This window comes from Cryptomeria japonica, chromosome 11 (assembly GCF_030272615.1).
Source record: "Cryptomeria japonica chromosome 11, Sugi_1.0, whole genome shotgun sequence".
In the NCBI taxonomy this organism is placed as follows: Eukaryota; Viridiplantae; Streptophyta; class Pinopsida; order Cupressales; family Cupressaceae; genus Cryptomeria; species Cryptomeria japonica.
This window is the reverse complement of record NC_081415.1, coordinates 18,007,258-18,079,346: the sequence shown is the minus strand read 5'-3', so window position 1 is coordinate 18,079,346 and position 72,089 is coordinate 18,007,258. Positions and strand designations below refer to the sequence as shown.

The 72,089-nt window shown below is 37.9% G+C and overlaps 1 protein-coding gene across 2 annotated transcripts; it reads right to left on the bottom strand.

Moving 5' to 3' along the window:
• Positions 1–20,664: 20,664 nt before the first annotated feature.
• Positions 20,665–67,031, bottom strand: LOC131049512 (uncharacterized). 2 transcript variants are annotated; one of them, XR_009106747.2, is made up of 4 exons: positions 66,211–67,031; positions 21,605–21,850; positions 21,297–21,518; positions 20,665–21,145 (listed from the first exon to the last, which is right to left on the bottom strand). XR_009106747.2 is itself a non-coding variant. In XM_057983581.2 (3 exons), exons 1-3 carry the CDS (start codon positions 67,006–67,008, stop codon positions 21,387–21,389), a joined length of 1,176 nt encoding a protein of 391 aa, XP_057839564.2. In that variant the 5' UTR covers positions 67,009–67,031; the 3' UTR covers positions 20,665–21,386. The 2 variants fall into 2 exon arrangements, 1 of the variants encoding a protein (XP_057839564.2); XM_057983581.2 differs by having other exon boundaries at positions 20,665–21,518.
• Positions 67,032–72,089: the final 5,058 nt, after the last annotated feature.

The window sequence follows — 72,089 nt, the reverse complement described above, 5'->3', positions numbered from 1 at the left end:
CTAGAACCGGTGATGTGCCCAGTTTGAGAAAAGTATCAAATGACACTGTCATAGCTACCACTGGATCCAAATTTGACAGTAGAGCCATGACTATGAATGACATTTTAGAGAATGATGTGAAGTTTTCTTCAATGGTAGTCGGATACAAGGTTTACCAGTCGAGCCAGTACAACTTTGTCTCTAGTACCGCTATCTACTCTGTGTATAAAATGCTCAAAGAAGACAAGAGGTGTGATATGTGCACGACACTTCTAAAAGAATTATCGAGCAATCTAAAGAAAATAAAGCAGGATAAAAGGCACACTTTTAAGTATGGTACACTTCTTATTTGCCTGGCACTATACTTCCTTAATGGGATACCCGGTATCAATGGCAAGGTCCAATGGGCCTATGATAGACCAGTGGTCATGCAGATCAAGGAAGGTCTATGGGGAATTGGTGATGCAACTATGAGGATATCTGCCCTCTAGGATAATTTAAAACTTTCCAAGAAGCCATGAAGAACAGGGAAAGTATTCTGAAGGAGGTAGTTGAGAAATATGAGAAAACCATTTTCTTCATGGTCAATAAAGATCAATGTTTGAAGGAAGCAGTAGAGCCCCAGATAGTCTAGATCATGCCCATGGGTTATGAAGTTGACTTTGGTACACTTGAGGCATATGCACAACACCTTCTGAGTCAACCGGTAGATCCCAAAGAAGGGAGATTTGGCACATTCAAATAAAAGGACCTTAGTTTGCACATGCAGTTCACTACTCGTACCTGGAAGAGAAAAGTAACTAAGATGGAAGAAGAAGTAGCTACTCAAATGGGTGTCACCAAGGAAGAGGTGAAGAAAGAAACAGAAAAATGTTCCCAAAAGGAGGCCAAGGTTGATCTGATTCCCTCCAAGGAAAAACCTAAGGCAACTAAGTCTGCTCCTTCTCCAGTGGCATAGCCTGCAAAACCAAGCCCATTCGGAAAAGGTGTGTTGAAGAAAAAAGAAAAACCCAAAAGAATCTATGTTGCAGTATCTCTGGTGGCCTCAGAAACTAAATCTGAGGAAGAGGCAAGAAGAGGTAAGAAAAAGGGATGATTTGTCAGACTGAGAAATCCTCAATCTAGTGGAGCATAGCAAAGAAAAAAGACTAAGTCAAATCCTTCTACCTCCGAAAGACCCCAAAGAAGCAAATAGGTCAAAAGTCAACTCAACAAAGACCTTGAATCTAGGAATATACAAGGTAAGTATACAATCATTCTTCCACTATTAGGAGACCAATTGATGGAAATTTAAAGAATCTTGAAGCAAATTTTGAAAATTTTGATGGTGGTTATCAAAAGAAAGTTGAGGAAGCAGTATTATTATACTTACATAATTTTAGTAAGACATTAATTGAATTAGAAAAGTCCGTTCCAAAGGATTTGTATAGTATAATAGATGTTATAAGAATGAATGCAAGCAAAATCGACAAAGAAATGAAGGAGAGAGGGCTTGTAAATAGGTGTGCATGTATTACTCATAGTGAAGTTAATAGATTAATTTAAGAAGTTAACAAAAAGGAATTTAGAAGTAAAAATAGAATCAATAGATTAATGATTGGCAATGTAGAAGAGGTAAGGAAAGAGACTGTGGAAATATGGAAAAAGATTATTTAGGATGACCCTTTGTATAAACATGCATTTAAATCATCTCAGTTGGAAGATGAGCAAGGTGATTCTGGAATTCAGAAGGTTGAGACTCGGTCTAAAGATCAACTAGAAGACCAAGGGAATATCACAATTGATGTTGAGACTGGTGACAATCCTTCGGTGACAGATAGCACTGCAGCTCTTGTAATTCAATAGAATGATATTGGGGACAAGGAAGAGAATAAGGATGATGAATTAGGAGTGTAGACGTCTAAAAATGGTCAACGCTTGCGGAATCATACTTTAACATTTACGCATTGCCTTATTTTTAGGTTTTTGTGTCGCATTAACATTTCTCCTATGTCACGCACTTGGTCTTTATCATGTGCGAGCATCAAGTCATTCTTCTGCATTCTTCATTCATCTCGCCTTCGAATTTGGTCTTGTCGACAACAATCTTCAGTCATGATTTTGGTCAATCTTATCCTGTCGCATCAATGTGCGTATTCATTTGTCATCATTTTGGACATTGTCAATCCTAATTAGGGTTTTGTCCTCTTATCAATCTTATCATTTTGCGATCAATTTGTCATCGATCGTGGTCTTTTTCAATCTTGTTGTTTTGCAATCTATTTCGTCATCGATCCTTGTCCTCTTGTCAATTTTGTCATTTTGCGATCGATTTGTCATCGATCGTTGTCGTTCTCAATCATGTCAATTTGGATCAATTTGTCATTGTTCCTCGTCAATTGGCGCATTTATCAATCAAATCATTTATCAACATTGGTCCTTCGTTAATCAGAATCATGATCAAATCGACATCAATTGTCTTTTGTCAAGACCTAATTGTCGTCCTTGCATTTCTAATTCATCTTCTAAGGTTTTATGATTTATTCATTTAATCTTGTTTGGCATTTTTCCTCTAGGTTAAATAATTTATTTATTTATCCTAAGTCTTCTTGTCACAATTAAATATTTATTTAATTGGCTAATTAATTCCCTCTTTTTGTGTGAATTAATTAATGAAAACTTGTTAATTAATTCACTTAATTTCTAAATTCTCCTAATTTCTAATTTTCTAATTTCATCATTTCCTAATTTTCTAAATTTCCTAATTCCTAATTTCCTAATTTTCTAATTTGTCAAATTTAATTTCCACCTAATTAATTTCTCTCTAGTCTCTCCCTATTTTTGTGCTTCGGTGGAAGCATGAATTTCTCATGCATCATACTATTGGCATAGTAAGATGTCATAAGCTTTTAGTCCTCTAACCTTTGCATTGGAAATATGTCATAATTCATGACATAGAAGGTGTCATAACCTTCTTCTTTCCACTCAATTGTGCCATTTTCGAAATCAATTGCCTCTAATATCAATGTCATGCTAATCTTGTCTTTTCCCCAATTTATCTATAAATTGGATGAATTTCTTCAATCCCGGATAATAATCACTTTTTTGAATCAATCACACTTCGAGTATTCTTGTGCTACTATCTTGTCTACTTGCTTTCATCTCATGTGTATGCACTTGTAGGTGAGATCCACAAACAAAGCTATTTGAAGAAGAAAGAAGGACAATGGAGCCACATGAAGGAGACATTCAGATCTGCATTTGGTTTGCTTAGATTTCATTTTGAATGTCTTGTTTTCATGTTTTCATTGAGTGTAATTAGGATTTGTCATTGCATTTGAGCTTTTGTGATTGAGCTATGATTAATATTGATTTGCTTTGATGATTTCCACATTTCCTAGCTACAAGGAGAAGCTAAGGCAACTAAGGTGGACAGAGGTAAATGCATAGCTGATTCAAAAATTGTCACTCCTTCGGTTATAGGGATCCAACCTCAGATCAATCTTGATGGCTTAGTTGATCTCAAAAAGTTGTCCCCTACAGAAGAGCTTTCGTCTTATGCTTGTTGTTATCCAAGCTCAAGCCAGCCAAGATCTGGTAAGATTTTTATGTCCATAGATGTTTTGTAGAAGGTGGATTCCAATGTACAGTTAGATTCAAATGATAGCCCCTCTAGTAAATTATTGCAGTTGATTAATAGTGTAAATACCAATTTTGATTCTTTGGAGAAGACGGGTACTCAGAAAGTTTTGGAGAGATTTAAGAAACTCAGAAAGAAGACATTCCTAAAAATGATTGAATATAACAGGGTAACATTGAATAAGAGATTGCAAACCATTTCTGACACATTGTCAGAAGCTAGTAAATTGTATAAATCTTGTCTTATTTTTCCCAAATTCACTATTGATATTGATAAACAAATAAATGGTTGCCAGGGAAAGCTTGCAAGTATCTTGCAATATTTTGACCCTAATGTAACATCAACCAGAAGCATTGAAGGGCAGATTATAGCCTTGAATGATCAGATCTTCGACCTTCAAGATGATAAGGAGAAAGTTTTGAGGAAAGTGGGTGAACCCTTGAACTTGATTATCATTCAAATAGATACTATGCTAAGCAATAAGGCAGGTTGTATGAAGGAAATGGCTCAGCCTGTACCATCAGATCTGAGAGAGTTAGAAATTCATGCTACGGTATTCAATTCATTTATTATAATTTTGGATAACCTGAAGAATGGATGGGAAACTCACCTGGGATTTTTGAAGACTACCTATGCTGACCTATTCAAGTATTTGTAAAGTATATATCATATATATATATCAATTTTGGGTAGTGTTCCATCTTTGGCATTGTTGTCAAATGGGGAGAGATGAGGTGAAAAATGTAAAGACTAATTGTGTATGGAGTGTACAGTTCGATGATGCAGATTTTTGGATTGTTGATCTAAGGGGGAGCCTTCAAATTCTTTTATTCTTTCATCTAGTGTAGATGAGGTGAAAAATGTATAGACTAATTGTGTATAGAGTGTATAGTTTGGTGATGCAGATTTTTGGATTGTTGATCTAAGGGGAAGCCTTAGAATTCTTTTATTCTTTCATCTGGTGTACAAGTTTCACAGGTTTCAACACTTAGCCATTTTTCATAGCATTGCCATCAATGTCAAAGGGTGATATTGTTGGCAATTGACACTCATCCAGTGAGTTCAGGTGGTTTCTCGTAGTTGCATATGTGTTTAGGGTTGTCATTGATGACAACTCTGTGGTGATTCGATCAAGCAATCGTGATTCATCTTATCTGAAAGCTGGAGTTAACCAGTAGGCAATTAACCAATAAAACAAGGTATTTCAGTAATGTTTTGATTCAGAATAATTTTCAATGATTGCGGTATTTTTGGTGATTGTTTTTGTGATCTCGATTATTGGGAAGACCTTTAGGAAGCATGTGATTATAATCTTTTGGTCTAGTGCTATGTTTTGTTCAAGATTGAAGCCAACTTGGAGCTACACATTATACTTCTTGAAGCTGACATGAAGGAGATTGCTTTTGTGGTAAGACCGGATATATAAGATCGATTCGGTGATTGATTTATGGTGTGTTAGAGTTATGGTGATCCATTTTTGTGTGATTGAGTGTATTTTTATGTGTGCACTTTGTTTTCAAACCAACTGGTAGTTGACTAAGACAAAAATAGAGTATTCAACTGCATGAAGCCAGTCAGAGATTCAGTGCTTAACCAGAAATCATTATTGCACAGCCAAATGCTAATTGAGAGTTCATTTCATTGTATTTTCTCATTATAATCAAATTGTAAGTCAGTGAGACTTCCCTGAAGGTTGTAGCCTTCCGGTCAATTATGATCGAGCAGTGAGCTCTAAGCAGTGTTCCTAAATGCAAGTGCATTCCTCATCTATGTAATATTTATGTACTCCTAGCCATAGTATATGAATATTGTGTGTTCTAGCTCCACCATGGTTTTTCCCTTTCCAGGTTTCCACATAAAAATTATGGTGTTGTGGATTTTTGTATTGATTGTCGCATGTTTATGTTCTTTTCTGTTATGCATTGCTAACAGGTGGATAAAGAATAAGTTTATAGTTTTAACCTCTGGTAGATCACTGATTCACTCCCCCTCTCAGTGATCTCTGATTCCAATAGAGAGAGGGAGAGAGAGGGGGGTAAGGGAGGGATAGAGAGGGAGAGGGAGAGGGAGGGAGAGGGAGAGAAAAGGGGGGAGAGAGAGAGAGAGAGAGAGAGAGAGAGAGCTCAGATTAAGGACATTCCATTGTCTTTTATTCTATAATATATTGGCAAGTGAACAGGTTAGATGTTTTTTGGGCCATGTTTAAAGGGGATTTGATGGTTCAAAAAAAAGGATTGATTGCGATAAACGGGGTGGGAGATAAGATTATTATGTTCCAAGTGGTATATAACAAGATGGGTAAATAGAATATAGTGATGAAAAAGGTGGGAGGAGAAAGTATTATATTTTAGGTTGCAAGTTTCATGGAGAACAGAAGAGTGGAAGTGATAGTGGAGCAAGTAGGAGGAGAAAGCTTGAAAGTGTTTCTGAATTTTCTCTACACAATAAAATTGGGTGATAATGAAATTTTTACCAATTATAAACAATGTGTGAGGCTTGCAACCAATTTTTCAGATAAAGAAGTTTTTTACCAAGTTGAATTTGTGTATGGATGGGTTATGGAGGAAGGGAGAGAGGGGGAGCATGTTGTTTTGTTATTTTTGTAAGCAAAATTAGTACTACTTTTTATATTGTAATAATGGTTCATCTTGCCACCTTAGGACACCATATGACCCCTTAGGACATCATATGCTCCTAAAGGGTCATGTGGTGTGCTAAGGGGTCACATGATGTCATTAGGTGTTATGTGGGGTCCTAAGGGGGAGAGAGAGAGAGAGAGAGAGAGGGGGGGCGGATGGGAAAGTAAGGGGGATAAAGGGGGTAGGGAGAGAGAAAGAGTGGGGAGGGAGAGAATAAGAGAGATAGAGTGAGAGAAGGATGGGGTATGGAGGAAAGGATAGAGGGGTAGCATGCTGGTTTGTTGTTCTTGTAAATAGTATTGGTATTGTTTTTTATATTGTAATAATGGTTCATCTTGCCACTTATGACACCGTAATGTCATCTTGCCATCTTGACCCCTTAGGACATCATGTGCTCCTAAAGGGTCATGTGGTGTTATGTGGATTCCTAAGTGAGGGAGGGAGAGAGAGAGAGAGAGAGAGAGAGAGAGAGAGAGACCCCTTAGGACACGACATGACCCCTTAGAGAACCACATTAGAGTCATATGGTGTCATTAGGGGTCATATTGTGTCTTATGACCCCTTACAACACCATATGACCCCTTATTGCACCATAAGGTGTCGTTATGGGACATATGTTGTCCTCAGGGGTCATATGGTATTTTGTGACCCCTTAGGACTATTGGAATCCAAGAAAACTAAGAGGGGGGGTGAATCAATGTTCTATCGGTAATGTTAGTTTTGAACTTATTACTTATTAACCGGTTAACAGTAAATAAAATTAAAGTGCATACACCAAATAGCACAAGGAAAGACAACACCATAATACCAGGATTTATATGTAGAAAACCCTGCAAAGGGAAAAACCACGATGGGGCTGACACCCACAATATCTATATACTTGATCAAGGTATACAAATATTATATGAGAGGGTCTGCACATGCAGAAAGGCCAACTGCCTAGAGCTCACTACTCAAACACAAAATAGGAAGTCTCACTAACTTCATTATATTACAAAGTGTTTAAAAAACAAAATAAACTCATAAATTGCATCTGACCATGTTGGATAAGTTCTAGTGAATTCTTTGATATCCTTCCCTATATATCAGTTTCTCTGATGCTCTATTCTGCTACCAGTTAGGTTGTGCACGTGAAATTGCACACAGACGCTTCTAATCTCTGACCAAAATGCATACCAATACTCACCGAAATATTCGCAATCAAAAATTTGCATTCCATCACTCCTTTGATCTATCATTGAAATGATCTTCTTAAATACCCTTCTAACTTCACCATGTCGGCTTCAATGAGAAATATAAACATGTTGACTGCCAGAACATAATGAAATCCAAACATAATTCCAATGACCATGTCGGTCATCACACATTACCACAAAATCTATGAAAAAAATAATCGGGACCAAAATATTTCCTTAGTCGGGTTCCATATACACATTACCGAGATTAGGACATGTTACTGGAATCAGGACTTAGTCGGGTTTGAAGTGAATTCTGGTGTCGGTGTAAAGCAATGTGAATATCGGTTTAGTGGAATGAATGTTGGTTAACCAAACAATGAAACCATTTACCCTGAGATGATGAGTTTACATCAATGACAACCCAAAATGCCATTAACCCTTATCGGATGAGTGTCAATTGCCAACAAGGACACCATTTGACCCCTTAGGTGTTGTTATGGGTCATATTATGTTCTAAGGGATCATATTGTGTTATATGAACTCTTAGGACACCATATGACCCAGAGAGAGAGATGGGGGAAGAAGGGAGTGAGGGAGGGAGGGAGAGAGAGAGAGGAATAAAAAAGGGAGGGATGGAGATGGGGGGGAGGAAGAGATGCCACATGATGTCGTTAGGGGTCACGTGGGGTCCTAATTGAGCCATGCATGTGTTACAACACCATATGACCCCGCAAGACACCATATGACCCCTTAAGATATCATTCATGGTCTGAAGGGGTCATATGGAATCATTGGTGGTCATGTAGGGTCATAATGGGGCCGCACATGTGTTAGAACATCATATGACCCTTAGGACATCATATGGTCGTAAGGAGTCATATGTGTGCTAAGGGACCTTACATGATGTCATTAGGTGTTATGTGGGGTCCTAAGAGAGAGAGAGAGGTAGGAATACAATGTACAATAAGATATCAAAAGACAATATATATCAATATACATGTACATGTACATACACATATACATATAATACACATCAATTCAGTGGGCTTCATGACTATTTTTCACTTTGGATTGATGAGATGCAGGCTATTCCACAGGGGGGGTAGCTTAGATGAGTTTGTAGACATGTTGAAGGCAGTAGCAGCAGATTTGATGATTTGTGATGCTTATGCACCTTTGGCATTGTTGTCAAAGGGGGAGAATAAATATGATTAGTCATAAGAGAAGACATGTGATCAGGACGAGAAGATGTGTAATTGAAGATAAAGTGTAACCGGCAGATGAGGTGTAGCAGAGAAGAGAAGAGTTGCAGAGAAGGTTCATAACAGAGCAGAACAACATGAGTTGAGTATGTTAATGTTTAGTGTTGCCATCAATGCCAAAGGGGGATATTGTTGGCATGTTTGGCATAATTGATACAGATGGAGAATGATGACTGAACCAGTACAAGACTGTTTGAGATGACATTATGATGAAGAGATTGAGATTGCATGATGGATGACTTTGATCAATTATTTATATTGTCATTGATGGCAACTAATGTTTAATCATATCTACTGATGTTTACTTATGTTGTATTGTGTCATCTAAATCTTTTGGTCTACTAGAGAGGGCTTATCGGTAAAGAATCAAGAAACTGAGAATTGAGACCTTAACCAGTAAACAAGGAAATATTCTGATTGTATCTAGCAATTTGGTGATAATTGAGGCTTTGTGGTTTTGAATGTAAGTTTATATCATTGTAACATGTATCTGACCGAAACCGCATCATGTTGTGAAAACCGGAAGTTATGTTTATAATTTTTGTTGAGTTTTTTGCCAAGGTTTAAGAAGGGTTTAAGGACTCGTAAATAATTCTCTTGACCAGTAATGATTTTTGGTTTGGCGGTGATCTACATCAAGTTCACATGTTTGTGATAACACGGCACCAACCGCGTGATGTGTTTGAAAGATGTCTTGGCACGTTTGGAGAGCGAATTTCTTGGGAATGTGCAAAGTGCTTAGTGGAATGAGCTAAGGGTTTGACTTTGTACTAGATCGACTTGCACTAAGATAGTTTATGATCATTCAACGGCTGATATTGATTTGTAATTGATTGTAATGATCCATTTGATGATCTGTAATGAGTTGTAAAGATCTTTGATGATCTAGGTTGTAACTCTTAGGGTTTTGATGTCAACATAGTTGTAAAGGTTATTTATGTCAGTAAGGTTGATGTTTCGAAGTGCCAATGATTTTGAGAAGTGCGTGAAGCCGAACCAGGGTGTGTGAGAAGATCTAATAGAGTGATGCAGACTTAGAACTTAATTGGATCTGGTCAAGCAAGCAGTTAAGTGCTATACACAGATCATTCATTGTTGTTCTATAACAATTACAGTAGCTAAACTCCCTTAACCGGGTAGCTCCTAACAAGCCTTACATTGTAAAATCCCCTAACAAGGTGACTCAAAATCTTATTTCTAAATCCTCTTGCGAAGTTGATCCTAATAGATCAAAGCTCCTAATAGGGCTAAGGTAAACCCCTTAACCAAGTGACTCCTAACAGGGTCTACTCCTAACAAGGCATCATTGTAAGCTTTTAACCGAGCTTGGCTCCTAACAGGGCACATTCTGAAAGAGTGCAAAATATTTGTGGATACCAATTCACACCATGATTTTTCCCTATTTGGGTTTCCACGTGAAAATCATGGTGTTCATATGGTGAATGTTTTTGATGTGATGGTTTTCTTTACTTTCAGTTTATACATGGTTATTGAGCACTTAATGTGCAACATTGATATATCATTTTAGTAGATGTTTATCAGTAGATATCGGTACTGGTAAATGACTCTAGTGTTGATCTATATTTGATTTGGTGAAAGTTTTATGAGTCTTAGTTTCTAATTTTAAATTATTGTTAATACTGATTCACCCCCCCTCTCAGTATTAACTGGATCCTCTAAGATTAACAATACATACATGTGTGTGTATGTATATACACATATTATATACACATATTATATATACATATATACATACAATGTCTACATATACATATTATACATATACATATATGTATGAACACACACATTAATTTATTCATGTTAGAGTATCACAGGTAGAACCACGTACGTGGTGCTTATTCAAAAGAAACCTCGTAAGTGGTTCTTATTTAAAAGGAACCCCGTACATGGTTCTTATTCAAAAGAAACCCAGTATGCGCTCTTGTTTGTTTAGGCTTGTGAATAGGCTTGGATGACAAAGTTGCAGTTTGGAAGTTTGATTTCCCTCCATTTCCCTCCTTTTTGATGTGTTTTGTTTTATGAACTTGGTTTCTCAACTTTGTCATCATCAGGTTTACACTTCATCAAGTGGGTATTTCTAAAAATGCCACAATATTTTCAGCCATCTTCTGAGCTTTCTAACCATATGATTTTTAAAAAATTTGAACAACAATAACATATTATTATTGAATTTATTTTACCAATGTCTCCATAGTTCTCAAGGACATATGTGTACCATTTTTTTAATAACTTTTGATCTACTATTCCAAATTTAAAAAACTATATATTATTGTAATGCACTTGATTCTTTACAATTGAAAAAAAAAAAAGATTGCATTTTCGATTGTTTTGGTGCAAGTTATGCTTCACGCATGAATAGGTACCTGAATTTTAGGATGTACTCGATTGGAAAAATCATTAAAAAAAAGAATACTCGACAAAAAATTACAAAAAATAACACAACTTATAGTGCTACCTCTTAGCTATCTTTCTCCCAAAGGATTTGTCAAAATACTAAATCTAACTATGACTTTTTTGATGCACACGTCAAACACTATGTTATGTTTTCCAAAACAAATTAGGGTCTATTTCTCGTGCGCGAAGGATTTTACCCCCTTAATCTTATCTAATTTTGAAAAAAAAATAGTAGTTTAAAAACTAGATTCAGAGTACTACAATATTTGTTCTTTGAGTATCTTCATATCTTGAGTGGATGACTCTCAACTTTCTCCTCCAAGTTCAGATTTACCTGATTTCAGAAGAAGAAGAAGAAAAAGTGTCCACTTATACCCCCTTTTTGCACACCATCTTGGTGCACTTACTATTTCACCAAGTGATACTTGTTCTGGTAATAGCACTTCAATGCATTACAAAGCTAATATAGTAGAATGTTCTCACATTTTATGCTTTTAAGATTAAATATAATTTGATATATAAAAAATTAAAAGATAAAGATAAATATATTTTTAATCTTTATTTAGACATTAATTTGATATATGAGATTTTTTATTATATTATGATGAGGTGTGTAATTTTATTTAATTTAAAATTATATTTATAACTTATGTAGAATTTAATTATTAGTTTTCCTCATTTTCTTGATAATGATTTAATTAAAAATCCAAATTAAAATATTAAAACATATTCAATTAAATTTAAAAGAATATAAAAAATTAATACAACATAAATAAAAGTTTCTCTTAAAAATAAATTGTTCATCTTACATTCTAATTATGGTTAACAATTGATGTGTATTTGGATTATAATTTCTATTATAATAGTTATTCTTGGTAGTATCTATCAATAGAATTTTTTGGCTTTTTTCTCTTAAATTGTAGTTTTTAGTATAGGTTCAATGGGAAAATAAATTTTGAATAAGGTCTGAGGGGGAAAGGCTTGGAAAGAGTAAAGGAAAATGGTAAGGATGAAGATTTGTGTCTTTTGTTTGTGGATTTAATTGTGTAAAACTTGTTTTGCATCAATGCTTCATATCACACTCAGTGATCCATCATCTGGATCACACTTTTTTTCTCCTACAGCTCTTTCATCCTGATAATGGATCACAGAGTGTGATCTAAAACGTTGGTGCAAAACAAGCTCTACACAATTGAATCTAGAAATAAAAGACATGAATCACAATAGACTCTAGAAATTTAATCTCTGAAAGATGAAAAAGATGATGGAAATTTTGAAGAAGATTCTGAACTAGCCACTAGAAAAATAGGAGGAAAAGTTGCTCAATATTTGGCTAGAGGGTCAGCAATAATCCATTTCATATAAAACTTTTGAAGACAAGATGTCACTCCTGCCCTACACTATGATGTAGGAGAATCCCAAGTCTATGAGCAATCTTGAATCAACCAAAAAAATATGTCCTTAGTTTTTTGTTCTTGTTTAGTCCCGGTAGCAATTTTCTATGTTTTCCTTCTGTGTGTTCCAGTCGATGGTTCTTTTTCATTGCAGATCAGATTTTTTTATTTTTAGGCTTGTCCTTGAGCATTATTCCAGATTCTCAGTTCATTTGGATTCTTTTCCGGAGAGTTATTCCTTCCAGAGTGACAGTTTTTTGGTTCCGAAACAGTTTTGAGCTTATTGTTTATATTGGTGATTCCTTCTCGTGCGGAGTGATTTCTTGGCTTACAGATCTTTTTGGTTCCTTGCTCAATGTTCTTGAGTCCTTGGTCGACCTTCCTTTTGATCCACACATCTTGGTTATTCTTTTCCGAAGGATTTTCCTTTCATTCTTAGGACCCACCTATTTGCATGTTTTTATTTTCCTTTCTCGGTAAATGTAATCTATTGTGGCCTACTCGGATGTGTTCCGAAGGGTATATATATTGTCATTTGTGATCCTTAAGAGGGCAATTCATAAGTTATGAGGATCTTGATTTCTAGAATTGTAATTTGGATGCCTCTTGGAGGTCCAAATGAATGGTAATCTGGCTTGTTAGCCTGCATGTAACCAGTTGCTTGCCGGATGTTCTATGATGATAATATGATGACGCGGAGATCTGATTTTGCAATTTTTTCATGTTTTGTTGTTGCTTCTTTTGTGTTATTCTTGTTGCATGATCTTGTTAGTACGCTTTGAGGACCCACCAGACCATAGCTGCACCAAGTGGTATCAGAGTTGGTTATGAACTTGTCGATAGAGGAAGAGTTGGTTGCAAACCTTGAGGCATTTCTTTGGGTGGACAAATCGCCAAGTTGAGACAGGTTGCAAGTGTGTTCGATAGATTTCCGAGTGTGAGGCAATCGGAACTAGTAGTCAAATCATCGAGTTGAGGCAGTTGCACCGGAGTAGAGGAGGAGATGCCTCCTAGAAGGATGAACCCCTGGAGGGTAGAGCAGACGATGGAAGATTTCAAGAATGAGATGAGGAACGAGATCCGAAATGCATTGGTTGGTTTGCGAAGGAATCGGAGTCTAAGGATGAGTATGAAGAGGCTGGAGAAGAGCTTGAGGTCAAGGAAGCTAAAGGACCGAAAGATGAAAGAGAAGAAATATTTCTTAAAGCGATGGCACAAATGAGTAAAGTTCATAAAGTAGAGGTTTCAAACTTTTCTGGGACCCTGAATCCGAAAGATTTGATTGATTGGATAGTAGAGTTGGAGGACTACTTCAAGTTTGAGGATATTAAGCACCTGTAGAGAGTCTGGTTGGCACAAACTAAGTTGAAAGGGCATGTTTCTCTATGGTGGAAGGAGTTGCAGAAAGATAGAGTAGAGAATGGTGAGATGAAGATCACCCGATGGAGGTAAATGGTAGCAAGACTGAAGGCTAAGTTCATTCCGGGAGACAATGAGTTGGAGTTGTTCAAGAAGTTGCAGAACCTGAAGTAGAGAACCATGAGTGTGAAAGAATACACCGAGGAATTCTACAAGGTAATGATCAAATTTGGACATAGAGAGATGGATAGGGAGAAGGTGGCTAGGTACATAAATGGACTTGCATTTAATATTCGAGATGAGATGAGTATGCTGAAGATTTCCACAGTGGAAGAGGCTTACCAATATGCTTTGAAGGTTGAGGAGAAAGTGAAAAGAAGACAGCAAAATAATCCTAGAGGAAGGGAGAGATATAAAGGACAAATGAGTGGCAGTATCGAGAAGATGAATGTTGAAGAATAATCAAAACCTAAGTGGAATAAAGAACCGGATTAGAATACTCAGATAAAAGAGAGCAGCAGAGCATTTTTGGGCAAATATTTCAAGTATGGAGAAATCGTACATAGGTATTTTGAGTGCAAGGGAGGGATGGCAAGGAACCGTGTGGCAAATGAGGATCAAGGAGTTAGAGTTACTGGTGAGAATGTGGTAGGACCAAAGCAAGGAGAATCCCTTATGTTCAGAAGAGTCTTGATGGAGAAGAGCAATGAAGATACTAGATCTACTCAGAGGAAGAATCTTTTTCGGACTGTGTGTAAATATGGTGGTAAGTGTTGTAAAGTTATTGTGGATAGTGGAAGTACTGATAATTTGGTATATGAGGAGATGGTAGAGAACTTTGGATTGAAGAGGCTTAAGCACCCTTGTCCTTACAAGGTAAGTTGGTTGCGGGATGATCAGAAGTTGGAAGTAAAGAGAAGTGTTTGGTGAATTTCAATATTGGACCTTTTAGGGATGAGGTCTTATGTGATTTTTTGTCTATGAGTGCTTGTCATGTTTTGTTGGGAAGACCTTGGCAGATTGATAGAGGAGCTATCTATGACTGTAGAAGAAACCTAATCACTATTGAGAAGGATGGACAAAAGTTCACATTGGCTTCTTTGAAGGAGAAAGAGAAGGAAGTGAGGAATTTGAATCTTGAGAGAAGTTGCAGTGCTGAGAAACTAGTTGTAGAGGTTTTACCAGATGGTGGCATGGATTTGCATAAGGGTCTAACAAATGAGCCTAATAGTAAGCAGGAACTAGATGGCAATAAGGTTATGGTGGCAAACCAGATGAAGTCTTGTGTCATAAATAACTAAGAGTTGTAGCTGAAAGAAAGTATTGGTCAAAGGTAGTGTGCAGGTCTAAAGCAAGGAAAAAGAAATAAAGAGACTCAGAGGTTAGAGAGGCTGGTTGAAGTTTAGGAGGAGGTAAGGAAGAGGTTTGCAGACAAAGAAGATGTTTGGATCATAAATGAGCATGGGATCTATATCTCAAATCCTTTTCGATGTTATGAGTTGCCTATCATGGAACATCTCTTTTTATCTGGGGTGTCTGATGCAGGAGCATCCCCGGTCTATGAGCAATCTTGCATCAATCAAAAAAATATTTCTTTAGTTTTGTTCTTGTTCTATTTTGGTAGCAGTTTTTTGTGTTTTCCTTCTAGGTGTTCCGATATATGGTTTTTTTTCATTGCGGATCATATTTTAAGTTTCTAGGCTTGTCCTTGAGCATTATTCCTGATTCTCAATTCATTTGGATTCTTTTTCGAAGAGTTATTCCTTCCAGAGTGACTATTTCCTAGTTCTAGAATAGTTTTGAGCTTATTGTCTATATTGGTGATTCCTTCTCGTGCAGAGTGATTTCTTGGCTTGCAGATCTATTTGGTGCCTTGCTTGATGTTCTTGAGTCCTTGGCCAACCTTCCTTTCAATCTGCACTTCTTGATTGTTCTTTTCCGAAGGATTTTCCTTTCATTCTTAGGGCTAACCTATTTCCACATTTCATTTTCCTTTCTTGGTAAATGTAATCTATTGTGGTCGGCCCGGATGTGTTATGGAGGGTATATATATTGCCATTTGTGATCCTTACGAGGGCAGTTCGTAAGTTATGAGGATCTTGAATTTTGGAATTGTAATTTGGATGCCTCTAGGAGGTCTGGATGAATGGTAATCTAGCTTGTTAGCCTGCATGTAACCGATTTCTTACCGGATGTTCTATGATGATAATATGATGATGCAGAGATCTGATTTTGCAATTTATTTATGTTTTGTTTTTGCTTCTGCTGTGTTACTCTTGTTGCATGATCTGGTCAGTTCTCTTTGAAGACCCATCGGACCATGGTTGCACCACACTGAAACCCCCTACGTACAAATCTGCTTACTAATGGTTTGGGACTCTTCATTGGGTTTTTGCTTGTTGTCGAAGCCCTTCCACGTTCCAAATTATTCACCATCATTAAGGGTTGAGGATTCTTCTTCTCTCTCGTCAAATATTGTTACTAATCTTTTGTGTATTCCCTTCAAGTTGATACAAATTTTGTTTAATCTTCTTCTATTCTTATGACCTTACTAGGGAACTTCAAGAGGTCTTGTGATCTTGCTAATTTGATGAAGTGTTCTACTCCATTGGATTTTACTTGGTCCACGTTACATGTGGCTCCCCTGAAGGTGGTTGTGGGGAAGGACAACATCCCTTCTCCCCAGTATATTTGTTTGGATGAAGATGTTACCTGGATGATCATCCAAAGAAGGAAGAGAGGTATTCCTAAATCAATTTCAAACTCCAATGCCAAGGTTAAGGGGTGACTATTGATGAGAAAAACTCATGCATTATTTAGTTGTATGTTGTAGTTTGCTTTGCTCTACAATTTGTGGACTTGAAGTCCAGTAGTGATATTTTTCTCCACTTTAAGTATTCTCTCGTTGTGTATTGGGGGTCAAGACCCCTTCAAAACCTACAATTTTTGGTTTGTTACAAAAATGTACTCTATTGTTGATCATTTTGTTGAGGGTTTCACAATCCCTTCAAAACCTATTTTAAATTTAATCAAAAACATTTTATTTCATATAGGCCACAAGATGATGTTCTCAAGAATATTGACTCAAGTGATAAAGGCTCCTATCTCACAACAGTTTCTTCAACTAGGAATGTGTTTTGGAATTTTTAATTCATGTGGGTCATGGAAAGGCCTAGATCAAATATTTTTCCTTCCCCTTGCCTCACAAAAAGTTGAGGTGATCACAATTGCTTAGGAGGCATGTTTGGTTGCAAGCGCCCTAGCCCTACTAACAAGTAATTATCTTGTTATCCCCTCTTGTATGCACTTCTTTGAGGTTGGAATGGTTTCATTTGAAGGGTTGAATTTATTTGTTGGTCATATGTTTGTGGTGTTGGGTGTTGATGGATCTTATTCTCATTATTGGTTCTAGTGGGAGTAGCCTATAACTTAGCTAAAGTTATTTCTAGTAAATAGTGCCCTTATTTTTCCTTATCCTTGATGCCTATTGGGAATGTTTAGATTTTCCCTTCCAAGATTTTGGACTCCATTGTGGATAGAGTTGCCTCTAAGTACAAAAGTTATTTTATGGGGAGGTTTTGTGGGGCAAGGCATGTAATGGAGGAAACCTGACCCTACAAAAGGAAAGCTATATTCCTTTGAGAGCCAACTTCACAACATACATTCAGATATATCCAACTAGTTAAATTGGTCAAGATTTCTAATTACAAATGGATAAAATAAAGTTCCTAGATAAGGAAATAGAAAGCATAGATTACAAAGAGTCTTTGCCCAAGATCTAAGTGTCTCAACAAAGGATGACAACATGGTGCACAAATGTATACATGGTGTTTGTAATCTCATACAGATCACGATAGAAAATACTCGAAAAGTAGCAAAGACCCAACTCCGCGCTTCAGCTAACTTGCAAAACCCAAAAGTTTGAAATGTAATAGAAAATAATACATAATAAAGACAAGCATAAATGAAATCAATAGATACAAGAAATCCATTGTGTGGCTTAATGTCTTTGAATACCTACATAAAGAAAGATATTTGGGTTGTTTAGGGACTTGCCTCAGTCGAGAATCTACTTTAGTGTTTCCGCCTCCATGGTAGCTAGATAGATAGATAGATCAAAAGACAAATAGACAAAATGATAAATGATTTAATATACAAGGAATGTGATAAATCCCAAATTCTTAAAGATATGAATAAATTAGATATTATTAGCAAGGTTTGAGGAAGCCAAGAGAGTTGCAGAGATTATTGTTGTGAGAGATTGTTGTAGAAAACTATATAGAAATTTGTGTGTGTGTGTGTGTGTGTGTGTGTGTGTGTGTGTGTGTGTGTGTGTGTGAGAGAGAGAGAGAGAGAGAGAGAGAGAGAGAGAGAGAGAGTTTTCAAAGAGTATTCAAGAGAGAACCTGAAGAGTTCATAAGAGGATTCAACAAAGATTATGTAGATTGAAAGAATGGATTTAAAAAGTGAGAATGAAAGAAAGAACCATTGAGTCATTTCAAAATATTTTGATCTATTTCCATGGGACACTAGCATGATGCATTCATGTTTGTGCAAGGCGCTAGTGTTCAAATAAATCATACTAAAAATCAATGGGAGACGAGAAACACATGATTAACACAAAACTGGAGTGAAAAGGTAGTTGTTGAAAAGGTGTCCTGAGCATCCTAAGAGGAAAAAGGTTGACGCAAAGGATGAAGTGAGCCCACTCAAACATTATGGGAATGGATACTAAAATAGATATAAAAGTGTAGGTGAAATTGCAACATTTATGAAATTTTCAACTCTACAAGGCCAAACATTAATGTTTTCAATAAATGGGCCAAAAGAAAAAAATTGAAACAATTTTGAGATCAATATTCTTTCTTAAGAAACAAACTCTAGGATTCAATCCTAAAAGGGAATGCATTACAAAGTTTCTCGATTAGGTGAAGCTTCTATCCTTACCTTTAGAATATTAGTCCAGACTAAGGCCTTAAAAAGTATATCCTCCTCAATTGATCAACTCATTATCTTTGGTCAAGTGATCATTTCAAGAAATGTCTATTACTTTCCAAATTAGGTGTTTTGCACACTTGGGTAAGGTGATTCTTTCTTCTATTACCTTGTCCTCAAAATTGGGTGAATAGATGCAATTTATTATTTATGAGGACTCCATGATAATGTGTCAAAACTATCATATTGTTGACCACTCCTTGTAATTCTCAGACAATAATTAAAGGAATCAAAGGCATGAAAAATGCTTCCAAACAATTTAATTTTATCTTAGCATAAAAGAAAATTAAAAAAAATTGGCAATCTTTTAACAATTGAACTACTAATGTTTCGTAAATAAAAGAGGCATCATACCAAATGATTTTCCTTTTTTTGTTTTCTACCCTCTCTATTTATCTATCTCTTTATCTCTATCTCTATTTTTATTTCTCCCTCTATCTCTCTATCTATTTGTCTCCCTCTTCCTCTCCCCCTTTATCTCCATCTCTACTTTTATCTACTCTAAACTAACTACACTATTGGCAAGAACTTGATACATTGTGTCACTTGTTTAAATAGTAATTATCAACTTTAATCTTAAAACCATGACTCTCATAAATTCATTATTTCAATGTGATATATATATATGACATAAGTACAACTTAATTTTATCTTACCATAAAAGCAATTAAAGAATTTTTTTGGCAATCTTTGAACAATTGAACTACTAATGTTTTGTGATCAAAAGAGACATCATACCAAATACTTTTATTTTTTCCATTTTCTACCCTCTTTATCTCTATCTCTCTATTTTTATCTCTCTCTCTAGCTCTCTATCTCTCTATTTATCTTCCTCTTCCTCTCCCCCTTTATCTCCATCTCTACTTTTACCTACTCTAAACAAACTACACTATTGACAAGAACTTAACACATTGTGTCACTTGTTTACATAGTAATTATCTTCAACTAATTAGTGAGTTAACATGTTTAAGATAACTCCTTGTCTATGATAGTTAAATAGTAATTACCTTTTTATTGAATTATTATCTTTAAATCACTTTTATGTATTATTATTTATTTATTCTCAACCAAATAATGAGCTTGCATAGTATAACTACTTTTGCAAGCATGATTATATTTTTAAATTAAATTATAATAAGATTTTTTGAGTTAATTTTTTTTTTTAATGTTGGGAAAATAAATTATAAATAGAGGCAAGATGTAAGGAATTAAGGGAGACGGGACAAGCTTGCGAAGATAAAAAATGTCCCCAAATTTTATTGTTATATCTTCTTTGAATCTAATTTACGAATTGCTTAGAGTTGCATCTTAAAATTAGATTATGAAATCTTGGAAAGAATGTTAATAGCTTAATGTTTATGTGGACGATTTTTTTTATTTTGATAAATCATTGTTTTAAACTTATAGATATATCTTCTTTGAATCGAATTTACCAATTGCTTAGAGTTGAATCTGAAAATTAGATTATGAAATCTTGGAAATAATGTTAATAACTTAATGTTTATGTGGATGATTTTTTATTTTTTTTGATACATCATTGTTTTAAACTAATATGGGGGACAGCCCCATGATGGTGCAGAGTCCTATATACTTGGGATGGTAGTTGGGCACAACCAATCTATTAGTGGAGCTCGAAAAGTGTCATGTCAATACTTGTCTCCAAAAAGATTCCAATTAATTTGAAAAAGCAACCAATCATGTTATGCCACATTAACACACCAATAAACATGACTTGGTACACAACTATGGGTCTCACTTCTTTTGGGGACCATTTTGGACACCTTGGCAAAAAGGGCATGTGATGTGAAATTATATTTAACAATGTGAACTTAAAAGCCATTTTTCTTAAGTAGGGGACTTGACAAGTAAACACTTGTACAAAATTAAAATATTGTAAGTCAGATTTTGGGAGGCGAACATAGCCCTCACCACCATAGGGCCCTCTCCCTTAGTGTGGATGATTTCTTTTTATTTTGATACATCATTGTTTTAAACTAATTGTATGTACAAATATCTGTTGCATACAGATAGATGCATATTTTGAATAGATAGATGTGATGTCTGTCCCGCATGGACAGATGCATACCTGTATGGATAGAAGAGGACTTGAGTATACAGATAAATGATAACTTTGATTAAGTTTTTAAGAAAACTAATTGTGGAAAAATTATGGATACAACTTGAGGGTTGCTGAAGGAGACAAGGAACCTTTGCACAAAGCCAAACCACAAGCATCAGCAAGAAATTGGCATTGCATGCATGCTCCAATATGCCTTGCTAGTTGAGACCTCAGCGTAGGTGTATTCTACAATATAACAATCGTTGAAATAACACCTTCAGAACCACATTTTGCAGGCTTTCTCCTCTCAAGGAACTCATGTTTGTATATGATTATAGCCATGATTCATAATCTAATTTCAGATAGTTAAACATTAGGTTCTGAAAACTTCACTCACATAAGGCACATTCATTTTGTCCAGAAAGGTAATCATCTTCCCACCTGCAAGTAATGTCAATCAGTTTCAATCGGTGGCCACTGTAAGGGCTCAGCAACGCAAAGCAGTCACAAACCGAGGTATGCCTGCATAGTCAGCTATAATCTGGACATCCCTAAAACTATTTTCTGATGTACTGCATAAGTTGTCTGCAATAACCTCAGCTTGCCTTCCACCATTTGTCTGCAGAAAGCAAGAAGCTATCAAGAGTGTAATATGGCAGCACAATAAAAATATAGCAAGAGAAAATGCCTGAATAGAAAATATACCTCAAACCCAACAAAACCACCTGGGCGTAATGCAGAGATGGCTCCTTTGCATAAAAGTACAAGATCACTGAAACCCTCTATTCCTCCATCAAGTGCTAACCTTGGTTCATGTTTGCCAACCTCTGATTGTAGCCCTGAAATTTGATCAGATGGAATATATGGCGGATTACTCAGTAACCCTGCAAGTTGTCCATTAACATCTTGAATTGGGGAGAACCATGAACCCTGTCTCACATCCACAAGTGCCTGAAGTTCCAACAAATACAGCAAGATATTCTTTCGGTAAGCAAATACATTAATATAAGTTCACAGGCATGCCACCCAAGCTGCATAAATGCAAGCACAATAAATGCTATTTGTGTCCCATGACAAAGTCTTTATTACGAGACAATTTTAAAAGGTGATTTCAAAAACCATTTGTTTCTGACGATCTTAAAAGCATGTGCAATGAGCAGCAATCTACAATTGATTACTTCAAACAGGCATTAACTTGACAATGAACATGTAATATACACAGACATAACACATAACACAAGATACATTTCTGGACATTAGATGTATCAGCAACTTTCAGCAATATGAAATTTAGAGAGATTTTCAAACACAACATTATGCTGAAGGGGCCTTTATTCTTAAAGAAGTCATGCATTAAGAAGAATTTTGAAATGAAATTCAACTATCACTTAAATCTTTTCTAGAACTCTGTTCACAACAATTTCATTCTTGCCTCTGTCGATAGCCTGTGTCTAATGTACATAGGCACAACTACAAAATCCTAAAGGGATTCTAGAGGTATTTGCTTAAGAAGTAATCAAAAAGGCTAAAAAAGTAAAACTCAATGCCCACCTAGAGGCGCTCCGATTAATCTTAACTAGTATTGTGGAATGCAACTGTAAATTTAAAAGATCAAGGCGATTTCAGCAAGATAACTGTGCTGAAAAAGCAACAATAATTCCTTGATTAACAATAAGATACATAAGTACTACGAGTGGGGAAAATCCTTTTTAAAGAAAGCAAGAAACCCTAAGCCTCATATTCTTTTCAAATGGCCTTACGGAACACTTAAAACACATTTAACCTAATGATCTAGGGCAACTTACATTAAATACAATATAAAGAAATAGTTCATTTACATTGTTATGGATCAAATCAAGCATAAACCTGATTAAATATGCTTGAAAATTATCAAAGCAAGCTTGCAAACGCCTAGGAACAAGCACATGTGGAGGATATTATACCAGACCTCATTACAGCATCATGATACATCAATATCATATCACCAGAACATCAAAGTTAAATTTTGTACAACTAAAACAAGTGTTTCTCTCGGTTTAAGGAAGCAGGGTTCATGAGGGCAGGGCATGTGGAGAGCAATACAGGAACAGCAAAAAAAAATCTGGATTTTGTGGATGAAAATGAGCCAGCTATTAAAATTATATATAAATTCTAATATTTGAATTTTTAAAATACAAATAAATTGAAAATGCCTAAAAAATGATTTACACAAACTAAAAACACTGATTTTAAAAGTGTAAACATTTAATATATCTATTAAAAATATAAAAATGAGCCCTAACACATTTAATTCTTGACAACTTCCCTACATTATAAAGGAAGAGACGGGGTAGGTGTGCCAATCAATGGCACTCTGAAATGAGTTTGATATGATGTAAGTTCAACCCTATCAAGCATATATTAAAATCAGTAACTTTAAGAAAAGATGATACAAATGACAATAATATAAGCAAGATCATAATCAAAATCATACAACTAAATATATGCTTGATAGGGTTGAACTTACATCATATCAAACTCATTTCAGAGTGCCATTGATTGGCACACCTACCCCGTCTCTTCCTTTATAATGTAGGGAAGTTGTCAAGAATTAAATGTGTTAGGGCTCATTTTTATATGCACACCTACCCCGTCTCTTCCTTTATAATGTAGGGAAGTTGTCAAGAATTAAATGTGTTAGGGCTCATTTTTATATATTTTTTAATATATAAAAATGAGCCCTAACACATTTAATTCTTGACAACTTCCCTACTTTTAATATATAAAAATGAGCCCTAACACATTTAATTCTTGACAACTTCCCTACATTATAAAGGAAGAGACGGGGTAGGTGTGCCAATCAATGGCACTCTGAAATGAGTTTGATATGATGTAAGTTCAACCCTATCAAGTATATATTAAAATCAGTAACTAAAAACAATACAGGAACAGGGTTCATGAGGGCAGGGCATGTGGAGAGCAATACAGGAACAGCAAAAAAAAATCTGGATTTTGTGGATGAAAATGAGCCAGCTATTAAAATTATATATAAATTCTAATATTTGAATTTTTAAAATACAAATAAATTGAAAATGCCTAAAAAATGATTTAAACAAACTAAAAACACTGATTTTAAAAGTGTAAACATTTAATATATCTATTAAAAATATAAAAATGAGCCCTAACACATTTAATTCTTGACAACTTCCCTACATTATAAAGGAAGAGACGGGGTAGGTGTGCCAGTCAATGGCACTCTGAAATGAGTTTGATATGATGTAAGTTCAACCCTATCAAGCATATATTAAAATCAGTAACTTCAAGAAAAGATGATACAAATGACAATAATATAAGCAAGATCATAATCAAAATCATACAAATAAATATATGCTTGATAGGGTTGAACTTACATCATATCAAACTCATTTCAGAGTGCCATTGATTGGCACACCTACCCTGTCTCTTCCTTTATAATGTAGGGAAGGGCATGAGGGCAGGGTTCATGAGGGCAGGGCATGTGGAGAGCAATACAGGAACAGCAAAAAAAAATCTGGATTTTGTGGATGAAAATGAGCCAGCTATTAAAATTATATATAAATGGCACTCTGAAATGAGCCAAAATAAGTTTGACAAGTTCAATGATTTCCCACCAGAAAGCATAAAGTATGGTTATCTTCTTGTAGGCTGCCTCCATCTAGGACAAGGCTCTTGGCAGCAATTGAATAACCATTTAACAGCCACCAATAAGATGATATCACAAGTGTTCTTTCAGTTCAGCAGGTCCCCATCTTTCATTTATGGATGCATGTTTTATTCCTTGCTTCTAACTAGAAGTGACCTGCCTACATTCTTGTTTTTGTATAACAAAATGGATGCCAAGGAGTTGATGTCATCATTTTGATTGTGTCTGCATTTTCAGTCAAGAGGAATATGTCTGAGGAACGATTCTTCCCAGTTTCCACATCAATGAACCAGAATCAAATGTGACAAATTCTGGCAGGTGAGTTAAATCTGGAAGGCTACCTAGATTCCTCACTCTCCTCTCTAATCCACCTGAAAAGGTTTGACCTCAGTGACAAAAAGCTCACTGGGAATCCTTCCATGCGCTTCTCTTTTGCTGTTGAAAATGTGCAGGCATTGGATACCCTGATGTACCCCTTTATGGGAGATGTCCCAGGGACATCCATTTTTCATTTTATTTAAGAAATGAGAGACTGAAACGGAGTAAGCTTCTGATGCTACATCAATTGACATGAGAGGTTGTAATCCCAGGCCACTTATAAGTGGCTAAACCAGAAGAGATTTGCTGAACTTTGTTGTAGTTATGCTGCCTGAAAGGAATACTGTCATCTCATGTATATGGTTGTGTTTTGTTTTGCACATGCAGAAGAAGCACAATTATTCAGATGATAACTTGTCTGACCACCATGTCTGTAGATGGAACTTTGAAAACATAGTTTAGTATCACTGACAAACCAAGGATTTTTCAAAATGTGGAGAAAACTAGTATAGCTAAGAAACTATGGTTGCAAGAACTCCATAATGAATGCCAACATGCATAAAGAAGAGCTTGGCAGTGTCTCACACTGATTCAGTCTTGTCATATGATACAAGAATAGCTATCTTCCAGCAGCAATCAAAAACCACAAAGACTTGATTGAAATTATACTTAACAGTGGGAAAACCCAAGAAAACAACCTATTAAATTGATGCCTATGGTTGTGATGGGGGGGAGAGCATGGAGAAAGGAGTGTAAAGTCCTTGCTTCCTGCTAGGAAAATTGATAATGGCATGTACTGAACAGGAGTGGATGTACTAGGTAAAATCGGCATTGAGAGCAGGTGGAAGTACTTGCAAATTGGTGATTTTATGGGAATCAAAATAACCTATAACTATATTTAAGTGTCCTTCACAGATCAGCCTCTTCTGTTGCTCACCAAAAGTAACATAAAAGGACCCAGGCTAATAAGGTCATTGTGAAGCTAACGTACAATGGTTGGTTTGCCAGCTTCGGTCTCGGTCTCCTTTTCTCTCCTGGTCTCGTCACCTCTAAATGGCGTGTGCGGTTCTACCATACTCCAGTCGCCAATCTCTTCCAACGTGAGGGAAAGGTCCCCCAACCGCTTCCTGGTGGTTTCTATTAACACGGAAACTTGGCCCTCGCCACTCGAGCCATCATTGCCATTCCCGCTTCCTTCTTCAACAAGTTTTTTCAGTCGTCTTCGACGTTTAGCTTGTTGCTCCAACCTTAGTGCCCATGCTGCTGCCTCGTGCCCGTCTTCTTCTTGTCCCTTCGACACACAGTTTATGTCCTTATTCAGCATCACGGGCATCAATTCCTTCGTTTTGTGGGATTGAAGGTTCGCCGACGGCTTTCGTCACGTTCTTCCTCCTTGCGCCAACTCCTCTCTTCGAACTGTTGTAAGATTTGTTGCCGCCGGTTCTAACGGTATGTTTCCTCTTGGCGGTTTTGAAGGGCAACGAAAGCTTGTGCCAATAGGTTGGGCAGGTTGTTCATCAACTTGTTCACCGCAGGGCTCACTCCGAGGGAAGTCCACACAGCACTCTCAGAATGTCTTCTCGTGCTGCTTCCCTTCGTACGTGAGTTTCAATGGACGCTTGCAGTATGCACCTAAAGTCTACTGTCAATGCCCTTTCCCCTTCAAACAATTCTTCGGGTTCGTCTCCCTCAGGGCTGCTCCTCCCTTCATTCAATGGTTGGCCCATTATCGTTGTGCCATGTAGTATGCTCTCGTCATTCCCAAGTTTAACTCGGCAATGGCGCCATATGTTTGCCCTCTAGGCGAACAGTTTAATGCATGCAGACAAAATACATAACAAAGAACAGTAATGCCATAGATTTCAGATAAACACAGTCATAACATATTAAGTTACCAAATGTATATCAATTACTAGCCAACAGAAAAGATACCATTCCATTCATAATCGTAATAATGGCAAGTTACATCACATGGTATATAAAGGTACCGAGGGGGTGCGAGGGACAACCATTGCACCTGTAATTGCCTACCCTCGGTTACATCACTAAACAAAGTACTTCCTAATTACTTAATTACTTATTATTCCCATACATACAATATGCCACCAACAAATTCTACATAAAGAGAGGATATATGCAATCCCAAAATCAAACATGAAGGAAAATATTTTAAAAGCCATGCATGATACTCCATTGGCTAGGCATCCAAGGTATTTTAAAACTTGCAAATAGATCAAAGAGATTCTATTAGAAATGAATAAAAGGTTATGTGTTCAAACACAATTAAGGAATGTTCATCTTGCCAACAAAACAAGGCAGAACAAGTCTATCCCGTAGGCCTACTTCAGTCATTGCCGCTTCTTGAGCAAAAATGGGAAAGTACATCTATGGAATTTATCTATTAGTCACCCAAGAAAAATAGCAAAGAATTCTTCTTTGTTGCACATTTTTATGCCGTTTCCTTTGATTTCAAGGCTTCTCAAATTGTTGATTTACTCTTCAAGGAGGTTTCCAAATTACATGGGTTTCCTCAGAACATGGTTAGTGACAAGGACAACGGGTTTTTGAGTCACTTTAGGCAAGAATCATTTCATTTGGAAGAACAAAGATCACACCTAGCACAAGTTATCACCCCCAAATGGATGGGAAAGATAAAATTGTAAACAAATGGAATGAAAGGTACCTAAGAAATTACATTCCTGAGCAGCAAACAACCTGGGTCAAGCAGTTACATTTGGCAGAACATTTTTATAACACTTTCTAACATATGTCCATAGGTATGTCACCCTTCATGGAGTGGAGTCAAGAAGTATTGAAATCCCTCAAGGACCATCTTCAACACACCTAGAACCAATAGAAGCTCTATTCAGACCAGCAGCATACCAAATGAATTTTTTAAGTTGGAGACAGGGTTTACCTAAGGCTACAACCCTACAAGTAGTTTTCACAAAAGAAGGAAATAAAAGTTGAAATCTAGATTTTTTGGTCCCTAGAAGATTATAAGAAAGGTGGAGGAAGTAGCCTATGAACTAGGGCAACCCAAGAACAGCAAAATCCACAACATCTTTAATGTTTCTTGCCTTATAAAGGCATTGAGACGTCACATTGTACCATCCAAAAATTTTGCTACCTTGGATGATGAAGACTCATTCTTCTAACAAAAGCCATCATGGAATCTTGAGAAAGAAAGCTATAGAATAGAAACATTAGCAAGTATTTGGTGAGATGGAAGGATCTACCAACTAAAGATGCTACATGGAAAGAAGCCGACATCCTCGAGCATCCAAATTAGAATTGCTTGAGGGCAAGCAATCTCAAGGAGGGAGGATTGTCATGTCCCCTTTTCCGATAAGATTCTGGATTACCCATTAGTCTATTTTTCTTTTCTCATGGGCTTAGGGAAAGTAACATAGGGAAATGCAAATATTTGAATTGGGCACCCAAATTATAGGGCCACAGGTGTTATGTAATAAGCTGATCATTTTTAAAATGGTGTCAACCAAGGTTTGTGTGCAGGTCAAGTTTGGAGGAAAGAAAAAGAATTTGAACATTTGAACATTTAATCAAGACAAGGACTAAGAGAAAGCATGCTTGTTTATCCATTAATTTCACCCAAATAAATTGGACACCCTTCTCATCTATCATTGGAGAGCGGAGGAGAGAATCTCCTAATTTCCATAGCTGGTCAAAGGCCAAAAACCCCTGAACCAATCCCGGCAGTCTCACATATTTATTGTATTTGGGCTTCACAGATTTGAGCTTGGGTGGCTCCTACAGTGCTTGTTTGTCTTAAGATTTAGGTAGCTCTTTTAGTGACTAGAAGTTGTAGTGGATTTGCCATTTCACTGAAAATAATGTTCCTGCTGGTGTTCTTGAAAGTGCTTGCAAACCGAATTGTCTATGAGTGTAATTATTCATTGTAATAAAAGGATCAACCAGTTATTGTGAACTGTTGTGTCAATTGATCGTTTTGCAAGGATTTATCATTCATTTACCCATATGCTGTTAAGTATATTATCTTGTCAATAGACCTGATATCAAATAAGATTTAATCATTGGTATCCGGTGGAGTTAATTCAATTAGAAATATACAATATCTCTAATCAGGGATATTACAAAAATTATCATCACCCTAGTGGTTGTCACAACCAAGGAAGTGTCAAGCATACTCAACTTATGTGCAAATTGATTATCAGGGCCATAGAAGGTGATATAGCATGGATAATCCTACTAGCCTTTAGGCAACTGTGTTGCTGCTCGCATTCAAATTCTAGTATCCCAATTACTGATCGCATATAAATTCTCTTAGCCATCTCATCACCCCAGGTTTTTATCTTATTCAAATTCTCTAAATTATCTCATCACCCAAAACCAATCTTCATTTGGTAAGGGTACAATTTGGAATTATGCTGTCCTTAGTAATCAGTCACTTAAAGAAGTCTCTAGTGAAAAAATTAGAGTTTAGGCTTTATAATCTACACACGGGTATTGTAGAAAGAACTCAGGAGCTCAGCACGAGTTCATTATCAACCCTTGATTTTCTATCGGTGTGAGTAACATGGGAACATTGGCAAAATCTTTCTTAACACACTGTCCAAAGGATACCTATCCATGACTTTTGTGACTTTATCATACCTGTGAACTGAGGCTTGAACAGTGAAATTGCAGTTTCCAAGATTATAATTTGTGACAATGGACTGAAATTCTTTGACAGCAGAACCAAGGTTTTCTGCTTGAAGGATTTGTATTATTGTCAACTTTGAATTATAAGATGTGGCAAGAAATTAGAGTTTGGGCTTTATAATCTACACACAGGTATTGTAGAAAGAACTCAGGGGCTCAGCACGAGTTCATTATCAACCCTTGATTTTCTATCGGTGTGAGTAACATGGGAACATTGGCAAAACCTTTCTTAACACACTGTCCAAAGGATACCTATCCATGACTTTTGTGACTTTATCATACCTGTGAACTGAGGCTTGAACAATGAAATTGCAGTTTCCAAGATTATAATTTGTGACAATGGACTGAAATTTTTCACAGGGCTTCTGTGACATACTAAACAATTTGAAAATTTTCTGGAGAATTTTTTGCATCTGTAATGTCCTGTGTTCATCCATCCAAGTCTGCCATTTCATGATTGAAGGAATTCTGGTAAGACTTGTTTCGAGTAAATCGAAACATACAATATGGAAATCGAATTGCAAGAGTTCCACTAGATTATGTAACAGCTTCCGCAGATTATGATGATTATCCATGATCAAGGCTTACTCCATGAGAGACAAATACCATAGAAGGTTTGTATGCAGAAGTTGGGCACAATTTCACAATTTCACAATCTATAAAGAAAGGTGCTTAAGGGAAATAAACCACCCAGGTAAGAATCAAAATTAATACTCATCAACTGCCGCCAACATTAGAAAACAAGGAGCGATCAAGAGGAAATAATCAGTATCATTTAAAACTGAAAATTAATTAAGTTTAATTAATGGTCAAAAGACATGAAATAAAGAGTTATGACTATTGAAGAACTGAAGGTAGACAAGGAAGATCAAACAAGAAGAGAATCAAATGGTGAAGAAGCGATATGACATATTCCAAGTGAATCAAACAGCCAAAGAGGACGAAGCCCCTCCAAGGTTCATAAAGAAATTTTAAACTTCTCCTATCAAGTTATTGGACGAAAAGAAAACCCATAACTTGACCAGACATTAGAGACATTCATACAAAGGAAATTGATGCAAATTGAAGGAAAAATCACAGCAGAAAAAAAGAAAAAGTTATATTTTCATTAATATTTCATAAGCTTTAAAGAAGTTTGAATATTATAATAAAAACTACAATTTTAGATAAATTAATATTTATAAATATAATGCAACTATCATTTTGAGTTAGAATTATTGGTTAAAGGCAAAAATAAGAAATGTTCTACAACAGGACATTACAGCATCCATAGTATGCTTAACTTTTTTATCATGGCATTCTATCCATACTGAAATATTATATTTTGTAAAGAAACCATGAAGTGCAAGAATCAATTATAGGCACACAAATGACCCAATTCTGACACGAGCAGTAAAATTTTATAACAGTACTGGGCTCAATGAATCTGATAAATGGAATGAGCATAATCTAAATCAATAGAGGAATATCCATTGGAGCACAAATCTAGTGCCAGCAGCCACAGAAATTCTAGGTCCACAACAAATATTCAAGTTGCAGTAAAAAATCACTCAGTTGGAACTATGATCATCATGGTTGGTCTGCCTACTATTGAGTCACTGGCCTTTCACAGTTTCAGGCTTTTCCAGCCTTCAATGAAACCTCCAAGTGATGGTCCAACAGTTATGTAATATCAATATGGGGGGCTCTTCTCGGTTATATAAATCGAGGGAATCCAGTTCTGTCTGATATTCAGATTTTATTTCGTATCCCTGAATCCTACACTATCCTGTTTTTTTCTAACTCAAATGGAACTCATAACTTAATATTGTAGACATGGATCTTTGCCCAAAACATAACTGGGGTTTCTCCAACAAGGGATTCAATTTCTTTGCTATTTTTTCAAACCAGCACATCTGCAAAGTTGCTATAGATTCACAATGAGATTTAATGAGAATGAAAACATATCCATGCAACCCAACACATAGCTCCTTACTCAGCCTAAAAATGAACCCAGGGTCTTCAGCAAGGCATCTTATTGTTGGCAATTGACACTCAATCGGTTTGGTTGTGTTGTTGTCATTGATGGCAACACACACCATTTTGGGTTGGTCACTTAACCGGTACTCACCGGTATTCATTGTTTGGCAATCGGCATTCAAGTCAACCGGCACCAGCAGACAAGGGAAACCGGCAATCTAGGAACCGGTATATGAGTCCGACATGGGAGATTGAACCGGCAGGTCTACACGGCAACAATCAAAGGCATTGGTCTTGAAGTTCAATGAATTTATTTTTAAGCCGACATGTAAATAAATTGTAATATCATTGTAAGCCGACATAAGGCATTTGTGTTTATGTTTGGGAAGGGTATTTAAGTAAGTCCGGTTAGGATATTTTTAGTATGCAAAAAATGTAATGTGACGGAATATGGTGATGTGATATTGTGCGAGCAATCTTGATCGATAGAATGCAAATGTAATATTCTGTAGTCGGTCTTGGATATTGGTTTAGAGGTTTGGGAAGCGAAGCAAGATACCGATAAGGTAGTACACAGTGAAACCGGTACAGGCTGTGCTTTAACCGGAACTCATCCAACATAGTAGATGCACCTTCAGAGTTTAGAATTTTGTTTGTAACTCCATATTTGGTGTTTGTAGTCAGTGAGGCTCCTTTTGTGATAAGCAGTGTGCTCTAGGCTGTTGGCCTTCCTGCATGTGCATGCCCCTATTGTAATATTTATTCATTTGGCCAGTGGATAGATATTGTGGGTCACCAACCCCATCGTGGTTTTTCCACGTATAAATCTTTGTGTTATGGTGTATGCTCTTGTGGTTGCTTCATTTCTATTTGTTGTTACATTCTTTAATGGTTACAGGTTACTAAATTGCATTGTTAATAAGGTTAAAATTGATTATACCAACAGAACACTGATTCACCCCCCACCCCCTCTCAGTGTTCTTGGATTCCACAGTGTTCTTGGATTCCAACAATTGGTATCAGAGTTTGGTGCCTTGGAGTAAGTCTAACAGCTTGAGGAAGATCCTGAATCCGGAATCCATGGAGATGAGTCTACAGAAACAACTTGAAGTAGCACTTGAGGACTATGATGCTGAAAGGATGAAGAACTTGAAGTTGCAAGATGAATTGAACTCTGCAAAGGAATTCATTCTTACCCTGCAGGAGAGGCTAACATCTATTCAAGCTAAAAGGAAGGAACTTTTACAAAATCAGAATGATGAAGAGAAGGATGCCCTTAAGGAACAATGTCAGAAGCTGAGTCAGGAGAATGGTGTCATGAAGAATGAAATGCAAGCCATGACTATGAGGATGTCTAAGGAGATTGAAGACCGGAAGATGAATGAAGAAAATCTTGGCAGATCTCTGAAAGACAGATCTGAGGAATGCATTAGGTTGGCGCATGGGAATGATGTGTTGGGAACTGAGTTGGTGCAATCACAGAACAATGAGCAAGAGTTGGAAAGAATGATGTCAATCCTAAGAAGTGATCTAGATGCTGCAATTGAATACAAAGAAAAGTTTAGGATCAGTTCTACAAGGCTTGATGAATTATTGAAGGATCAAAGAGACACTGGAGACACTAGAGGTCTTGGATTTGAGCATGGAGAAAGCTCTGGTACTGCAAATCAGGGAAATCCACCAGACAACCGGAATCAGAAATCACCGGTAAGGCAACCCAATGCACATAAATTTAATGGTAGATGCTTTGTTTCTGATAAGTTTGGTCATATGGCAAGATATTGCAGAAATAGAGCAAATCAGAATAACAATGTTGTTCCCGGTCAGTGCTCAAATTGTAAAAAGTATGGTCATAGGACAAAAGATTGTAGAATGAATGTAAAATGTCATGCATGTGGAAAGTTTGGACATATGGCTAATCAATGCAAGTCAAGGAATGATCAAGGATACAATAAGGCAATTCAAAAAAATAATGTCACTTACTATGCATGCAACAAAATAGGACATATTGCTAGATTCTGCAAAAGCAAGAACAATCCGGCAGGAAATGATGAGAAAGGAAAATAGAAGGTTGAAGATATCCGGAAGGAGCATGAAAAGAAATGGGTTAGGAAATCTGAAGATTAACCGGCAGAAACAATCAACCCGATTACTCAACTGGAAGAATAGAATGTTCCTGCACCGGCAAGAAACTCATCCGGTAACTAAGGCATTAGCCTTAGGGGGAGGCAAATTAATGATGAATCTTGCATTACCCCTGGTAGAGGTCTGGAAGCTTGTTTCAGATCTTGGTGAAGTCAGTTTGGAGATTCACTGGCGCTAAGATTATGGATTTTGAATCCGGTATGATAAGCCGGCATGCATTAATGTCAATGGAGAATTAGGGTTTTCGCAAAATATAAGGGAAATGTTGGTTCATTTTCAATCACACCTCATTCAGAGCGAAACAGAGCGAGTTCAAGGCAATTCAAGGCGATCAAAAGCATTTCAAGCGAATTCCAATACATTCACAAGCGGATTTTCAAGAGCTTTCACCGACAAAGGTTGTGAGGTATTTCGTCAGTTTTCGAGCTATCTTTTGTTCGCAATGGCTTCTAGATCATCTTCCACTCCAGTAGGTGTGGCTACCCCTGTTGTTGTTGACATCAAGGACCGTCCACGCCCAATTTTCAAGCAATGTCCTCAGATTGCAAAGGTCAATGATTCAGTTGGCGCATTTTCTAGGGTTCCTGAAGGAGTTTTGTATGTCGAAGATGTTCGTGCATACATTCACTACACTTTGGAGGATTTGGGTTCTGTTGAGATCAAGAACATGTATATTGGCACCTTGTTGAACCAGGATGGGTCGATGAAACCGGAATTTCAAATTCTGAAGGATCGGGGTTTTACCGACATTCTGGAGATGCTGGAATTTGAAGATGAATTGATCCGGTATGCACTGAGCGAGTCCATGGCGAATTCATATGGCTAGACCGGCCCCACAAGATCGCCAAGGAGGTTATTCGTGCGATCACCGGTTTACCCCAGACCGGTCCAACCCCTGGAAAGAAGAAGATATCTAACAATGAGGTGGAGAAGTTAACTGGTGCAACATCTGACAACCGATCAATGAGGATTAGCACTATCAAAGACAGAGTGGTTCAATTTGCAAGCATGACCATTGGTTACAAGGTAACGTAACCCAATCAAACCAGTTGAACTCTGTTTCTAGTTCATGCATTTACTATGCTCACAAAATGATTAAGGAGGATGAAAAGCTAGATCTATGTCAATGGATGTGTGATGAATTGATAATAAACCTTGGGAAGATTAAGGGTGAGAAGAAAGGTATTTTCCGGTATGGCAACCTTGTTGTCTGTTTAATGCTTTTCTTTCTAAATGAGTTACCCGGAACCAGTAAGACACAATGGGCATTTGATATGCCGATAGAAAAACAAATCAAAGATGCTATAAGGAATATGGGACAGGATAGGAACTCCATTCTTTGGGGTTATTTCAAATCATTCCAGAAAGCAATGAAGAAGAGAGAAAGGGTTCCAAAGCATATTGTAGACAAATATTCAACTGAAATCTATTTTATGGTGAAGAAGGATGAAACATTGATGGAGGCAGTGCAACCAAGGAAGATCTAGATAACTGAGATGGGCTATGAGGTAGATGCACAGATCTTGGACTTGTATGCCAAGTCTCTTATTGATGCCCCGGTAGATGAAACAGAGAAAGCCTTTGGGAGTGCAAAGCAAAAAGAAACTGAAGTTGAAATTGGATTCAGTAAAAAGAAATGGGAAGGAAAAATCAAGAAGGTTGGGAAAGTTCTACAGAAGATGTCTTCGAAAATAAAGCAGATTATTGGACTAGCTGAAGGATCTTCTCCGACAGCAGTTCAGGCCTCACCGGCAGTAGCAACCCATAAGGGTGTAGCAAAGAGGAAGAAACCGGAGACTTACATTGCCCCTATTACATCTGGTTCTGATACTAATGTTGTGGCCTCATAGATTCCCAAGACTTACATCAGGATACCAAGGAAGAAGGCTGAGGAATTAAAGAAGCAAAAAGTGAAGGTTACCCCTCCGGCAACACCTAAGAAAATTTTGAAGGAGAGGAAGCCCACAGAGAAGAGGAAACCGGTTAAGGAGTCTACATCTAGTCCCGGCAAGAAGAAGAAATCAGATGTAGATATAGCTCTGGAATCTAATAAGAGTATTGAAGTCATTCCTCCTCTTTCAATTGCTGAGTTGATTGATCAAATCACTAAGGATGGAATTTTGAATAATATACAGCATTATTATATACATATGGATAATAAGGAGCAAATGGAAATAGAGGAATCAGTTTTGTTGTATTTAGACATCTATAAGAAAGCACTTTTAGAGATTGAAAAACAGATACTAGTAGATTTGTATAATAAACTAGATGCTAGAAGGTTATCTGCGGTTGAAGAGGATAAACACATAAAGGTACAGGAATTGTTAACTGTTTGTGGAGCTATAACAGATGAAGAAATGCAGCAATGTTTAGAGTTTGCAAATAAAACAATTTTTCGGAGCAAACACTGGCATGTGAATCTCATAGTAGGTAGAGTAAATGAGATAGTCAAGGAGACACATGAGGCTTGGGTAAAATTGTTTGTAGATAAACCTGGATTCTTTACAACACCGGAAGTCCTTCAAAAGTCTAACACTCCAGACATCCCGGTAGATGATAAGGGGAAAGGCATATTGGAAATGGATACATCAGTTTTGGATCAGAAAATATCAAAGGATATTCCTCCAGTAGAACCACTTGTACCTAATATAGAGATACCGGTAGATAATGTTGAAACTGTACAGGATAACCAAGATACACCGGAACAGATCATTCCGAATATAGAGGTCATTGAAGTGGATACAGGAAATAAACAGGATGAGGATATTGAACCTTCGGCACCAAATGTACATACTGAAGAGGTTAAGGTTGAAAAGGTTACTGCACCAGTGGCGAAGCCACCGATGCAAGTCATGAGGCTGAATCCTTCGAGAAGATTTTGGACAGTCATTCATTGTTGGCACTTGACTCATCTAGTCAAGTTGATTTTGCACAGAAGAATATTGAACAGCTAAGCAGTTTTGAATTAATGTAAGTTGCAGCTCAGAAGTTGAGGAAGGAAGGGACTGAAGCAAAGCAGGTTATTGAGCAAGTTATTCCGATTTTGCAGCAGCTTGCACCGGAATATAAGGTAGATCAGATTGGAAGCCCATCCAACAAACTGAAAGGTTTGACTGAGCATATTTCCAAAGAGTTTAAAACTCTTCAACAAATTTCAAACCAACAGCTAGTAGTGAGGTACAATACCGCACGGAAGGTCACTTGTGACATAATGATTTTATCAGACAAGGCTAAGATGGCGGTGGAAATAACAAAGATTGATAAGGCTCTAAATGAGTGTAGCATTATATGTAGGTCATGTACTAACACCGGCAAACTAACATTGGACCTTGAGGTGAAATTGCAGGCAGCAAAGGCCCGGTTAGAACATTTAGCTAACAATTTTGATGGTACTCAGACACTGACCAGTACCATTGATGGTCAAATTTTGGTAATAGAGTCTGAGATTTCTGCATTAGAGAAGGACATGGACAGGCTAATCCGGCGTGCAAGGGAATTAAGAGGTTTGGTGAGTCCCCAGTTGAATACTTTGTTACTTCACAAGAGGGAAAGCATAGAGTTAATGAATAAACCCACTCTGGCAAACCTAACAGAAGAAGAGCTTCATGCATATATTCTTAATGGTTTTGTATCCATTTTGAGCACATTGAAGACAAGTTGGGATAAAGGGCGCTTACCCAGATATTTTCAAGTATATCTAGATCCGGTAATCACATTTTGGTTTGTACAGAATTTCATTTCTTATTCTTTTTGCCTCGGCTTTGTCATTGATGTCAAAGGGGGAGAGATTGGTGTGAAAAATGATTAGGACATAAGAAGTAATGTATAGCTCAGGGGGAGCAGTCTTCCAACAATTTTTGAGATCAGTTTTGGAGTTTTTGGCAAGGAACCGGAATAGCACTTCAGCGATCCATTTTTCACATGCATGTTGCCATCAATGCCAAAGGGGGAGATTGTTGGCAATTGACACTCATCCAGTTTAGTTATGTTGTTGTCATTGATGGCAACACAACATTTTGGGTTGGTCACTTAACCGGTACTCACTGGTATTCATTGTTTGGCAATCGGCATCCAAGTCAACCAGCACCAGCAGACAAGGGAAACCGGCAATCTAGGAACCAGTATATGAAGCCAACATGGGAGATTGAACCGGTGGGTCTACACGGCAACGATCAAAGGCATCGGTCTCGAAGTTCAATGAATTTATTTTTGTTTAGGCCAACATGTAAATAAATTGTAATATCATTGTAAGCCGACATAAGGCATTTGTGTTTATGTTTGGGAAGGATATTTAAGTCCGGTTAGGATATTTTTGGTATGCAAAAAATGTAATGTGACGGAATATGGTGATGTGATATTGTGCGAGCAATCTTGATCGACAGAATGCAAATGTAATATTTTGTAGTCGGTCTTGGATATTGGTTTAGAGGTTTGGGAAGCGAAGCAAGATACCGATAAGGTAGTACACAGTGAAACCGGTACAGACTGTGCTTTAATCGGAACTCATCCAGCATAGTAGATGCACCTTCAGAGTTTAGAATTTTGTTTGTAACTCCATATTTGGTGTTTGTAGTCAGTGAGGCTCCTTTTGTGATGAGCAGTGTGCTCTAGGCTGTTGGCCTTCCTGCATGTGCAGGCCCCTATTGTAACATTTATTCATTTGGCCAATGGATAGATATTGTGGGTCACCAATCCCACCGTGGTTTTTCCTCTTTGAGGTTTTCCACGTATAAATCTTTGTGTTATGGTGTATGCTCTTGTGGTTGCTTCATTTCTATTTTCTGTTATATTCTTTAATGGTTACCGGTTACTAAATTGCATTGTTAATAAGGTTAAAATTGATTATACCGGTAGAAAACTGATTCACCCCCCCTCTCAGTGTTCTTGGATTCCAAAAATTTCCTCGTTAGTTAATCATAAATGCACCTGTAGACTTGCTATAGACCAACAGATTGAATTAGTGAGAATGAATGTCATAAATTGGGACTCCTTTGTTCCAACATGAGGTGAAAATCCAAGGGATATAGAATTTGAACGATGTATAGAAATTAGAAAAATTTAGGTCCCTTTGTTCCCATAAGGGGATCTCGTGTGCCAATTTGGCATGCTAGATAGGGCAGACCTATGAAATAGCCCTTAATTTTAGTAACAAAAGACCCCCTTTTATTGCTTTTAATATGAATAACCACCACCATCTATTGAAGAAAAGTTGGAATAGAAATACTAAATCTTGGTGTAAATGCTGGAATATAGAAGATGGCAACCTAATCAATAACATAAATAATAGTAAATCTTATAGCCTATGAAGTTTAGAAAAAGCTGGATCAAAAATGAACTCACTAAAAAACTGGAGACGAAATAATACAAGGATTGTATAAACGCTGGTTTGACTGATCAAAAATATATATAATAGTTGATGAATATATCCTATTTAACTTTGCATTAATTAAAAGAAAAAAGTATAATATTCACAAAAAAAGGAAGGGTGGTAGAAAGGCACACCCACAAGTCCAGCATAAGGGCCTAGCCATAAAATAACATTACAAAAAGTGCCAAACCTAGAAAGAAACTAAGCAATTATGGCCATGCCAAGCAAAGGAGGATCATTATCATCAGGTTTCCCCCAAACATCACCAAGGGTAGAATCATCAATTAGCTCCTAGCTAGTGAGAGCGTTGTCTTTTGCATTTTTCCCTAGAAGTAGCTGAGTGCAAGCCAAAGAGATGGCAAGCGACACATGGCGAAATTTGCTAGCGTTCAGCCAGCCAGTGTCCTGCTGAGGAGAAGGCAGACGTTAGGGTTGAGGCCATCCTCCATGAGCAACAGAGTCCTTGGGATTTTGAGGCACGAGAGCAAGACCCACAATCTCCACAACCATCTGTGGCTATGTCCATGTCAACATCCATGAGAAATAGAGTTGGGAGGAAACTGGGTAACAATGCAAGGGGCATTAGTCCAATGGTCCAACAACTCTTGGAGATGCACAAATTCAAGTTCAACTTTACTAGCTTGCACCTAAATCTGCAAAAGAACACTCGAGCAAATCATCACTTTAGAATACAAAGAAAAACATCTTATAGAAATACTACGATTAAACAACGTAACATTTCTATCCTTCTAGATACCAAATAGAATTTCTACCCTGAAAGTGTGTCGTACCTAAGTAAACTTGTAAAGGAGGCTAGGTAAATCTCCAAAAAGAATCATGTGCCATGAGAAAGGAGTAGGCCTAGTGGTGTAGGAGCACCTAGTTGAGTAAAACTCCCATTTTTGAGTATTTAATGCTTTTATGTTTGTAAAGTCTTGTGTTAGGCTGATTATGTTGTTTTAGGTTGTTTTGTGTCATGTTTAGTGGTTTTGATCTCTTTTTGGGTTCTAGAGATCAAGTTTTGTCAGGCTTTGAGTTGACAATTTTTGGCAAAAATGTGCAAAATTGTCAAAAAGGTCTTCTAATTCCTTCAAGAGCATTGAAACATGTTTGTTAAGTGTTTTTAGGCATGTCTAAGTTGTTTAGACAAGTTGAAAAGGCTAGATTGTCAAAAATGCCTTTTTGAGCAAGAAAAGTTGTCATTTGGCTTAAAAAGTTGTCAAAATTGTCATTTTTCTTGCAAAATGAAGTTATGGAAGCCTCATGTCCGTACTGGGGCTTGAAAACCAACTGGAGAAACTATATAAGGCCTCCCTTTGCCTTGGAAAGGGTTGGTGATTGTATAAGCAAGAGCTTTTGAAATAAATCATGAAAGTTTGGCTTTTATGACTGGTTTTTCTCTCCTTTATGTAACAGTCCGTACTTTACCTTCTTAGTCCATACTGTACCTTTGGGAGGTGTGCATAACAATTGTATGATGCTTTCCTGTTGATTGTTGCATTGGTTTCTTTTGGAAATTGGATTGTACAAAATTATTTTCAAACTGTGTGTTTGCTGCCCTGTCAAGGGTTTGAAGCTATAAAATGTCACCACTTGACTAATCCAGGTTTGGGATCCCACATAATGGATTTAGTCAAGTTGGCAATCATGTATATATTATACATATGCTCTATTTTGTGCTAAAAGTGTGGTTGGAAGAAGAACTTGAGCGAATACTGGGCAAGTGTTGGTTGCTTGGCTAGTAACATGAACAAAAAATCAAGATTTGCACCCAAAAGCAATTTGGAGTGAACAAATGAATGAGGCAGAGGTCTGGACATGTGACCAAGGATGTTTAATACCATCTTGGTGTGTTAGAATAGCTTGTTTCATCTAAACATTCTCTTTTGAAAGCAAAACAGTGATCACTGTTTTTTTGGAAATTGTGTTTGTAAAAGTGCTCAAGGAATGCTTCAAAGCATAATCCAAGCCTTGAACCATGAAGGCTATGTAATAGGGAACTTCTCTAGCATCTTGCAGACCTCTGAGGTATATTTCCCCTTCTCACTTATCATTGTGCAGGTCCAAAGGTGTAATCACTGAAGACTGGTAAAGGGGCAGCGTTTTGACTGTCACAGTGGCATTTTTACTGATTTTTCACTTGTTTGCCAAGTGTTTGGCAAAATACTTGTAAGGCAGAGGCAGGGGAAACATGTTGAAGACATTTCAGAGGACTTATGAAGATCTAGGCTCTTGAAGAGGTGCTTAAGAATGCAAACCCAGTGTTTACACTTCAACCCTCCAAAACCCTACTTTTAAGCCCAACTTTGTGGACAGTCACTGAACTAATTTGGTGGAACCTAAAACCATGAAAATCTCCTTGCTATGACCTATCCCACACCTTCCAAATCATCCTCCATGGTCAAGAAGCCCATCGTTGGACAGGGCAAGCAAAAAAGTGCCAATTAGGCCTCCACAGGCTAGTAGCCTTTTGGGGTTGCATAACACACAATTGACAGTTTTTGCCAAAATGCTTAGACCCGATTACAAGGAGAAGTTTTGGGCTTATGAAACTTTGTAAGAACATTAACAAACAGTCAAACAAGTGTTATTTGGAGCCTTGGGCAGTGTGCAGCCTCATTTGAGGGTTTTTGACCTTAGTTGGCGAATGTGAGTAAGTTAAGGGTTATGTACCATAAACAAAGTTTGATTGCCAAAACCTTGAAGAAGACCTGATGTCCCTACATGAACATGTTAGAGTTGCTAATGTGCATTGGAAACAACAAATTGAATGCCAAGAGCAGGGGTTGAGAATGAGTAGTTGGGTGGAGTGAGTAATTTAAGTAGATTGAGTATGGGTGTGAGCCATCACCTAAAAGGGAGTTTATTAGGCAAGTGAACCATGAAGTACTTGGCACTATAACCACAAGACTGATTGTGTAAACACATATAGCAGAATCAACAAGTGTTTGGGTAACAAATTGAACTACTTGAGCAAATTGGCCTTTTGAGCACTTTCCTAGCAATCTCCCTATCACCTAGAGGAGCTAAAAAGTCAAGGATCCAATTCCAGGCTTCTTGAGCCCGCAAACAAAACTAGAAGTGGTGCTTAAGGGGCCCAATTTGGCCACAAAAAGGACAATTCAAAGTCGAATTGCTTTTGGCAGACCCCACTGGAGGAATGCAAATGCTAGCAGATGTTAAGTTGATCCACCATTTGCATGTGAGGAGAGAACCAAGAGTATCTAGAAACCATTTCCAGTACTTCACTGAGGGACTCGTTATGCCACCCAAAATAATCTGCTAACAGTTCTATCTCTTCCCAAGTCCAAGCTGTGAAATTGGGGGCCGACGAATTGCTCAAAGGTGATTTCAAATTTCTTTTCAGAAATACATGCAGCTACAACACTCAGTTTAGCAAATGAGACAATTCTTGCTTCAAGCAACGCACTCCAAGGTTATGAAGTGAGTGAAGGGGAATGAAATCAAGAATAGTATGGTAAATCTCTTGGTCCTAGATTTAGAGTTTGTATTTCTGTTTGAAATCTAGTCAAGAAAGCTTTTGGTGGTCGGATAAATAAAGCCTGGCAAAGTTCTAGCTCCTCTTTTGAATAATTTCAAAGCTCAAGTCCAAGGTAAGAGAGCCAATGGCCTCCCTTGAGAACTAAACCAAATGTTGTATTGATTAATGGATAGACTATTACAAAAATCATCTCCAACCCAAAGAAGCCACAGTTTTAAGGACCTCCTAGGACTTCCAAAGGCTTTTGATAATAAAAGTGCCCGAATGTGAATCGTCTCCTTCGTGGTGAGAAGGGTGCCAATGTCCAAGCCAGCCAGCCATGAGGAACGCAAGAGCCAATGCAATGACAAACGAGAATTTTTCAGGCCTTAGTGCCAATGAGCACCCTAATAATCCATATGGAACACAAAGCAATGCCTTGTTTGTGAATAGAGATCAGACTAAGACCTCCAACCTCTCGCAACAAACAACAAAATTCCCAAGCTACTTGGTGAAATCATGATGCCCCTCGCTAGAAGCCCAAAGAATGTCTTTCCCAACAAGAGGAATAATAAAAAATTTGTGCCTGCCAATATCTTTGAACAAATTTGCAATTTACCAACCAACGAGAGAGGCTTGGTAATCCAATCCTAAAGCTTCTTCTCAATTCTCTCCAACACCGCAAGCCAATGCTCGAAAGGGCTAGCACAGAAAGCAAAAGGTATGCCCAAGAATTGAAGAAATATTTCTCCATGATCCATTCATTTCCAATTGAAAGAATCTAGCTAGGTAGGCTTGGACAACAATGATCGTCTGTAACACAAGGTTTTTTGCCATTGAACAATAGAGTCAGAGGCTTTTCAAAAGATTTCAAGACAACTGATGGCCAGAATGATATTCTCCTCATCCTTGTGAAGAGTGAGGAGAGAATCACCAACAAAAGGACCATTACAAAGTTGTTGCTCAAAATTAGGCAGAACAATGCCCTTGACACAAGATTGGGAGACAATTTAAGCACGGAGGTAGCCAAAACCTTCCACAACCAAAACATATTAAAATCCCAAAGGAAGGAGACTCCTGACCAAGAATGGTAATGCAGGCAAAAGCATATGCAAATAGCATTTGAACCAATTGGAGAAACCTTGAGCCAAAACCAAAGACCTAAAGCATGGCCAAAATGAAAGGCCATTCAATGCAGTCATAGGCCTAAGCAAATTTGAGCAATGGAATCAAATCTCTAAGCCTCCAAAGCGACGGTGGCCAAGCAAATCTCCCTAATAGTGGCCTCATACAAGTAGCGATGAAAGGAGGCCAACTAGCGCCCGTAGATGCGAAGAAATAGGGTTATATAGGTTATGGCATCATTCCACCACTTGATCCATCCAATGCCATGAAGGGGATGTGGCTCAAGATTCCAAACATGTTGGATATGAGTGAATGTAGCCTTATGACTAAGCAAAGACATGTTGTCATGTCCCCTTCTCAGGCGTAATGTTTCAGTTGACCGATGGCCTATTTCGGAGACCCGTAGGCTACTCAATGGGTGAAATTAGGGTTTCCAATTTTGGAGTTTGTTGTTGCTCATAAATTAGAGTTTGGATCGCGGATTCTTTCTGGGTTTTCAAAAGGCTTCACAGTGGTATGTCCAGCTTTGCATTCTAAGCACTTTTTGGAATTTACTATTTTTAGTAAATTCTATTTCTGGCAGTGGTCCTGATTATTTCGACACAATTGGTTCTCTTCTTCAGTTGGTTCAATTGGCTTCGTCACTTTTGGCCTTGGGATGTTTTTGGAGAGATAAGTCCATTTCATTTAAATAATGTTATGCTTTAATGTTATATTTTAAAGTTGACCCCTTGGCCTAGCTTCATCACTTCAAGTTGTTTTAAAAGGTGGTCTTCAAGGGTGGACGCATCATGGAAGGAATTTAATATTTCCTAAGGTCTAAAATCTTGCTTATGAAAAGGGGTGCCAACTTTATGAAGAGAAGTGAATTAAAATAAAGGTTAATTAAGCTTTTAAAAGTGGCGCCATCTCTTGGAGGAAAATTCAAATGTGAAATTAAGGCGCACTTTCTAGAAGCCTCTAGAGATCCCTTGTTAAGCTTATAAATGGAGGCCTCTTCCCTTCATTTGACACCTTATGTCTATTGTAATATTACTCTGCCGGAATGGTATTGGGGTTGCTTCGAGGAATGAATGCCTCCTAGCCTTGGCATTGCTTCTTGCTTGAAAGATAGCAACTAGTGGTGATTTAGTGTAGTTGTGAGAGTTTGTAGTGGGGATTGCATTGTAGCTTGAGTTGTGCTTGAAGTTCAGTAATTTGCATTTCATTTCATTTTCGAGAGTCACGGTTAGCAGGGCAGATTTGTAGTTTCACTCATATATTTCAAAATAAAAACATATTCATTCTGGGTATTGCATATTTCCTCTTGTTTTGGCTGGGCGCTCCTTTGTGCAAATTTGCAGATTCTAATATGAAGTGTTTTATTTTATAGAGAAGAATCGTCATTCTTGCCTGGCGTCACTGCTGGGAATTGCCCTGGGGTTCGTGATAAATAATCTGTTGGGTTAATGTCTGGTTTCTTGGTATTGGTTGGGTCGCCTCCTTCATAGGAAGCCATTGTTTTTGGTTTTGGGTCATTCCGACTAGTATTGAGAGAGTAATGAGCATTTTAGTGATTCCATGTGTTGCTGATTAAACATTTCACGTGCTGGTCTGTCATAAATCAGAATATTAAGATTGATCCTTGAATAGAATTTCTTGGACTTATCATTTTTGTTAAGCCCGGGAGAGCCTTCTATATTGTTACAGCATTGTATAGTCTTAATCCTATGATCTTGGCAAGCATTTACTATCATATTGTAAGTTGAACAGTAGTACTGGCAGCATTTCTTCTCATTTTCATTTCACGCTTGTTATTTACATTTAATTCCATTTCTAAGTTCTTAGCATCTCCGCCATATGGTAGCTCCATTCCCACCCTGGGTTTGAAAGCACGTGCTTGGTGTCGAGTTTTCCTTTCAGCAGTTGTAATTGTAAAGATCCTTTGACCATATGTTAGTCCATCTTGGGCACATTCTTGGTTAGAGTTGCTTTCAGCATGCACCAAGATCCTCTGACCATATGTTAGTCCATCTTGGGCACATTCTTGGTTAGAGTTACTTTTAGAATGCTTTAAGACCCTCTAACCATATGCTCACGCCTTGCCCAACCCAGGATCCTGGTGTACATTCTTGGTTAGAGTTGTTTTCCGCATCATTTTGGTTTAAGTGCTAACCCTAACGGATGTGTGTTGCATTACTCTTTGTAATTGAAAAATTGAAAAAATTGGTCTAGGATATTTCAAGGGTATCAGAGCCTCACATCCTGCCATCCTGTGAAACAAACCTTCTATGAGTGACAGAGAAAGAAGATACTTAGCAAGGGAAGATAAGAAGGCTGCAAGTCAGTTTCAGTTTCAGTGGTATCAAGTTCCTGAAGGTCAGACAACATCAGAGGTTTTGAGGGCTCATTGGGAGTCTTCTCCGGAAACAGAAATGGGGGACAGTGAAAGGCTAGTGGGTGGTACTAAGAGGTTTACAAGCAGTCAGGATGAAAGTGGAAAAGGAAGGGAAAGAACACCAAGTCCGGGAAGGAGGTTTGAGAGGAAGATGGATGCCTTATTGGATATGGTATCTCTCATGATGGGGAAAATGGGTCAGAGTTCTAATTCACAAAACAATCAAGGGCACACCGGAGAACACAGCGGCTCCAACCAGCATAGTGAACATGATGCTCCGCATACCTCAAATAGAACAAACATTTCTTCCAAGCCTTTTAAACCCACCTTCTTGGCACCAGTAAACCCTCAACCCGATCCGGGAGAGAATGCATCATTTGTGGAACAGTTGAGACTTGATCGTGTTGAGTATGAGTCTCTTCCTGATGAAATCAAGTTAGACATGTCTTACAATGATTTCGTGGACCATAAAAGGAAGAATAAAGGACATGGGAGACATCGTGAACATAGGGAAGCAACAATACAGAGGGATTTGCATCAAGCAATCAACAAGGTTATGCTTCCACATTTTGACGGGAGTGACAGTAGTTCAGCTAGAGCTTGGATACAGAAGTTAGACAACTATCTAGCTCTTAGACCCATGACAGAAGAGGAGGCAATCAAGTTTGCTACACTTCATTTAGATGGGGTAGCACACGAATGGTGGTACCATGGTCTAGTCACCTTGGGGCATCGGTCGATCACTACCTATGATGAGTTCACCAATAGGCTCACAGAGAGATTCGAGAAAAAGGATCCAGAAGTGCATTTCAGAGAATTGGCACAACTTAGACAACATGGCACCGTCGATGCTTACATAGCTGAATTTCAAAGGCTTTCAGTAATGGTCACGGGAATCACCGAGAGGCAGTTGGTGATCCTATTCAGTGAAGGGCTTATGGAACCACTCAAGGGTTGGATTAAAGCTTTCGATCCACCCTCCTTACAAGAGGCAATGAAAAAAGCAAGAAATATGGAGTGGGCTGCTCCTAAGGCAAAAATTCAATCCAAGCCATTATTTCACAAAAAGGATAAAGGAAAGGGACCTCACAATAAGGAGTTCAAACATCATAACACTCATGTCACAAGGTTGGATCCAAAGACACTTAACAAACTCCGAAGAAAGGGGTTATGTTTCCGGTGTAGAGAAAAATGGTCCCAAGATCATATTTGCCCAAAGGGAGTCAAAATTCATCAAACTGAATACTATTCAGCTGGAGAAAGCGATTCTAATTCTTCAGACCAGCAATCAGATTGTGATGACAGCGAAGTGGAAAGAGTTCCCGAAGAATCTGAAGGTGAAAAAGGAAGTTGGGGTACCTTGGCTCAACTTTCGAGCTTTCAAAAAAATGAATCCTTCAAGGTTCGAGGGATGATTAAGGGGCAGCGAATAGTTGCCTTGATTGATACTGGAGCAACACATAACTTCATTGATGAAGTGGTGGTGGCAAAGAAAGAGCTGCAAACAGAAGATTTTGAAGGCTTCAAGGTTATGGTTGCTGATGGGTTTCACATTTCTTGCACCAAGAAGATCCCAAATATGTCTATGCAATTGGGCAACTACAAAGTCAAGGATGACTTCTATGTAGTCAACATTGGAGATACGGATTTCGTCCTAGGCATTCAATGGCTGCGTTCACTTGGAGAGATCTCCCTAAATTTGCAAACCATGGAGCTCAAGTTTCAATCCGATGGGAAGAAGGTGGTGTTAAGAGGAATGTCTAACGGTGGACCTCAGATCGTGTCATTCAAGCGAATGGCAAAGTTGATTCGACATGATCAAGTTGAGTGGGCTGCGGAATGTATGATTCTCCCAGCTATTCCGGTTGAAACAAAGAGGGACTACCCTCCTGATATCCAGTCCTTACTCACCAAGAAGAGTAAAGTGTTTGCTGATTTACCTCCTAGGCCACCTCCCGAACAAGGCTCAAAACATGTCATAGAGCTCAAGGAAGGGGCTAAACCAGTTATCACAACTCCATATCGGTACCCTAAGAAGCAAAAGGATGAGATTGAGAAAAACATTAAGGAACTCTTGGAGATGGGCTTCATTCGTCCAAGTAAGAGTCCTTTCGCTTCAGCAGTTGTTCTTGTGAAGAAGAAGGATGGTACCATTCGCATGTGTGGATTATCGTGCTTTGAATCAAAGCACCATCAAAAATCGATACCCCATTCCAAGGATGGATGAGCTACATGGAGCCAAGTTCTTCTCAAAGATTGATCTGAGGTCAGGCTACTACCAAATTTGGATGAGAGGGTCTGATGTTGAGAAGACAGCATTTAGATGTCACTATGGTCACTTCGAGTTTTTAGTCATGCCATTTGGGTTGACTAATGCTCCTGCTACCTTCTAGTCTTGTATGAACAAAGTCTTTCAGAAGCAGTTGAGGAACTTTGTGTTAATCTTTTTTGATGACATTCTGATCTACAGCAGGACATGGGAAGAACACCTCAAGCACGTAGAGGAAGTGCTTAGCATCCTTGAATCAGAAAGTCTGTTTGCCAAAGAATCCAAATGTGAATTTGGAATGAAGGAGCTACTTTACCTTGGTCACATAATCAGTGCTGATGGAGTGAAGGTTGATCTCGAAAAGATCAAGGCAATAGTTGATTGGCCACCCCCAGAGAACTTGACTCATTTGAAAGGGTTCTTGGGTCTTTGTGGTTTTTACAGAAGATTTGTGAAGGGCTATTCACAGAACGTTGCTCCTCTTACTGACCTCACGAAAAAGGGAGCTTTTTGTTGGACAGAAAAGGCTCAAACTACTTTTGATAAGTTTAAGAAGATCATGAGCTCTTGTCCGGTTTTGGCAATTCCAGATTTCTCCAAGCCCTTCGAGCTACAATGTGATGCATCTGGAGAAGGTGTTGGGGCTGTTTTGATGCAAGACAAGCATCCCATTGTGTTTGAGAGCAGAAAATTAAGAGGTGTTGAAAGGACCTACTCCATCTACGACAAGGAAATGCTTGCAATCATGCATGCATTAGCTAAGTTCAGACAATATTTAGTGGGGAGCAAATTTGTGGTCAAGACCGATCACAATAGTCTCAAGCACTTCATGCATCAGAAGGACTTGAACGAGAGACAACAAAAGTGGGTGAGTAAGCTTCAAGCTTACGATTTTGACATTGAGTATGTCAAAGGGAAAAACAATATTGTGGCTGATGCTCTATCTAGGAGACCTCATCTGAGTTCATTGTGTGAGTTCACTGCTGATTGGAAGGACATGTTGCTCACTGATTATGCCAAAAATCAGTTGGCAATCAGCACCATTGAAGGTACTTTTCATGATGAAAGGTACAAGGTGGTTGACGGGCTGATACACTACAAGGGTAGAATCTTTGTGGTGGCTGATTCTAAGCTCAGAAAGAAGATTTTGATGACATTCCATGACATTCCACTTGCTGGTCATCAGGGTTTCTTCAAGACATATAGGCAGATTCGGGAAAGATTTGCTTGGAAAGGGCTGAAAGGGGAAGTTCAACGCTACATCCAGGAATGTCCTACTTGTCAAATGAACAAGAAAGAGCACACTCTACCTGCTGGTCTGCTGCAACCTCTTCCCATTCCCAACCAAAAATGGGAAAGCATATCAATGGACTTCATCACTGGGTTGCCAAAGGCCCAAGGCAAAGATTGTATCTATGTTGTAGTGGACAGATTGACAAAGTTTGCTCACTTCTTTGCCATCACGAGCTCTTTTTCAGCAGCTCAAGTTGCAAATTTGTTTTTTCATGACGTGTTTAGATTGCATGGGTTGCTGAAAAACATTGTGAGTGATAGGGACAGCAAGTTCCTAAGCACCTTTTGGCAAGAAGTCTTCAGGATGAGTGGTACGGTGCTTACTCCAAGCACTAGTTATCACCCCCAAACCGATCGACAAACAGAGATAGTGAACAAGTGGTTGGAAGGCTATCTGAGAAACTATGTTTCGGAGCAGCAAAGATCATGGGTGAAATGGCTCCACATAGGCGAGTATTGTTACAATTCTTCCTTTCACATGTCAATAAGGATGTCTCCCTTCATGGCTCTCTATGGTTATGAGGCTCCTAGCTTTGCTGATTTGGTGTTTGGTGATAGCAAAGCCCCTCAAGCTAGGGATTTGTTGCAGCAAAGTCAAGACATCTTGAAATCTTTGAAGAACAACTTGCAGATTGCTCAGAATCAGCAGAAGATGTACGCTGATCAACGACACATTGAGCGCTCTTTTGAGGTTGGAGATATGGTTTATCTTCGACTACAGCCATACAAACAGTCTACTCTCAAGAAGAGTGGAGCTGAGAAGCTCAAGCCTCGTTTCTATGGGCCATTCCAAGTCATCAGAAAGGTTGGAGCAGTAGCTTATGAGTTGGAGCTACCTTCGAGTAGTAAAGTGCACAATGTCTTCCACGTGTCTCGGCTCAAGAAGGCACTTGGACATAATGTTATTGCTTCTTCACAATTACCACCTTTGGACGAAGAAGGGCAGTTGATTTTGATTCCGGAGGAGATTATTGATTCCAGAGAGCGTTCTTTGAGAAGAAGGACAATCAAGGAATACTTGGTAAGGTGGAAGAATTTGCCCTTGGAGGATGCAACTTGGGAGAATGAGGAGATTTTGCAGCATCCAAACTTGCAATTGCTTGAGGACAAGCAATCTTGGGGAGTGCGGACTGTAATGTCCCCTTCTCAGGCGTAATGTTTCAGTTGACCGATGGCCTATTTCGAAGACCCGTAGGCTACTCAATGAGTGAAATTAGGGTTTCCAATTTTGGAGTTTGTTGTTGCTCGTAAATTAGAGTTTGGATCGCGGATTCTTTCTGGGTTTTCAAAGGGCTTCGCAGTGGTATGTCCGGCTTTGCGTTCCAAGCACTTTTTGGAATTTACTATTTTTAGTAAATTCTATTTCTGGCAGTGGTCCTGATTATTTCGACATAGTTGGTTCTCTTCTTCAATTGGATCAGTTGGCTTCGTCACTTTTGGCCTTGGGATGTTTTTGGAGAGATAAGTTCATTTCATTTAAATAATGTTATGCTTTAATGTTATATTTTAAAGTTGACCCCTTGGCCTAGCTTCATCACTTCAAGTTGTTTTAAAAGGTGGTCTTCAAGGGTGGACGCATCATGGAAGGGATTTAATATTTCCTAAGGTCTAAAATCTTGCTTATGAAAAGGGGTGCCAACTTTATGAAGAGAAGTGAATGAAAATAAAGGTTAATTAAGATTTTAAAAGTGGCGCCATCTCTTGGAGGAAAATTCAAATGTGAAATTAGGGCGCACTTTCTAGAAGCCTCTAGAGATCCCTTGTTAAGCTTATAAATGGAGGCCTCTTCCCTTCATTTGACACCTTATGTCTATTGTAATGTTACTCTGTTGGAATGGTATTGGGGTTGCTTCGAGGAATGAATGCCTCCTAGCCTTGGCATTGCTTCTTGCTTGAAAGATAGCAACTAGTGGTGATTTAGTGTAGTTGTGAGAGTTTGTAGTGGGGATTGCATTGTAGCTTGAGTTGTGCTTGAAGTTCAGTTATTTGCATTTCATTTCATTTTTGGGAGTCGCGGTTAGCAGGGCAGATTTGTAGTTTCACTCATATATTTCAAAATAAAAACATATTCACTCTGGGTATTGCATATTTCCTCTTGTTTTGGCTGGGCGCTCCTTTGTGCAAATTTGCAGATTCTAGTATGAAGTGTTTTATTTTATAGAGAAGAATCGCCATTCTTGCCTGGCGTCACTACTGGGAATTGCCCTGGGGTTCGTGATAAATAATCTGTTGGGTTAATGTCTAGTTTCGTGGTATTGGTTGGGTAGCCTCCTTCATAGGAAGCCATTGCTTTTGGTTTTGGGTCATTCGGACTAGTATTGAGAGAGTAATGAGCATTTTAGTGATTCCATGTGTTGCTGATTAAGCATTTCACGTGCTGGTCTGTCATAAATCAGAATATTAAGATTGATCCTTGAGTAGAATTTCTTGGACTTATCATTTTTGTTAAGCCCGGGAGAGCCTTCTATATTGTTACAGCATTGTATAGTCTTAATCCTATGATCTTGGCAAGCATTTACTATCATATTGTAAGCTGAACAGTAGTACTGGCAGCATTTCTTCTCATTTTCATTTCATGCTTGTTATTTACATTTAATTCCATTTCTAAGTTCTTAGCATCTCCGCCATATGGTAGCTCCATTCCCACCCTGGGTTTGAAAGCACATGCTTGGTGTCGAGTTTTCCTTTCAGCAGTTGTAATTGTAAAGATCCTCTGACCATATGTTAGTCCATCTTGGGCACATTCTTGGTTAGAGTTGCTTTCAGCATGCACCAAGATCCTCTGACCATATGTTAGTCCATCTTGGGCACATTCTTGGTTAGAGTTACTTTTAGAATGCTTTAAGACCCTCTGACCATATGCTCACGACTTGCCCAACCCGGGATCCTGGTGTACATTCTTGGTTAGAGTTGTTTTCTGCATTGTTTTGGTTTAAGTGCTAACCCTAACGGATGTGTGTTGCATTACTCTTTGTAATTGAAAAATTGAAAAAATTGGTCTGGGATATTTCACATGTTAAGAAAGAATTAACTCTTCATAACTTTAGGAGCCGCAACTTGCCATACAATGCAAAACCATATAGGAAAGTGGTCAAAAAAGACGACTTCCAACAACGGCTCAAGAGGCAAGGCATAATAGTTGGCAAAGGTGAAGAATGATTGCATCAAAATCATGGCACAATCAAGCAGCTTTAAAACTTTGCCGAACCAAGACCACAAGTTGGTCCACATGTACCACGATGATTGACCAAGATGACAATTGGAAATGGGGCTAAAAAGGCCCGAATTATTGCGCATATAAAATCAAGCTTCTCTTTCACCAATTGTTCAATGCATGGACAAGGTTCTGCTTTTATCATGGGCCAGTGCAACCATATTGAAATCCCTGCACAAGACCCAAGTGGCAGCCGACATTGAATCAACTATCCATCACCAAAGGGTAGATCTTTCAACAATATCATTGGAAGCACAAAAACTAGTCACTCCAAAGGAATGATTATTCATATAGAAAAGAGCCCAAACCATTCAATTAGTGGGGTCACAACCATGATCAACCAAAATCTAGTGCCACGTAGGCGAGAGAAAAGTGACAACTCTACCACAGCTAGCATTGTGGTTGGAACAAAGAGAAAAACCGGAAGGCTAGATGATATGACATGCAAAAGAAAGCAAAAGACCAAACCCTTTGAGCTCTTGAAGGCAAAGGATGTCTAATTCAAGAAATTGAACACGGACATTTCAAACAAAGTAATTCTGAGGGAGATCTATGAGACCCCACACATTCCACAAGACACAATTCATTTAACAATCAAGAGGCATTTCCTTGTTATCCAACCCCATCAAGCTATGTTACCAGTCCGGGTTCGAGCTCGAGTTCAAGTACACGAACCCGGTTTGTGGGTTCGGGTAAAAAAAATTTGCCCTTTGGGTTCGTGGATCAAGTTCATCCGTACATATATTCAGAATTATAAATCTAAATACATTATGTATGTATGTATGCATATTATATGTAATTATTTAAAGAAATATTAAGAATTATAAAACTAAATACATTTAATAGTATACTACTTCATCATTGATAAATACATGATGAAAACCCAACGATAGAAGGGGAGTTTTTAGGGTTTTTGGATGCAAAAAATGGTCAAAAATGTCTATTTTTGTTATGTTTTGGTGCCCAGCGCCTTTGGATACGGCCAGGTACATACTTGGGTTCGTACTTGGCAAACCCAAATGTCTGGGTAAATGCCCAAGGTGAACCCCACACAAACCCGAACCTGAGCGAACCCGGTTCGAGTGTGTGGACCAAAACAAGCAAATCCAGTAACATAGCCGTCAAGGGTAGAATAATCGTTTTGATCCCTAGTGTCAAGAGCAACATAGCTACCAATTTGAACATTAAGCTAGCCTAGTTGCCTGTGTTGCAGCACAAACTCAGCCTCCTCCAAACACCCTAACGGGTTACAAGGTCTCCTTTGGCCCACCACTAGTGGAGAAGTATGTCAAACTGGAGCAGCTTGGGGTTGTGAAGAAACCAAACCAAATTGGGAAGTAGAGATTGTCACCATGGCTGATGCAGATGTGTCAACTAGCTTTGAAACCCATAGAACTAAATCTCCTTGCCCAAAAGATTTGGGGGCGAGTTTGAAAGTGCTAGCATTCTTGGCTTTGCGGTTAACCATAGTAGACTAGCCAGCCTCTTCTTTTGAAGAAGGCAGTGAACCCACAAGGTGTTAAGGAGTGAGTTTGGAGAGCTATAAGACCAATAGATAGTCCCATATCTTATGATCGGAGGCTTGGCACCAATAAAAAGTGTTCAGAAGGTTGATATATTGAATTCTTTAGGAGTAACAAGTCCTATCGATTTGAACATCCACATTTTCTTTGAGGTCCTTTAAAAGGTTAACCTCAACACAAAATTGATGGTTAGGATGAGCAAATATAACTTCTCAAGTTTTACACAACCAACAAAACCCACTGAAGAAACTGTTTGGATAAGAAAATTCTAGAAATGCAAAGGTAAACCTAAGAATTCAACCCACATCAAGACACAAAGAGACTTTTCATCAACAACTAAAAAATCAAGGGTCCAAGGTTTAAACATGAGCAAAGAGGAACGAACAAGCCACCGGCATCAAATGAGAATAGGCTAGGCATGATTGGCTTCAACAAAACAAAAATGAAAAAAAACCTTTGAAATGTTTTGTATGGCAGCAAATGGAATCCCATGTAGAGTCCAGGGTTTGGTAACCTAGTCAAGAGCAAACTTTCAGGGGGGAGCCTTCCAAAAAAATATCCCACAAGAGTGAAGTTCTCAAGCCATTTGTAGGCTTCATAAAACTTTGGAAATGGAAGAACAATATTAGGAGGTGGTTTAGGAGACTTATCTCATGAAACGCCTTTAGGACGAATTCTCAAGTCATTTGGGCCTAGGAGCCATGAGGTATTGCCACTAAGCTTTCAACTCTAGCAGCAACAGTTGCGGGGCAATGAAAAGCATAGGCCATTTAAAGAGGCGATAAAAGGCCCCGCCTAGCAGATGCAATAAGACCAAAGTAAATGCAAACAAGTGCTAAAAGGATGCTCCAAAAACTTCGGGTATGACATACACACAACAAAGCCAATAAATCCTAGCAAAGTCGAAGTAAAAAATAGATTTGCAATATTGTCAACTTAAAAACACAATAAATATTGGTAAAATAAGGAGTACTGCTCACAATGTCCACAAAAAAATTGTCTTACATGCCTACACAATGCATGCACCATTTTAGAAATTCATTTTGCCATCATTTCTTGAAGCTAAAAGGCTCACAATGTGAGAAGTAATGTCATGTCCCAAATGAGCAGTCCTTTTGAAGCATGAAATAAAGTGTTTTTAAACACTATTTAGTGATTAATAGTATTATTATTCTCAAGCACATTTGGAAATTAGGAGGATTCGACAGTGGCAATGTTATGTATTTAGGTTGTTTGGGTGGGGTGGGTGTGGTTAGGCAGACGTGGGGTGTTGCTATGAATTCTTTCATCCCATGGTATGGATGTGGAGAATGCTCCCCGCCCCCCACTCGCTGGTTCAAGTCATTTCTCCTCTCTGATGAATGGGTTGATGGTATGGGGAGGAGTTCATCCTCTGTGAGCTCAATATGAAAGAAAGTAAGGCAGGGGCCCTAATTATTAATTATATTCAATAATTCTGTCTCTTTTGGGGCGACCCATGTAGTACAGCGGTTAAAACACTTGCTTGGTGAAACCGCCACCAAGATTCAAATCCTTGCTGGCCTAGTGTGCTCGCGGATTTGAATAGCAATAGTGTTCGGCACCTTAAAAAGGGCTCATTACCAATCCAAAAAAAAATACTGATAATAATTCTGCCTCTTGAGGCCACATTTTCCTGAATTTTTAATTCTCATGTTAGCTGAATTGTTTGCCTATCGCGTATATATTGAGTAGAGTTCATTTTCAGCATAAATGGAATTTTACAAAACACATTCAAGCCACAAGTCTCCTGGGATGAAAACCTCAAAGACTCTTTGGTGGTAGGACGAAACTCCTACCTTCTATTGCAGTTATCCAATGCTGACCGAGGACATTGACATTATCCTTTATTGCAAGTTTGAGGAAGCTTTGAAGGAAGTGTGCGCATCCAAAGGGGCGAAATCGCGATTCACAAGTAGTAGGGCTCATCAATCATCAAGGGTTGGAGTCATTAAAGAATATCTGAGATTGTGGGATTTGAGGTCATGCATAGCAATCCATTCCAAAACTGATCGCATCAAAGGCAAGGCAAGGAGCGACGCCACTTTAAGGCGCCCTAGCGTCAATTTATTCACTAGTCATTCACTGTTGTCCACGGGCTGTATATATATCAGGTCTATGTAATACATCAGCTTCCCGAGATAACTCATTTGTATGATCCGATTAATGTGCCTAAACAGATTACTAGAATAGTTGTTTTAATGAGCACTATGTTGAAGATGTTCTGAAATTGAAAATGTTTGTTGTCTGGTCTCTAAATAATCTGTTGTTATCATCATTGAGAACCTTTTATTTCAGAGTTTACAGTTTGTAATCAGTTTGGACAGTAACAGTATCAAATAGAACTAAAGATCATAATCTTCAGAACTCGAGATCTTTACAGTGGTATCAGAGCTTGGCATCTTGCCAACTTATGTTTGATTCATGAGCGACAGAGATAAGAGATATCAGCAGAGAGAGAAGGAGGCTACCATGGGTAACAAAGAGATGACAATGCTCAGGAATTCATCAAGGAGACCAAAGAATTATAGACTAGCATGAGAGATTCATGGTGGAAATGGTCCAACTTCTAAGGGGTTTGAACCAGAAATTGAGTGCTAGTAGACCTATCCGAAATGGAGCAGAAAGGAGCAGCTCTAGTGGTGAGAAGGCCTCAGCCAATACAAAAAATTTCAGGGCCAAATTTTTGGAAAAAGGAGCAGCAAGCAGAGAGGAGGAACCACCTAAACAGGAGGATGAAATGACAAGGGTACATGATGAATACTAAACCTTAAGGGCTGCCATACGCAAGGATATGACTTTCACAGAGTTTTATGAGATGAAGACAAGGAGTGGGCATAGGAGGAGAAAGCATGAAGAGAGGAAGGATATTCAACACTGTTTAGGAAAGATCACCATTCCAACTTTTAATGGACTCGTTAGCTCCTCAGTAAGGGCTTGGTTGTAGAAATTGGACACATATTTCTCATTGAATCCCAAGTTTGAAGAAGAGGCTATCAAATTTGCCACCTTGCATCTTGAAGGAGTGGCTCATGAATGGTGGTATCGTGGTATGGTAATCCAAGGGCATGACTCAATCACCACTTTGGAGGACTTCAGCCAAAGATTGACAAAAGGATTCAATAGAAGGGATCCAGAAATTCTCTCTAAGGAGATAGCACAACTGAAGAAAGAGGGTAAGATAGAAGACTATGTAGCAGAATTTCAAAGGCCTGCAGTGATGATTCCAGACGTGACAGGAAGAAGACTCATAGTCCTTTTTATTGAAGGCCTCCCCTCCAAGGTTTAGTAAGGACATTTGATCCAAGTTCATTACAAGAAGCCATCGGGAGAGCCCTAAATTTGGAGGATTCAGTGACTAAGGACAGATTCTATAGCAAGAACGTACCTCCTATTGTGCCAAAAAGAAATTTTCAGAAGAACACGCCACCTCTCAAGGTATCATCTCCTAAGCCAAATCAAACAGAGGTGTCTAAGAATGAACTTCAAAGGAAAAAGCTATATTTCAAATGCAGAGATCCATGGCAACTAGGACATAGATGCTTGCAAAAAGGAAAAATACATTACATAGAGGTAGCATCTGATGAGTATACAGCGAATGATGAGCTTAAGTCCAATAAACATGTAGAAAAGATTGAGCATGAACACCAAGGAGGAGAGCATCCAGGAGGTACACTTGCAACACTATTAATTCTTGTCACAAGAAGCAGATTGATGAGTTGAACAATCTTCTCAAAAAGAACAATATTAACTTGCCTTCTTCTCAGCAATCCTCTACTCCTTCCAAATCAGGTAAAGGGAAAGCAGCTGCACTCATTACTATTGAAAATTCTTCACAACAATGGATTCTTGACTCAAGTGCATCACCTCATATGGGTTCTATCAACGAACAATTTCCTTTGTTGGAACCTTGTCCTCTACCCCACAATCTCATTGGAGATGATTCTTCGGTGAATGTAATTGGGAAGGGATAATTTGATGCTGGCACTAGTACATTTGATGATGTCCTCTATGGCCTTGATTTGTCAGCCAACCTTTTCTCCATCTACCAAATCACCCAAAATTGTAGAAAAGTGGAATTCACTTCAGATCCAATGAGTATCAGGAATCTTGAAGATAATGCACTCCTTGCAATTGGTAAGGCTGATCATAATTCTTGTCTGTATGCTTTCTCTCATTTTGTACTTGATTCACAATCTATTGCTTTGCTCACCTATTTAGATTCAATGAGCAAACTATAGCATGAGCAGTTTGGCCATCTCAACTATTGCTATCTTCAACATCCAACAAGCAAGAAATGGTCACAAGTCTTCCTCAGATCAGTGTTTCTGATGGTGCTTGAGGTTGGGCCTTAGGAAAGCATCCTGAGGACAAATTTGAAGAAGGGAAAGCTTGAAGAGCTTCTGAAGTTCTTGAGTTTGTTCACGGTGACTTGGTGGCTCCTTTTCTATCATTGTCTTTTAGCAAGGCTTGCTAGTTGCTCACCTTCATTGATGAGTATTCCAAATATGCATGGGTCTACTTTCTTCGACACAAAGGATAAATCTGATAGATTTAAAGAGTTTAAAGCTCATGTTGATAAGCAATTTGGAAAGTATGTCAAAATATAATGGCAAAGAATATGTGAACCATCACTTTGAAAAATTGTGTACTCTTGAAGGGATTGATCTTCAACATACCGCCGCCTACACACCACAACAAAATGGTGCTGCTGAAAGGAAAAATAGAATCCTGAAAGAAATGGCTAGCTGTATGAACCATGCACGCTTCCTTGCACCTGCCTATTGGGCTAAAGCTATCAATCGTGCTGCTTACATCCAAAATAGAGTTCCACATAAGGCACTAAAAGGCATCACTCACTTCGAAGCTTGGCATGGCAGAAAACCTGTTGTGTGGCACCTCAGATTTTTTGGCTCCCCAACATGGGCACACATTCCTTTAAAAAAGCGCAAGGCCTTAGAACCTCAGAGTCAGCCTTGTATCTTTGTTGATTACCTTGATGGTGTCAAAGGATATCCACTAATGGATCTACAATACATGAGCTATTCACTGAACGTAATGTGCATTTTGAGGAAAGTTATCCTCACTCATCCTCTCATCTTCCTTCCTCCGATATGGATTTAGATGACAGTGACCAAGAAGATTTTCCTCAAGCTTCCTCTACTCACAGAGTTGATCATGAAGTTTCATATGCTTCTTTGCAAAGTTCAGATTCTCCTCCATCCCCTCCTCGTCCTCGTTGGGCTCATCAAACATTTGAGTCCGCAAGAACTCTTGTTGGGGATCCTTCTGATACTCAGAGAACTCAGTTACAACACTAGGATATTCCACATTCCTACATTGCCACAACTTTAGATCCACAATTATTTCATGAAGCATCTAGTCTTGCTAAGTGGAATTCAGCAATGGAGGAAGAGTACAATTCTTTGATTTGGAACAAAACATGGGATCTTGTTCCATTTCCTAAAGGAAGGAAACTAGTTTGATGTAAGTGGATCTATTAAACCAAATTTGCAACAGATCGATAAGTTGACAAGTATAAAACACAACTTGTGTCCAAAGGTTTCTCCCAAGTTCCCAATATTGACTACACTAAGACCTTTGCCCCCGTCACCAAGATGAACTCTATTCACTTGATACTTTCAAATGGATGTGAAGAGTACATTTCTTCATGAGATCTACATGAGGAGATTTACATGGAGCAAACACAAGGATCCACTCAAAATTCTTCAATGGTTTGTCAATTGAGAAAGTCTCTCTATGATCTCAAACAAGCCCCAAGAGCTTGGTATGCCAAGATGAACCCCTCTTTGTTGGGTTCTCTAGATGCCACTCAAATCTAGATGTCTACATCTTACAACAAGAGGATGCTCTTCTATTCTTGGCTCTATATGTTGATGACTTGATTGTCACTAGGAGCACTTCATCCATCATGGCATGTGTCAAAACTGCTTTGCATGATCGGTTTGCCATGACCAACTTGGGTCTTGTTGTGACGTTTTAACACATCGCCCCATTGCAAATGGAGACCCCCTACTTTTTAGGCCCTTCCGGTCTTTTGGCTTTGTTTTTTGGGTCTTTTCGCAACAATCTTGTCAGTCTCTCTGCTTTGCAAGTGTTTGAGGATCATATTGTTCAAGTCTACTTTTCGTTTGGGCGAGTTTGGTGAAGTCTAGGGCCTATTTTGTCCTTTTTTTAGGGTTTCTACCTTTTGTCCTAGATTTTAGGGGTTTTTGTTAGGGTTTTGGAAAAGCTGAACATATGACTGGAATCAAGACCCTTCAAGGAATCTCCCAGTAAACTTTGAGCCAAAATGGAGCAACTTTCTACTTTTAGAAAGTTCCTAATTTTTAGGGATTTTACTGAGTCCCGGAATGTTGTCATTTTGCCAAAAATCAAACTTACTATTTTTAGTAAGTTTCTATTTATAGTAAGTCATTCCTGTGTCCTGTCTAGGGGTCTAACGCTGACACTTTAAAGGTTTCTATTTTTGGAAAGTTTTTTCTGACGGGACCATTTGGGCAAGGTGACAAAGATCAAGCATTTGCAACTATTTCTAATTCCAGAAAGTCAAAAAGCAGACAAAGAAAGCCAAAAGATGGTTGAGTGCTAGAAGCCCACTCCTAAAATGGAAAGCTCGGGAATTTTCTTTGTCTGGAAAAATCATCCCAAATTCTTATATGGTAGCCTGATCCAGAAGGGGCTCAAAATCCATCAAAATGAAGAAGACATGGAGGATTCACAAATTCATTGAATCCTCCACCAATGCAAAATTCCGCCCCAGGCCAAGGACAGGTGTCAAAATGAAGAAGGCATGGAGGATTCACAAATTCATTGAATCCTCCACCAATGCAAAATTCCGCCCCAGGCCAAGGACAGACGCCAAAATGAAGAAGGCATGGAGGATTCACAAATTCATTGAATCCTCCACCAATGCAAAATTCCGCCCAAGATGAAGGATAGGCGCCAAAATCAAGGGGGCATGGAGGATTCACAAATTCACTGAATCCTCCACCAATGCAAAATTCGGCCCAAGATGAAGGACATGCGCCAAAATCAAGGGGGCATGGAGGATTCACAAATTCACTGAATCCTCCACCAGTGGAAAATTCCGCCCTACTCTCCAGCTAGGCGCCAAAATCAAGGAGGCATGGAGGATTCACAGATTCACTGAATCCTCCACCAATGCAAAATTCTGCCCTACTCTCCAGCTGGGCGCCAAAATCAAGAAGTCATGGAGAATTCACAAAATTGATGAAATTCCCTCTCCAGTGAAAAATCCACGCCTAGGATTGAAAATTCAAAAAATCTGCTAAGGTATGGAAAATCCAAGGGTCAAGGAGGAATGGAAAAGCAAAAATCCCCTCATGAAATTTTTTGAAATTTCCATTTTAGACACCAAATCTTATCAGAATCCGGAAATTTTTCCAGATTTGGACTCGTGGGAGAATTCTCTCTCTCCTAGACTCGGGTCCTAAATTTTAGGAAATTTCCTAAAAAATAGGAGATGTGAAAATTGGTCGAAAAGCTCCCTACAAATATGATGAATTCAAAGAGCACAAAAATTCCTTCCTCAGGGAAGAATTGCACCCAAGAAGAAGAAATTCCAAGAAAGTGAAAAAATTGACTAAGTGATGGAAATTCCTTTCTTCACAACAAAATTCTTGGAAAAGGTGAGAATTTGGCTAAGTGTTGGAAATTCCTTCCTTCATGACAGAATTCTTGGAAAAGGTGAAAATTTGGCTAAGGTATGAAGAACTTCCTTCCTCAGGGGTAAGGAACAAATTTCTTTCCAAAGGAGAATTCCTTCACAACATGAAATCACACCCAAGGATGAATTGAAGATAAAATTTCTAAGGCAAGGAAGGAATCAGGGATAAACTGAACAAGAAATTTCCCCCCAAGGAAAAAATTTGAAAAATCCATTCTCGGGCATCAAATCACACCCAAATTTCAAAAAATTTACAGATTTGGATTCGTAGGAGAATTCTCTTCCTCCTGGACTTGAAACCCTAATTTGTGCAAAATTCCTAAAAAATAGGAGATGGTGAAAATTGATGGAAACCCTTCTCCAAGCAAGGAAAGTTGAAGAGACTACAAAAATTCTTCTTGAATCAAATTTTCTCTCTCCAACAATTCTTGATGTGCAGGAGCAGATATACGACGGCGGGGTCCACTTGCATGGCGAGGATCTATTGAACATGTGGCAGTAGAGTGGCGCATTCATTACCAAAATATTTGACCAAATGGCAACCCAATCATTGCATGTTGAATTTATGACAGATTCCTTCTACATGCAGCCGTCACGTTGAGGAGATGACGGTGCATTTATGGCATCATGGGCGATTTTTGCATGAGGGTACATTCATTGCATAGTGGGCACTTTTTAAATGTAATGGTTAATTAATGCTTTATGGGTGCCATTTTCGGCAGGATTGTAATTAATTGTATATGGGCTTTATGGGGTATTTATTGCTGATTCCCACCTTGTTGCATCTTGAGTTGAGAATCTTTTGGGAAAACCCTAATTAGGGTTTTGCATGTAGCCAGGGCTTGAAGCCTATATAAAGGGGTGACCCCCCTCATTTGTAAAAGGAGGGAGCTTTGTATGAAATTGTTGCGATAAGTTTTGAGATAATAACAGTGAAACATTGTTCTCTGATGGTGTCCACTTAAATTATTTTTTCAAAGCTTGTATGGTTTCACTTTCCTCACTTAGAGTAGAAGTAGTATAGTGCTCTGTTATCAATGGAGAATGTAATGGTGTTTGATGAATTTCCATGGTTCATACTTTTTGCATCTTGCTGATTGTAAGTTGCAGTGTAAAGTTAGCCTGAACCCCCTAAATTTGTGCCAAGTTCGATTGTGGATGGTCGTTTGGATTGCACCATTTTTGGGTATTCAAATGTACTTTCTCGATTTGAAAATCCTATAGCATCCCCAGAAGATTGTACTGGTTCTTGCAGAGTTGTGGTTGATCTTGGCGAAGCAGAGCTTGGTTTATTTGGAATTTGTCCACCAAAGCACTATTCATTGTTATCACTGCCTTTAGGAGTAGATTTAGATCCTTCTAAACTCTTTCCCTTTTACTTTCAGTTCATTTTAGTTCGTTCGAAGCAGAAGCATCACAGATTCGCTATATCCGATGATGGAGTTCCAGCCACAACAAAGAAGTGAAAGAATGATGCAAACGTAAGGCCCCTTTGATTACCAGCAATCACATCAGCCAACTGAGTCACATCTGTAGCATAAAGGAACCTTGGAGTCGATTGTTTGAACTTCTTGCAATCTTAGCATGCAATCGCACTTTGAACAAGAGAGAGTGAAGTGACCATTAGGCAACTTTATTATGTGTTCAACATAGTCATAAAAAACACGTCAACAGGTCTATTCCACTATTTCCTTGGGATCGAGATCGCTCAAACTTCTTTTGGGATCCCTCTTGCACAATCCAAGTATGTTCTTGATCTCTTGGCTTGTTTTCATATAATTGATTGTAAGCTTGCACCTAATCCCTTTCTATCAAGAATCAAGCTCTAAGCGAAGTGTTCCACACCATTGTTTGATGCCACTTTGTATCGTCAACTTGTTGGTAGCCTCATCTACTTGACTCATACTTGCCTTGACATCTCTTTTGCAGTTGGAATTGTTTCACGCTTCATGAGCTTCATTAGAAAGCTGTCAAATGTATACTACACTATATCCAAGGCACTCACAATTATGGAATTCACTATGCAGTAGACACAAGTTCAAACTTGATTGGATACACACATTCTAATTAGGTTGGTGATCTTGATGATTACAAGTCTACATCTAGCTACAGTTTTCACTTTGGTTCCAATCTCATTTGTTGGCAAAGCAAGAAGCAACAAGCCATTGCTCTCTCTTTGACTGAGGCTGAGTATCGAGGAGCTGTGAATGCCGCCACTAAGGCTATTTGGATTCAAAATATCCTCATTGAACTTGGCATCACTTTTCAGAAGCCATCAATCATCTATTGTGACAACCAAAGTGCCACCCAAATCTCAAAGAACATAGTCCATCATCAGTGGACAAAACACATTAAGATCCATATGCATTTTCTTCAAGAACTAATTCAAGAGCAGGTCATTGATTTGCACTACTATTCTAAAATAGATCAGGTTGCAGATATATTCACCAAACCCCTTTTTAAGAGTATATATGTTCATCTACGATCACTCTTAGGGCTACAAGAAATATCTATCAACAGGGGGGGTGATGGTGGTGGTGGGGGTTACTTAGACCTTCTTCATTCTTCCTCTCTTGGGAGGGAGTTTTTTTCCCACTGGATTTTCTCCTTCGTTTATTGTTGAGGGGATCTTCTGTACATGGGTACCTCATTAAGCATTACAACTAGGACCCATCTTCATTTACATCTCCCCTGAGTTGCACTTAAGGGGGGTGTTAGTATGAATAGGGTACTTTATCTAACTAGTTCAACTAGTTATCCACTTAAGTCCTTTTCACATCTTATTACTTAAGATTACTTAGGGTCATATGAGATATTATCACTTTGTCTCATATCATAAAATTAAGACACTTGTCACAATCTTACAGTGCTTATTCACTTTATGTCTCATATCATAAGATTAAAACACTTATCATAATCTTATGATATCGTATCTCTTCCCTTGACCTATATAACGAAGGGGTTCCCTTTGTAATCTTAATTCTCAAGCTCATTGTAAGCTTTGCATTCTATTAAGTAGAGTACAGTTTATTCTTGCTCATTCCTGATTTCTCTATTTGTTTTCTTTCATTCATTCACATCTTGGGTAGGCTATTCAACCAAATCTTACAGATACACCTGGAAAGATCCTAAAGACCAATTTGATCTAAAGGTCATCATCAAATATGGATGTTTTAACAAAAGCCAAACCTCCCTCTTTGGCAAGGGAATCACATCAATGCATAGTGACAAGACAATGAATCTCTGCTAGACAGGTAGAGTAAGAGATGATGATTGTTTCAACCTTGACTCAGCTTAATAACCAAGTCTCACAAGTTTCGAAGGAATTGTGAGTCATGACCAGCAAAGATTCTCAAGTTTCATGTCAGAGAAGCACTTTAACACACACTAAAAACCCGAAAAATATTCTTCCCTCGTTTAAAGCCATCATTTGCTCAAGCCTCAACCTCTCTAAGTGATCAATGCTTTGCTTGAGTAGAGAATGTCTGTATGTGATACTGTGACAATGTGGCAAATGACTCGTTTAAATATAGCAGTCATTACTCTAGCATTCTGAGAGAATTTGATCCAGAGGTTTTGAAGGTAGGGTTTCTCCCTTCCATTCTTCTTTCTAAGATCTTATGATTTTTCGCCTCTAATTTTTTGTATTTCATTAATTTCATACTTATTCTTCCTCGAAAAGATATTTGCATCTTGTTTGCCTATGGAATTGGAAATCTCTTAAACATATGTGCAGAAAGACAAAGTTGTTAATTTTTTCTTGTGGAATCCTTGATAAAATTTGACTGAAAATATCTATACGTTGGTTTCGACTTTAAGCGAAAAGGAAATTTCCCACAATATCTGTTCAAAATGTCGCAATGAGTTTAAATGCGAAATGTTTGTTAAAATGTTTCTCAATTTACAGTCAAGATTGTAACTCAATACTCAAATTTTATAATTTATCTTTGTGAAATAAGCCAAAATTTAAGTTTGTTGAATTCTCCTAAGGTTTTCCTATCGCGAGCCCAAAATAGATATGCCGAGACAAAACCAAAAATAAGCCTGCAAAGTTCCAGCCAAAGATGAATTGCAAGTCCATGTCTCAAAACTATCCTCCTGAATTCTATTTCGTAAAAGCAATTTAGAAAAGAAAACGGAAAGAAGAATGGCAACCCAAAACATACCTGCAAGCCATATCTCTCCACATTGTACCTAGCAACTGATACAGCAACATGACTCAGATCAACTGCAACAACTCTCCCTTGTGCCTCCAATAACAGACTGAGCCCAATGGCAAGTGCCCCACTCCCAGTCCCCAAATCAGCCCACACCCCCTTAGCCAATGTCCCATCTCTCAACATCACATTCTGAGCAATATCTATTAGTTGCTCTGTCTCGGGCCTTGGAATCAACACACCCTCTTGCACAGCCAACACCAAGTCTCTCCAATGTGCACATCCCACAATGTACTGGAATGGCCGCCTCTTCTCAACTCTTTCCCTCCACAATACATACAAGTCTTCAATGCTTGTTCTCAGAGCCAAATCAGCAGGTAATTCATGCATTGCTGAATGCGTAGAGTACCCATCTACTGTATCTTCCAAAAGCCATTCAATCTCCCTCAATAAGTCTTTCGACTCAGGGCCCCCATCTGTTTCTAGAAATCTTGACCCAACTGAGTTTGCCAATTCTTGAGCCCATTTTCTCCACTCTATGAGGTCATGTAAGTTTGTAGAGAAGATGGGTTTTCTTTCGAACAAGGGAACTTGCAGTTTAATCGACTTTTCCTGATTCCAGCCCAGAGTTAGGCCGGCTTGGGCTTTTGATAAAGGAAGAAATGTTTTAGCTGATGGACTCGAAAATCTCCTATACGAGCGATGAATGTGCCTGCTCTCGTGGATTCTCGGACGTAAATATAAATTCAGGCACAACCCAATTTCGGGTATGGTCATGTGCTTGAAGAATGATGCCATGCAAACCATCCTCTTTCTTCCTCTCTTATGAAGTTGTATTTAAGGACGTTTAAACATATATTTACCTAGTTAAGGTGATTACGGAGTTTATAGAATTGCAATATGAAGGTTAATTTTTCAATTGGAAATATCATATATCAAAAAGAAATGTTTAATTTAATTATATTGTTTTATTTAAAAGTGACAATATTTATTATATTAGTGTATTTATATTTAGAAAAATATATGTAGAAGATATGGAGAGATATTATTATTGAAGTGATTCAAATGATTTTTTAACTTTTGGTAAATGATTATTGTATAGTTTTTTCAAATGTATTTTATGTATCAATGTTTCTATTAGGAGTAAGGTGCTATCTACTTTGTAAATCTTATGGCATGGTTCCAACATCCTTGGAAAGTGTCCTAAGGCACTTAAAATGTATTAGGAAAATAATTTGTAATATTTAATTCTCACCATTATCTATAATAAGTTACACTAGAGCAATAAAAAGTGGTGATAAGTTACACTAGCAGCAATAAAAGTGGGTTGTGAACACAAATATTTAATATTATTTTCTCTAGTTATGGGTGTCTAAAATAAGATATTTAATGACTTGAGAAAGTGGAAAAAGAGTGACCTATGGGCTTCTGCAAGTGGGGGTATGGAAGAGGCAACATGTGTCTCTTAGTTTTCGATCATTTATTACAATTAATGTAATGTTTATCTTGCAAGTATAGGTGTCCATATTGGAGGGAACGTATTGGAAGCTAAATCGATGTATTTTTTATTTCCATGGAGGCATTCTAAGGGTTGTGGTCATGAGTAATGAAGAGTCTTCTTTGGGAACATTTATTGATTGTTTTGAAGCTCTTGTCATTCTATAAATTTAGTCTTTGGGCGTAGATTTTATGTGTAACAAAATGGGGAACAGTTGAATGTAGTTTTCTCTAGAAGAATGAAGGACAGATGTGAGGCATAAGGAGGTTGTTCACATGTCCATAAGTCTTGCTATGGTGGAGGCAAAGAGGAGAATGGGAGTGATTGTATTGTAAGCACTTTTATTGGTGTTAATACAAGTGTGTCATCTCTTCTTGGTGGAGTTTTTTTCGCAAAGGTTTCTCCACGTAAATCTTGTTTTATGTGTGGATTTTATGTTGTTGATTTATGTCCTATTGTTTGTATCTTATGCTAATGTAAATCATTATTTATTGTTGTTAGAAGTTCATATAAGATAGGTTTATTAAGCATGGATAACAAGTTATTTTTTGGCATCATAAGGAAAAAAGATCTAATCATGGGTTTTTCACAATTAAGGTGACTTAATTTTAAGATTTGCATATAAGTTTCAAATTTTCATGTTGTTTCTATCCAAGCCTTGAATGTCATTCTTTGATTAAATTATTGGATAAAGATTGATCTTCACAATATTTGGTATTGAACCTATTTATTTCCCAACATTTGGTATTAGAGCTAAAGTTTAATGGTTCTGGGTATTTCTCTATTTTTTTGTTTCTTAGCTTGACAAGCTTGTGGGAATCCTTAAGAAGGAACTAAAGATTATTGAAAGGTTTTTTTGGCTGAAATTAATGTTATGTGAGTTAACTTTGTTTTGTAGATTTGTCAAATTGGAAACCATGTATATTATCAATGTGATCTATGTTGGGCATTTGAAGCTCATGCTTATGGATCTTCACAGAGCTGCTCATGCTTATGGATATTCATGGAGTTCGATAATTTGTATGTATCCTCTTATTTGGTGGTTGTGTTCCTTTACCTTATGGTCATGTGTAATGACAAGGCATTCATGTTGGATGAGTATGGACATCCTAGTCACATGGAGATACACCAGTTATTTAGACTACAAAATGGAATGCTTAAGTTGCGTTCAAGGTTTTAGCCCATGGTTACATGAAAGCACTAGAAGATAATCCACTAACCTCTTTGAGAGTTGTGGAGCTAATATGTTTTATATGGTTTAAGCTCCTAGACAACTTTACTTTCTTTTATTGGGTTGCAGTGATCTCTTGTTTTCAACTGTTGGGTTTTGTAGATTTGTGGTATTTCCATTGTTTAGATGATATGTATAATGTGATTGTTTAGATGTTTAAATGAATGTTATATTTGTAGAGATGGTTTTGCAAGTTTTACATGTTAACTAAATGTTATGGTATGCAGATCTATGGTATGATTAGATTTAGAGTATTCTGGATGGAGATGGTTACAGGTTTGCATGGTTGCTTGGAAGGTTCTTATTGACATATGGTTACTCCTATGTGATTTTGTTTAGCAAATCAGGTCTAGCATTGATTTTGGTGTTTGAGTCATGAAAATCCACATGTTATGCTTGATTATCTCTGTTATGCATGATATCGATGTGGGGTTGAATCTTTTAGTTGTTTGAGATTGAAGCATTAATTATGTAATTCTTTTTCAAGATGTTGCATATGTGTTGATCTTGTAAATTGTCTAATGAGGATTCAATTTGGTAGGCCTTGTTGTTGCTCACCATTATTATATTAGCATGATTATTCTAGTGAGAAAAGGATTTTATTGGGAGTACCTAATATAGTTGAATCTTAGCAGTAGGTTATGGTGCATGAGAAGATCTATTCACTTTCAGTGAAGTTTTGGCAATGATGTTATTCATGATGCCATTTATAACTTGGTATCACTTATAGTGGGAGCTTTATGCAGTTACATAATGTATTCTTGTTGGTATTTTCCTTGGCTATTCTACACAAAATAAGGCATATAAGTGTTTCAATAAAAGGCTAAAAAGGATAGTTGTGATTGCTAATGTAAAGGTTGATGAAAAGTTGCATGTTGACAAAAATAGTATTGAAAATTTTGAGCAAGAATCTCATTCAAAAGTTGAAGTGGAAACTCCTAAAGAAGAAGAGCTAGTAAGTAAACCGATGGATATTGTGATGAAAACATATGTTCCTATCATTGGGGTGATAGTATCTAAAACTCCTTCGAAGACACTGCTAAAGAATCATCCTCAAGAACAAATAATTGGAGACAAAGATGTTATGGTTCAAACTAGAAGAAGAGTTTCTTTATTGGTTGAACAAGCAGATTTTTATTTGTTATCAACAATAGAACCTAAAAAACTATACTGAGGCTAGCAAAGATGAATGTTGGATCAAGGCCATGGAGGAGGAATTAGGACAGATTAAAAAGAATAAAACATGTGAACTAGTCCCTAGGCCTAAAGGTAAAAATGTTATTGGATAAAAATGGGTATTTAGAAACAAGTTAGAAGAAGATGGTAAAGTTGTGAGGAGCAAAACTATACTTTTTTGTAAGGGACACTCTCAGGTTAAGGGTATAGACTTTGGTGAGACATTCGCACTTGTGACTAGGCTTGAAGCCATAAGAATATTCTTGGCTTTTTCAATATATAAAAACTTCAAAATCTACCAAATGGATGTTAAGATAGTATTTCTTAATGGATATCTTGATGAAGAGGTCTATATGGAGCAGTAAAAAGGCTTCACATGTACAAAGAGTTTTGATTATGTTTATAGGCTGAAAAAGGATTTATATGGTTTGAAACAAGCTCCTCGAGCTTGGTACTCTAGATAGGAAAAGCACTTATTGGCATAAGAATTTACAAGAGGTGGTGTGGACAGAAATTTGAATGTTAGAATACAAGGTGAGGATGTACTTGTTGTAGAAGTTTATGTAGATGACATAATATTTGGTTGCAACAATAATGATATGTGTAAAATGTTTTTCTAATCTCATGCAATTATAATTTGAAATGTCTTTGCTTGGAGAGTTGTCCTTCTTTCCTGGATTGTAGATCTCTCAACTTGAAAAGGGTATATTTCTATCACAAACTAAGTATGCAAGAGAGATGTTTACAAGGTTTCATATGGATGAATGTAAACTAGTGGAAACACCCATGGTCATGGGCTATAAGTTGAGCAAGATTGACGATTCACCTGATGTTGATCAAACAAGATATAGGTCAATGATAGGAAGTTTATTATATCTCATAGCATCTAGGCTAGATATCATGCAGGTAGTGTGTTTAGTTGCAAGGTTTCTATCCTCTCCTAAAGAGTCTCATGTCAATGTTGTTAAGAGGATCTTTAGATATATCATAGGCACATTGGACTATGATTTGTGATACCCTAGACCCAATTATTTTACCTTAGCTTCCTATATTGATGTTGATTGAGCAAGGTGCCTTGATGACAAGAAGAGTACTAGTGGAGAATCTTTCTTCTTGGGAGATAGACTTGTGTGTTGGCATAGAAAAAAGTAAGAATCGGTGTCACTATCAACAACAAAGGCAAAATATATAGCTACTACTTTGTTGGTTAACACATTTATCACCTAACTCTATATTCTCATGCCCATAAAGGTGACAAATGTAACCACAGTTGAACCAGTCTCAAACAACCATCTATTGACTGATTCTTTGCTTATTTTACAAGGTGGCAGCTACCTTCATAAAATTTTCAACAAATAATGAACCATTCATAATAGAAAGCAAACTAAGGAAGTGCTTTTAACCAAAAAGCTTCAAAAAGGCATACATACAACATGAATCGTACTCTTTTTTGAATTTTCCAATCCTTAAATAAGCCAAAAATCACTACAGAAGCATCATTCATAGATAATACTTTTGCAGTAACAGATATACTTAATCATTCACTTTTGAATATAGATCATTTATCAATAAACCATCCAACACAAACAGAAGGAATTCATACACCACAACTCAAAGATCATGGATACCTAAAACCACCAATGTCTTTCTATATTGAAATTAATTGAAAAACAAAAATATACTTAATAAAATAGAAGTTTTTCCTCTAATGAGAAAATCAAAGTTTGCCCAGAATATCCTCAATTAAGTTCAAGTCCAACTATTCAAATCTTAAAAAGTAACGGTTTCTTGAAGACAACTGTTATTTGAAACTGAGTCTTTAAAAAGGGATAAGAGCCAATATCAAGAAAAGCAATAAAAACTATAAAATCACAACCGTTGCTCCAGCTTTAGAATTTTGACTACCAATAACCTCCACCTCCTGCCAATCACATGATGCCTCTTGAGCTTTAATTCTCTATCTGTATTCTCAATACCTATTGA

Excerpts from the sequence above, each read along its gene's own strand:
- LOC131049512 (XM_057983581.2), bottom strand. The coding sequence starts at position 67,008 with ATGGTTTGCATGGCATCATTCTTCAAGCACATGACCATACCCGAAATT. Across the intron at positions 21,851-66,210 it reads TGGAGAGATATGGCTTGCAG|GCACTTGTGGATGTGAGACA; the intron begins GTATGTTTTGGG and ends TTGGAACTTCAG. Across the intron at positions 21,519-21,604 it reads GTGGTTTTGTTGGGTTTGAG|ACAAATGGTGGAAGGCAAGC; the intron begins GTATATTTTCTA and ends TGCTTTCTGCAG.